The sequence below is a fragment of the Salmo salar genome, chromosome 02 (assembly GCF_965601325.2).
Source record: "Salmo salar chromosome 02, fSalSal1, whole genome shotgun sequence".
NCBI classification, from domain to species: Eukaryota; Metazoa; Chordata; class Actinopteri; order Salmoniformes; family Salmonidae; genus Salmo; species Salmo salar.
Window position 1 is genome coordinate 87,928,744 of NC_138292.1, and position 72,089 is coordinate 88,000,832.

The 72,089-nt window shown below is 41.3% G+C and overlaps 3 protein-coding genes across 4 annotated transcripts; all 3 read left to right on the top strand.

Moving 5' to 3' along the window:
* Positions 1-3,123: 3,123 nt before the first annotated feature.
* LOC145863007 (uncharacterized) lies at positions 3,124-27,465 on the top strand. Of its 2 annotated transcripts, none has more exons than XM_082968078.1 (2): positions 3,124-3,708; positions 20,272-27,465. In XM_082968078.1, exons 1-2 carry the CDS (start codon positions 3,369-3,371, stop codon positions 20,991-20,993), a joined length of 1,062 nt encoding a protein of 353 aa, XP_082824204.1. In that variant the 5' UTR covers positions 3,124-3,368; the 3' UTR covers positions 20,994-27,465. The 2 variants fall into 2 exon arrangements, with proteins under 2 accessions (XP_082824204.1, XP_082824203.1); XM_082968077.1 differs by lacking the exon at positions 20,272-27,465 and adding an exon at positions 14,273-17,891.
* Positions 27,466-31,124: 3,659 nt separating this feature from the next.
* LOC106578601 (uncharacterized) lies at positions 31,125-47,641 on the top strand. Its single transcript, XM_082968096.1, has 3 exons — positions 31,125-31,753; positions 36,985-38,010; positions 46,972-47,641. The coding sequence occupies exons 1-3, from the start codon at positions 31,351-31,353 to the stop codon at positions 47,280-47,282; spliced, it is 1,740 nt and encodes a 579-aa protein (XP_082824222.1). The 5' UTR covers positions 31,125-31,350; the 3' UTR covers positions 47,283-47,641.
* Positions 47,642-52,613: 4,972 nt separating this feature from the next.
* LOC106578626 (uncharacterized) lies at positions 52,614-63,434 on the top strand. Its single transcript, XM_082968080.1, has 2 exons — positions 52,614-53,104; positions 60,114-63,434. Exons 1-2 carry the CDS (start codon positions 52,846-52,848, stop codon positions 60,992-60,994), a joined length of 1,140 nt encoding a protein of 379 aa, XP_082824206.1. The 5' UTR covers positions 52,614-52,845; the 3' UTR covers positions 60,995-63,434.
* Positions 63,435-72,089: the final 8,655 nt, after the last annotated feature.

Below are 72,089 nucleotides of genomic sequence, written 5' to 3' on the forward strand. Positions count from 1 at the left end.
TCTATAATAATGACATAAAGGCTATGCTGCTACGGTGTGGGATGTCATCTATAATAATGACATAAAGGCTATGCTGCTACGGTGTGGGATGTCATCTATAATAATGACATAAAGGCTATGCTGCTATGGTGTGGGATGTCATCTATAATTATTTGGCTGTTCTAAATTCTGTGTTGCTCAAAGCCTTGAGTAATGAACCTATTTTTGAGACAATTGGCTGGAAAGGATCAATGCTTCAGGAATCTTTGTTTCCCCATCATGGAATCTATCTATTTTTGATGCTGTGATTTTCCCTGCCATCATTCTGTATTTCTCTGCTCTTCTGATCTGCAGTCATGTTTTAGTTGGGTTTTGTTAGTTGGGTTCTAACTGGTCTCCATTAGTTGGGCTCCAGCTCGCTGATCATAGTGTCACGAACCGGCTCGAAGACCGTAACAAAAAGTGAGACAACGTGGAGATAAAGAATAACAACATATTTATTAACTGAAGTAAATACAATTAACACAGGTGTGTGTTTAGTCAGTAGTGTATGTGAGTGGTCATGTGTATACATGTGATAATGAGGGGTGTTGAAAGGTGCCAACGCAAACAACCAAAATAGCCACAAAAAATGCCACAACCAAAATCTGTCTGTGTCTGCATGGAGAGAGTCTCCTCAATGAACGGGGAAGAGGTGCATTTATCCTGGGACACACCCAGCCCAGGTGTGTCCCATTTCACTGACGACCCTCCCGGCTCCGCCCACCGACATCCTATTAAGGAAAACAAGAGAAAAGAGATAGAATTCAGCAGACAGAGTGGGAGGGTTGTCACAGCAGTCTGATGATATACCAGGGCCTGGGGATGCAGTTAGGTTTGTATGCAGTCTGGTGATATACCAGGGACTGGGGATGTATTTAGGTTTGTACAGTCTGGTGATATACCAGGGACTGGGGATGTAGTTAGGTTTGCATGCAGTCTGATGATATACCAGGGCCTGGGGATGTAGTTAGGTTTGTACAGTCTGGTGATATACCATGGACTGGGGATGCAGTTAGGTTTGGATGCAGTCTGATGATATACCAGGGACTGGGGATGCAGTTAGGTTTGTATGCAGTCTGGTGATATACCAGGGACTGGGGATACAGTTAGGTTTGGATGCAGTCTGATGATATACCAGGGACTGGGGATGCAGTTAGGTTTCTATGCAGTCTGGTGATATACCAGGGACTGGGGATGCAGTTAGGTTTGTATGCAGTCTGGTGATATACCAGGGACTGGGGATGCAGTTAGGTTTGTACAGTCTGGTGATATACCAGGGACTGGGGATGTATTTAGGTTTGTACAGTCTGGTGATATACCAGGGACTGGGGATGTTGTTAGGTTTGTACAGTCTGGTGATATACCATGGACTGGGGATGCAGTTAGGTTTGTATGCAGTCTGATGATATACCAGGGCCTGGGGATGTAGTTAGGTTTGTATGCAGTCTGGTGATATACCAGGGACTGTGGATGCAGTTAGGTTTGTATGCAGTCTGATGATATACCAGGGACTGGGGATGCAGTTAGGTTTGTATGTAGTCTGGTGATATACCAGGGCCTGGGGATGTAGTTAGGTATGTGCAGTCTGGTGATATACCAGGGCCTTGGGATGTAGTTAGGTTTGTATACAGTCTGGTGATACACCAGGGACTGGGGATGCAGTTAGGTTTGTATGCAGTCTGATGATATACCAGGGACTGGGGATGCAGTTAGGTTTGTACAGTCTGATGATATACCAGGGACTGGGGATGCAGTTAGGTTTGTACAGTCTGATGATATACCAGTGACCGGGGATGCAGTTAGGTTTGTATGCAGTCTGGTGATATACCAGGGACTGGGGATGTAGTTAGGTTTGTACAGTCTGGTGATATAGCAGGGACTGGGGATGTAGTTTGGTTTGTATGCAGTCTGGTGATATACCAGGGCCTTGGGATGTAGTTAGGTTTGTATACAGTCTGGTGATACACCAGGGACTGGGGATGCAGTTAGGTTTGTATGCAGTCTGGTGATACACCAGGGACTGGGGATGCAGTTAGGTTTGTATGCAGTCTGGTGATACACCAGGGACTGGGGATGCAGTTAGGTATGTATGCAGTCTGGTGATATACCAGGGACTGGGGATGCAGTTAGGTTTGTATGCAGTCTGGTGATATACCAGGGACTGGGGATGCAGTTAGGTTTGTATACAGTCTGGTGATATACCAGGGACCGGGGATGCAGTTAGGTTTGTATACAGTCTGGTGATATACCAGGGACTGGGGATGCAGTTAGGTTTGTACAGTCTGATGATATACCAGGGACTGGGGATGCAGTTAGGTTTGTACAGTCTGATGATATACCAGTGACCGGGGATGCAGTTAGGTTTGTATGCAGTCTGGTGATATACCAGGGACTGGGGATGTAGTTAGGTTTGTACAGTCTGGTGATATACCAGGGACTGGGGATGTAGTTTGGTTTGTATGCAGTCTGGTGATATACCAGGGACTGGGGATGCAGTTAGGTTTGTACAGTCTGGTAATATACCAGGGACTGGGGATGTAATTAGGTTTGTACAGTCTGGTGATATACCAGGGACTGGGGATGTAGTTAGGTTTGTACAGTCTGATGATATACCAGGGACTGGGGATGCAGTTAGGTTTGTATGCAGTCTGATGATATACCAGGGACTGGGGATGCAGTTAGGTGTGTATACAGTCTGGTGATATACCAGGGACTGGGGATGCAGTTAGGTTTGTATGCAGTCTGATGATATACCAGAGACTGGGGATGCAGTTAGGTTTGTATGCAGTCTGATGATATACCAGGGACTGGGGATGCAGTTAGGTTTGCACAGTCTGGTGATATACCAGGGACTGGGGATGCAGTTAGGTTTGTATGCAGTCTGATGATATACCAGGGAAAAATATGCACTGCTCTATTTGAACGTCTCAATATAATATTATTATTTCATGAAAGGAATGAAAATACATTTGTCTGAAGAAAAAAAAACGTGTCTTATCTATCGTATCTATCTTAACTGCGTTTCCCTCCAGTCAGCAGACAGCGATGTGCGTCTTTAAGGCGATGCTGCCAGCGTGACGTATAATCTAGTGGACGGTTCTTCCTAAACAGCTCGTCAACCACCTCGGTAGCTTGCTAGCCAACATAGCCGAAAGATTCAAGCTATTTATACGCTTTCGGTCTATATTACCTATTGTGTTTTAGACACACTTCGGTCGTATCTACTTGTTAACCTATTTAATATTACGTTATTTTAAATTAGTCAGCTATAGTAGCTGGTTGGTTAAGTTAGCACTAGCCTAGTCGCTAGCTAGCTAACATTAGCTAGCTAGCTAACATCCCCGAACATGAGCTCCCTAAACTACTCCCCTCCTGTTAAAGAAGAGGTCTACTGGACGGAGAAAGAAGCACTGGGGCTGAACATTGTCGTGAAAGAGGAGAAGGAAGAAGAGGATGTCACAGTAAAACAAGAAGTAGAGGGTGAGGCTGTTACTGTGAAAGAAGAAGAGAGAGACGTTACAGTGAAAGAAGAGGAAGACGCGTTCAGAGTGAAAGAGGAGGAGGATGTTACAGTAGAAGAGGAGAAAGAGGAGGATGCAGTTTTTGGAGTGAACGAGGAAGGGGAGATTACTGTCACATTGAAAGATGAAGATGAAGAGGTGGAGGTAGGAGATCTGATTAACACCAGTAAGTACCGCCTTCAATTAGTTTTTAACTTTGGATATTCGGAGTTGGCTCGTCAATACCTCTTCAACGGAGGGCCCTGGGATGATAACTGATATGTCTAGAATCAGACGACGTAGAGAGCAAGCTGCCCCTTGTTTTCTCCGTTACGTTTCTTAAAAGTGACTTAACATACACTGCTCAAAAAAATAAAGGGAACACTTAAACAACACAATGTACCTCCAAGTCAATCACACTTCTGTGAGATCAAACTGTCCACTTAGGAAGCAACACTGATTGACAATAAATTTCACATGTTGTTCTGCAAATGGAATAGACAACAGGTGGAAATTATAGGCAATTAGCAAGACACCCCCAATAAAGGAGTGGTTCTGCAGGTGGTGACCACAGACCACTTCTCAGTTCCTATGCTTCCTGGCTGATGTTTTGGTCACTTTTGAAAGTTGGCGGTGCTTTCACTCTAGTGGTAGCATGAGACGGAGTCTACAACCCACACAAGTGGCTCAGGTAGTGCAGCTCATCCAGGATGGCACATCAATGCGAGCTGTGGTAAGAAGGTTTGCTGTGTCTGTCAGCGTAGTGTCCAGAGCATGGAGGCGCTACCAGGAGACAGGCCAGTACATCAGGAGACATGGAGGAGGCCGTAGGAGGGCAACAACCCAGCAGCAGGACCGCTACCTCCGCCTTTGTGCAAGGAGGAGCAGGAGGAGCACTGCCAGAGCCCTGCAAAATGACCTCCAGCAGGCCACAAATGTGCATGTGTCTGCTCAAAAGGTCAGAAACAGACTCCATGAGGGTGGTATGAGGGCCCGACATCCACAGGTGGGGGTTGTGCTTACAGCCCAACACCGTGCAGGACGTTTGGCATTTGCCAGAGAACACCAAGATTGGCAAATTCGCCACTGGCATCCTTTGCTCTTCACAGATTAAAACAGGTTCACACTGAGCACATGTGACAGACGTGACAGAGTCTGGAGACGCCGTGGAGAACGTTCTGCTGCCTGCAACATCCTCCAGCATGACCGGTTTGGCGGTGGGTCAGTCATGGTGTGGGGTGGCATTTCTTTGGGGGGTCGCACAGCCCTCCATGTGCTCGCCAGAGGTAGCCTGACTGCCATTAGGTACCGAGATGAGATCCTCAGACCCCTTGTGAGACCATATGCTGGTGCGGTTGGCCCTGGGTTCCTCCTAATGCAAGACAATGCTAGACCTCATGTGGCTGGAGTGTGTCAGCAGTTCCTGCAAGAGGAAGGCATTGATGCTATGGACTGGCCTGCCCGTTCCCCAGACCTGAATCCAATTGAGCACATCTGGGACATCATGTCTCGCTCCATCCACCAACGCCACGTTGCACCACAGACTTTCCAGGAGTTGGCGGTTGCTTTAGTCCAGGTCTGGGAGGAGATCCCTCAGGAGACCATCCACCACCTCATCAGGAGCATGCTTAGGCATTGTAGGGAGGTCATACAGGCACGTGGAGGTCACACACACTACTGAGCCTCATTTTGACTTGTTTTAAGGACATTACATCAAAGTTGGATCAGCCTGTAGTGTGGTTTTCCACTTTAATTTTGAGTGTGACTCCAAATCCAGACCTCCATGGGTTGATAAATTGGATTTCCATTGATTATTTTTGTGTGATTTTGTTGTCAGCACATTCAACTATGTCAAGTAAAAAGTATTTAATAAGATTATTTCATTCATTCAGATCTAGGATGTGTTATTTTAGTGTTCCCTTTATTTTTTTGAGCAGTGTGTATATTTGAGAAGGGTCTATCTGCTGACCGCAGACTGGGGGGCACGGCATGTAGTGATTTTAATGTAGTGGTGTTTTACTACACACCGTGCCCCCCAATAGTGCCATGTGAGAGTTGGGTTGGCTACACCAAAGACTATGGATATACTGACAAGATGTCTCTCCGTCCTAACAAGGGAGTCGTTGTCCACAAAGCTGCGCTGCGGGCTGTCTCGCTCCCACCTATCCTTTCTTTGGATTGGTGGATACAGCTTATTATTGTAATCAATTGTTTATATTCTATGAGGATTGTTGTCGTCAACCGCCTGTATTCAATGGAGAGAGATGCTAAGCTACTAGCATGAATATTAGAACACACCGTTCTATACAGTCCACCTGGTAGAGGTTCATGAAAATGTCTGTTAGAAACTTAGAAAGAGGGGGAGTCTAAAGCTGCAACAACTAGGATTGTGTCTCTGGCTTCTGGACAACGAAATAATGTTGATATGAAAACCAATAGAATAGGAGAGAAATGGCATAGTGGTGGGTCTAATAGAACAGGAGAGAAATGACATAGTGGTGGGTCCAATAGAACAGGAGTGAAATGACATAGTGGTGGGTCTAATAGAACAGGAGAGAAATGACATAGTGGTGGGTCTAATAGAACAGGAGAGAAATGACATAGTGGTGGGTCTAATAGAACAGGAGAGAAATGACATAGTGGTGGGTCCAATAGAACAGGAGTGAAATGACATAGTGGTGGGTCTAATAGAACAGGAGAGAAATGACATAGTGGTGGGTCTAATAGAACAGGAGAGAAATGACATAGTGGTGGGTCTAATAGAACAGGAGAGAAATGACATAGTGGTGGGTCCAATAGAACAGGAGAGAAATGACATAGTGGTGGGTCTAATAGAACAGGAGAGAAATGACATAGTGGTGGGTCTAATAGAACAGGAGAGAAATGACATAGTGGTGGGTCTAATAGAACAGGAGAGAAATGACATAGTGGTGGGTCTAATAGAACAGGAGAGAAATAACACAGAGTTACACGTGTGATAAACAAACGTACAGTCAATAACACAATAGAAAACCTATCATCGCCATCATGTGCAAATGAAGTAAGGAGGGAAGGCAATAAATGGGTAATTACAGAGGTAATTACTATTTAGCAATTAACACTGGAGTGATGTGAAGAAAAAAAATAGCTGTGTTTCAGTTAACAAATGTCACCAGTAGTAAATGTACTGTTACTTCCTGTCATTTGGTTACATTCATTTCTGTTAATGTATTAATTACAGTCATTTACCGTTGTCATTCTCGGAGTGGAAACGTTGTCTGTTCAAAACCTGCTACACTTGTGAGAAACCAGTTTTGGTTTATTTCAGAACCATCATTTACAAGATTTGTCAAAAAAATTTCCATTGTCTTTTTGTTTGGAGTGCTCCATGTGAGCAATGAGCATGTCTGGTTTCTCTGTCCTGATCATGTTGAGGGAGCGCGTGTATGGTTTCTCTGTCCTGATCATGTTGAGGGAGCGCGCACCCTCATTCATACTGGGTTCCTTACAAACAACAGGATTTGGCACAACCTTCCCTCCAGCCAAATAATTTCCCAATATGAATGAGACCCCCTTCACCGTTAGGCAAGGCCTCACTCCAACGACAACGGAATGAGACATGAGATCAGATTCCAGTTCCACATTATAAACGGAACTTCCATGCAACCATCTTCACGCCTTGTACTGACACACTGGAACCAGTTGCTGAAGTGTCAAAGGCAAAACACCCTCCAACATGAAGGGCTTCCCCAGTATAGTACTGTAGAAACACCCTCCAACATGAAGGGCTTCCCCAGTATAGTACTGTAGAAACACCCTCCAACATGAAGGGCTTCCCCAGTATAGTACTGTAGAAACACCCTCCAACATGAAGGGCTTCCCCGGTATAGTACTGTAGAAACACCCTCCAACATGAAGGGCTTCCCCAGTATAGTACTGTAGAAACACCCTCCAACATGAAGGGCTTCCCCGGTATAGTACTGTAGAAACACCCTCCAACATGAAGGGCTTCCCCAGTATAGTACTGTAGAAACACCCTCCAACATGAAGGGCTTCCCCGGTATAGTACTGTAGAAACACCCTCCAACATGAAGGGCTTCCCCGGTATAGTACTGTAGAAACACCCTCCAACATGAAGGGCTTCCCCGGTATAGTACTGTAGAAACACCCTCCAACATGAAGGGCTTCCCCGGTATAGTACTGTAGAAACACCCTCCAACATGAAGGGCTTCCCCGGTATAGTACTGTAGAAACACCCTCCAACATGAAGGGCTTCCCCGGTATAGTACTGTAGAAACACCCTCCAACATGAAGGGCTTCCCCGGTATAGTACTGTAGAAACACCCTCCAACATGAAGGGCTTCCCCGGTATAGTACTGTAGAAACACCCTCCAACATGAAGGGCTTCCCCGGTATAGTACTGTAGAAACACCCTCCAACATGAAGGGCTTCCCCGGTATAGTACTGTAGAAACACCCTCCAACATGAAGGGCTTCCCCGGTATAGTACTGTAGAAACACCCTCCAACATGAAGGGCTTCCCCGGTATAGTACTGTAGAAACACCCTCCAACATGAAGGGCTTCCCCGGTATAGTACTGTAGAAACACCCTCCAACATGAAGGGCTTCCCCGGTATAGTACTGTAGAAACACCCTCCAACATGAAGGGCTTCCCCGGTATAGTACTGTAGAAACACCCTCCAACATGAAGGGCTTCCCCGGTATAGTACTGTAGAAACACCCTCCAACATGAAGGGCTTCCCCGGTATAGTACTGTAGAAACACCCTCCAACATGAAGGGCTTCCCCGGTATAGTACTGTAGAAACACCCTCCAACATGAAGGGCTTCCCCGGTATAGTACTGTAGAAACACCCTCCAACATGAAGGGCTTCCCCGGTATAGTACTGTAGAAACACCCTCCAACATGAAGGGCTTCCCCGGTATAGTACTGTAGAAACACCCTCCAACATGAAGGGCTTCCCCGGTATAGTACTGTAGAAACACCCTCCAACATGAAGGGCTTCCCCGGTATAGTACTGTAGAAACACCCTCCAACATGAAGGGCTTCCCCGGTATAGTACTGTAGAAACACCCTCCAACATGAAGGGCTTCCCCGGTATAGTACTGTAGAAACACCCTCCAACATGAAGGGCTTCCCCGGTATAGTACTGTAGAAACACCCTCCAACATGAAGGGCTTCCCCGGTATAGTACTGTAGAAACACCCTCCAACATGAAGGGCTTCCCCGGTATAGTACTGTAGAAACACCCTCCAACATGAAGGGCTTCCCCGGTATAGTACTGTAGAAACACCCTCCAACATGAAGGGCTTCCCCGGTATAGTACTGTAGAAACACCCTCCAACATGAAGGGCTTCCCCGGTATAGTACTGTAGAAACACCCTCCAACATGAAGGGCTTCCCCGGTATAGTACTGTAGAAACACCCTCCAACATGAAGGGCTTCCCCGGTATAGTACTGTAGAAACACCCTCCAACATGAAGGGCTTCCCCAGTATAGTACTGTAGAAACACCCTCCAACATGAAGGGCTTCCCCAGTATAGTACTGTTTTAAGGTTATACCAAGGATAATTTGGTGTTCTGATTTTGAGTTGTAAGATACCTTGAAATATCAACAAAAAATATTCAAAAGTTAATTCATGTAAAAAAATGATTAGGCCATACTGCTGTAACCCATAGTAACACATTGCATAACATTCACAACATGGAACAACAGTAACCATAGTAACACATTGCATAACATTCACAACATGGAACAACAGTAACCATAGTAACACATTGCGTAACATTCACAACATGGAACAACAGTAACCATAGTAACACATTGGATAACATTCACAACATGGAACAACAGTAACCATAGTAACATTGTTTCCCCCAGAACATCTAAAGGAAGTTTGTTCTGAAGTGTCTGTCCTGTCTGTCCTGTATCTGAGAGATAAAATGTATCTGAGATATATACAAAATAAAACGTGCACGTCTTTAACTCCTTATTTATGTCACTAAAGTCTTTCCACATTTTGTTACGTTACAGCCTTATTCTACTATGGATTAAATATCAATCTACAGTCGTGGCCAAAAGTTTTGAGTGAGACAAATATTAATTTCCACAAAGTTTGCTGCTTCAGTGTCTTTTAGATATTTTTGTCAGATGTTACTATGGAATACTGACGTACAATTACAAGCATTTCATAAGTGTCAAAGGCTTGTATTGACAATTACATGAAGTTGATGCAAAGAGTCAATATTTCAATATTTCCAGTGTTGACCCTTCTTTTTCAAGACCTTTGCAATCTACCCTGGCATGCTGTCAATTAACTTCTGGGCCACATCCTGACTGATGGCAGCCCATTCATGCATAATCAATGCTTGGAGTTGTCAGAATTTGTGGGGTTTTGTTTGTCCACCCGCCTCTTGAGGATTGACCACAAGTTCTCAATGGGATTAAGGTCTGGGAAGTTTCCTGGCCATGGACCCAAAATATCCATGTTTTGTTCCCCGAGCCACTTGGTTATCACTTTTGCCTTATGGCAAGGTGCTCCATCATGCTGGAAAAGGCATTGTTCGTCACCAAACTGTTCCTGGATGGTTGGGAGAAGTTGCTCTCGGAGGATGTGTTGGTACCATTCTTTATTCATGGCTGTGTTCTTAGGCATAATTGTGAGTGAGCCCACTCCCTTGGCTGAGAAGCAACCCCACACATGAATGGTCTCCGGATGCTTTACTGTTGGCATGACACAGGACTGATGGTAGCGCTCACCTTGTCTTCTCCGGACAAGCTTTTTTCCAGATGCCCCAAACAATCGGAAAGGGGATTCATCAGAGAAAATGACTTTACCCCAGTCCTCAGCAGTCCAACCCCTGTACCTTTTGCAGAATATCAGTCTGTCCCTGATGTTTTTCCTGGAGAGAAGTGGCTTCTTTGCTGCCCTTCTTGACACCAGGCCATCCTCCAAAAGTCTTCACTTCACTGTGCGTGCAGATGCACTCACACCTGCCTGCTGCCGTTCCTGAGCAAGCTCTGTACTGGTGGTGCCCCGATCCCGCAGCTGAATCAACTTTAGGAGACGGTCCTGGCGCTTGCTGGACTTTCTTGCGTGCCCTGAAGCCTTCTTCACAACAATTGAACCACTCTCCTTAAAGTTCTTGATGATCCGATAAATAGTTGATTTAGGTGCAATCTTACCGGCAGCAATATCCTTGCCTGTGAAGCCCTTTTTTGTGTAAAGCAATGATGACAGCACATGTTTCCTTGCAGGTAACCATGGATGACAAAGGAAGAATAATGATTCCAAGCACCACCCTCCTTTTGAAGCTTCGTCTGTTATTCGAACTCAATCAGCATGACAGAGTGATCTCCAGCCTTGTCCTCGTCAACACTCACACCTGTGTTAACCTGTTAAGGATGGGGGGCAGTATTGTCACGGCCGGATAAAAAAACGTACCCGATTTAATCTGGTTATTACTCCTGCCCAGAAACTAGAATATGCATATAATTATAATTTGGATAGAAAACACCCTAAAGTTTCTAAAACTGTTTGAATGGTGTCTGTGAGTATAACAGAACTCAAATGGCAGGTCAAAACCTGAGAGATTCCTTTACAGGAAGTGGCCTGTCTGACCATTTCTTGAACTTCTTTTCCATCTCTATCATTTACTAAGGATCTCTGCTCTAACGTGACACTTCCCACGTCGTCCATAGGCGCTCAGAGCCCGGGAAAAAACAGAATGTCGTCATTCCAGCCCCAGGCTGAAACACATTATCGCCTTTCTCAAGTGGCCGATCAAGGGACACTGGGCTTATCCGCGTGACCCGACCGCCCCCGCCTGATGGGATTTTTTCCTCTGTTTGCCGAAAAGGAGATTCCCTGTCGGAATATTATCGCTTTTCTACGAGAAAAATGGCGTAAAAATTGATTTTAAACAGCGGTTGACATGCTTCGAAGTACGGTAATGGAATATTTAGAATTTTATTGTCACGAATTGCGCCATGCGCGCGACACTTCTTTACTATTTCGGATAGTGTCTGGAACGCACGAACAAAACGCCGCTATTCGGATATAACGATGGATTATTTTGGACCAAACCAACATTTGTTATTGAAGTAGCAGTCCTGGGTGTGCATTCTGACGAAGACAACAAAAGGTAATCAAACTTTTATAATAGTAAATATGATTATGGTGAGTGCTAAACTTGCCGGGTGTCTAAATAGCGAGCCCGTGATGCCTGGGCTATGTACTTAGAATATTGCAAAATGTGCTTTCACCAAAAAGCTATTTTAAAATCGGACATATCGAGTGCATAGAGGAGGTCTGTATCTATAATTCTTAAAATAATTGTTATGCTTTTTGTGAATGTTTATCGTGAGTAATTTAGTAAAATGTTAGCGAATTCCCCGGAAGTTTGCGGGGGGTATGCTAGTTCTGAACGTCACATGCTAATGTAAAAAGCTGTTTTTTGATATAAATATGAACTTGATTGAACAAAACATGCATGTATTGTATAACATAATGTCCTAGGGTTGTCATCTGATGAAGATCATCAAAGGTGAGTGCTGCATTTAGCTGTCTTCTGGGTTTTGGTGACATTATATGCTGGCTCGAAAAATGGGTGTCTGATTATTTCTGGCTTGGTACTCTGCTGACATAATCTAATGTTTTGCTTTCGTTGTAAAGCCTTTTTGAAATCGGACAGTGTGGTTAGATTAACGAGAGTCTTGTCTTTAAATAGCTGTAAAATAGTCATATGTTTGAGAAATTGAAGTAATAGGATTTTTAAGGTTTTGAAAATCGCGCCACAGGCTGCCAGTGGCTGTTACGTAGGTGGGACGCAAGCGTCCCACCTAGCCCATAGAGGATAACATAATGTCCTAGGAGTGTCATCTGATGAAGATCATCAAAGGTTAGTGCTGCATTTAGCTGTGGTTTTGGTTTTTGTGACATTATATGCTAGCTTGAAAAATGGGTGTGTGATTATTTCTGGCTGGGTACTCTCCTGACATAATCTAATGTTTTTCTTTCGTTGTAAAGCCTTTTTGAAATCGGACAATGTGGTTAGATAAAGGAGAGTCTTGTCTTTAAAATGGTGTAAAATAGTCATAGGTTTGAAAAATGGAAGTTTTGGGATTTCTGAGGTGTTTGTAATTCGCGCCACGCTCTATCATTGGATATTGGCGAGGCGTTCCTCTAGCGGCACATCTAGATGTAAGAGGTTAACGAGAGAATCGCTGACATGATGTCAGCTGGTCCTTTTGTGGCAGGGCTGAAATGCAGTGGAAATGTTTTTGGGGGATTCAGTTAATTTGCATGGCAAAGAGGGACTTTGCAATTAATTGCAATTCATCTGCTCACTCTTCATAACATTCTGGAGTATATGCAAATTACCATCATACAAACTGAGGCAGCAGACTTTGTGAAAATGTATATTTGTGTCATTCTCAAAACCTTTGGCCACGACTGTACACACAATACCTCATAATGAAAAAGCTCAAATAGGTTTGTAGAAAACCCGTCACATTTATTAATAACAAAAAACAGATACCTATGTACATAAGTATTCAGACCCTTTGCTATGAGACTTGAAATTGATCTCAGGTGCATACTGTTTCCATTGATCATTGTTGAGATGTTTATACAACTTGATTGGAGTCCACCTGTGGTAAATTCAATTGATTGGACATGATTTGGAAAGGCACACACCTGTCTGGCTACCACAGCATTCTGAAGCGATACGCCATCCCATCTGGTTTGCGCTTAGTGGGACTATCATTTGTTTTTCAGCAGGACAATGACCCAACACAACTCCAGGCTATGTAAGGGCTATAAACCAAAATGGAGAGTGATGGAGTGCTGCATCAGATGACCCGGCCTCCACAATCACCCGACCTCAACCCAATTTTTATTTATTTTATTATTTATTTGTACCTTTATTTAACTAGGCAAGTCAGTTACGAACAAATTCTTATTTTCAATGACGGCCTAGGAACAGTGGGTTAACTGCCTTGTTCAGGGGCAGAACAACAGATTTGTACCTTGTCAGCTCGGGGATTTGAACTTGCAACCTTTCGGTTACTAGTCCAATGCTCTAACCACTAGGCTACGCTGCCGGCCCAATTGCGATGGTTTGGGAGGAGTTGGACCGCAGAGTGAAGGTAAAGCAGCCAACAAGTGCTCAGCATATGTGGGAACTCCTTCAAGACTGTTGGAAAAGCATTCCAGGTGAAGCTGGTTGAGACACTGCCAAGAGTGTGCAAAGCTGGCAAAGGGTGGCTACTTTGAAGAATCTAAAATTTATTTTGATTTGTTTGCCACTTTTTTTGGTTACTACATGATTCCATATGTGTTATTTCATGGTTTTCATGTCTTCACTATTATTCTACAATGTAGAAAATAGTAAAAATAAAGAAAACCCCTGGAATGAGTAGGTGTGTCCCAACTTTTGACTGGTACTGTATATCTCATGAATGTTTTTACATTCAGTTACATGAAGTCACTTTCTTACCACTTCTTCCATAGTCAGGCAAACATGTAAGGAAAGCTTCTTTTTTTAAATCAAAAGGGATGCTGTCAAAAATGTATTGAATTGAAATGGATTTACCCAGCCTACAAAGCACTACAGCCACTCTGTGATGACCAGTTCTGCTCTTTTATTGAGGGATCTAGTCTAGATTAAACCTCATAGGAAGACAGTTTTATCATGTGGAGGTTTCATTCAGGTCTCTGTTTAACGAGATCCTCTGTTTGTCTTTTGGCAGGAGAGATACCAGACTCTCACTCTGACAGCGGGAAGAGTCCTTCAGGGGAACCAGACCCAGAGACGCCCAAAACAGCGAGACCACACCACTGCTCCCACTGTGAAAAGAGTTTTCGCTGGTTAGGGAACCTGAAACTGCATGAGAGGACACACACGGGAGAAAAGCCTTTCCAATGTTCCCAGTGTGGAAAGAGTTTTGCTGTGTTAGCTAACCTGAAGAGGCATGAGAGAATACACACAGGAGAAAGGCCTTATCACTGTTCCCAATGTGGAATGAGTTTTAATCAGGATGGGGACCTAAAAGCTCATAAGAGGATACACACAGGAGAAAAGCCTTTCCAATGTTCCCAGTGTGGAAAGAGTTTTACTAAGATAGGGCAATTAAAAGAACATGAGAGAATACACAAAGGAGAAAAGCCATTCCAATGTTCCCATTGTGGAAAGAGTTTTACCCGGATAGGAAACCTAAAAAAGCATGCGAGACTACACACCGGAGAAAAGCCTTACCAATGTTCCCAGTGTGGAAAGAGTTTTGCCGTGTTAGCTAACCTGAAAAGGCATGAGAGAATACACACAGGAGAAAAGCCTTATCACTGTTCCCACTGTGGAATGAGTTTTATTCAGTTATGGGACCTACAAGCTCATGAGAGGATACACACAGGAGAAAAGCCTTTCGAATGTTCCCAGTGTGGAAAGAGTTTTACTCAGATCGGTCACCTGATAGCTCATGAGAGGATACACACAGGAGAAAAGCCTTACCAATGTTCCCAGTGTGAAAAGAGTTTTACCATGTTAACTAACCTGAAAAGGCATGAGAGAATACACACAGGAGAAAAGCATTTTCTGCTCCCAGTGTAAAAATGGATTTTCTCGAAAAGCGGACCTAAAAGCTCATGAGGGGATAGAGAGGAGAAAAGCCTTTCCAATGTTCCCAGTTTCGAAAGGGTTTTACCTGGTTAGGGAGCCTGAAGGAGCATAAGAGGACACACACGATAAAAGTCCAGTCAGTGCTCTCTCTCTGTGTGGAAGGACATTTTCCCAGTCAGAGAACCTGAAATCACATGAGAGAATAGAAAGGCTGTATTCTGACTTATATTCTTGACTGAAAATTTGTGTTTTTGTTTTGTGCCACATTAAATCATATTGTTTATGATTATACCTGTCCATATAAGGTCCCACAGTTGGCAATGCATGTCAGAGCAAATTCCAAGCCATAAGGTCGAAGAAATTGTCCATAGAGCTCTGAGACAGGATAGTGTCGATGCACAGATCTGGGGAAAGGTACCAAAAAATATCTGCAGATTTGAAGGTCCCCAAAAACATAGTGGCCGCCATCATTCTTAAATGGAAGAAGTTTGGAACCACCAAGACTCTTCCTAGAGCTGGCCGCACGGCCAAACTGAGCAATCGGGGGAGAAGGACCTTGGTCAGGGAGGTGACCAAGAACCCGATGTTCACTCTGACAAAGTTCCAGAGCTCCTCTGTGGAGATGGGAGAACCTTCCAGAAGGACAATCATCTCTGCAGCACTCCAACAATCAGGCCTTTATGGTAGAGTGGCCAGACGAAGGCCACTCCTCAGTAAAAGGCACATGACAGCCTGCTTGGAGTTTACCAAAAGGCACCTAAAGACTCTCAGACCATGAGAAACAAGATTCTCTGGTCTGATGAAACCCAGATTGAACTCTTTGGCCTGAATGCCAAGCGGCTCGCCTGGCGTAAAGCGTGGTGGTGGCAGCATCATGCTGTGGGGATGTTTTTCAGCGGCAGGGACTGGGAGACTAGACAGGATCAAGGGAAAGATGAACAGAGTGCAGAGAGATCCTTGATGAAAACCTGCTACAGAGAGCTCAGGACCTCAGACTGGGGTGAAGGTTCACCTACCAAAAGGACAATGACCTTAAGCCCACAGCCAACAATGCCAGAGTTGCTTCGGGACAAGTCTCTGAATAACCTTGAGTGGCCCAGCCAGAGCCCGGACTTGAACCCGATCGGAGACCTGAAAATAGCTGTGCAGCGTCGCTCCCCATCCAACCTGACAAAGCTTGAGAGGATCTGCAGAGAAGAATGGGAGAAACTCCCCAAATACAGGTGTGCCAAGCTTGTAGCGTCATACTCCAGAAGACTGGAAGCTGTAATCGCTGCCAAAGGTGTTTCAACAAAGTACGTAGTAAACCGTCTGAATACTTCAGTTTATTTTAATAAATTAGCAAAAAAAATCTAAAACCGTTTTTTGGTTTGTCATTATGGGGTATGCGTTGATTGAGTATTTTAATTTTTTATCCATTTTAGAATAAGGCTGTAACGTAACAAAATGTGGAAAAAGTGAAGGGGTTTGAATACTTTCCAAATGCACTGTGTTGTTACATCATGTAGGAGCAGTATAGACCTAGTCTGTTCATTATATACATCTACATGATGTATTGTTACACCATGTAGGAGCAGTATAGACCTAGTCTGTTCATTATATACATCTACATGATGTATTGTTATACCATGTAGGAGCAGTATAGACCTAGTCTGTTCATTATATACATCTACATGATGTATTGTTACCCCATGTAGGAGCAGTATAGACCTAGTCTGTTCATTATATACATCTACATGATGTATTGTTACACCATGTAGGAGCAGTATAGACCTAGTCTGTTCATTATATACATCTACATGATATAGAACATTTGTGGGCAGAACTGAAAAAGTGTGTATGAGCAAGGAGGCCTACAAACCTAACTCAGTTCCACAAGCTATGTCAGGAGGAATGGGCCAAAATTCACCCAACTTATTTTGGGAAGCTTGTGGAAGGCTGCACGAAACGTTTGACCCAAGTTAAACAATTTAAAGGCAATGCTACCAAATACTAATTGTGTGTTTGTAAACTTCTGACCCAATGGGAATGTGATGAAAGAAATTAAAGCTGAAATAAATCATTCTCTCTGCTACTATTCTGACATTTCACATTCTTAAAATAAAGTGGTGATCCTAACTGACCTAAGACAGGGAATTTTTACTAGGATTAAATGTCAAGAATTGTGAAACACTTTAGCCAAATACATTTAAACTCAGTTTATGTAAATCTTCAACTGTATATAAATGACTATTGTAGCTGGAAACGGCAGATTTTTTATGGAATATCTACATAGGCGTACAGAGGCCCATTATCAGCAACCATCACTCCTGTGTTCCAATGGCACGTTGTGTTAGCTAATCCAAGTTATCATTTTAAAAGGCTAATTAATCATTAGAAAACCCTTTTGCAATTATGTTTAAAACTGTTGTGCTGATTAAAGAAGCAATAAAATTGGCCTTCTTTTTTCCTTATTTATTAAAAAACAAGTTCTGTATTATTGTGGGTCCTACAGTAGGTCTATGTTATCGTTAGGTGAAGTTATGGGTCCTACAGTTGGTCTATGTTGTTAGGTGAAGTTATGGGTCCTACAGTAGGTCTATGTTGTTAGGTGAAGTTATGGGTCCTACAGTAGGTCTATGTTATTGTTTGGTGAAGTTATGGGTCCTAAAGTAGGTCTATGTTATTGTTTGGTGAAGTTATGGGCCAATTTGGCAAACACTTAGTATACAAACCCTCAGTTTCAGGCTGATGGCAAAGCTAGCCAAAGAGCATTTTACAGGTTGAAGTGTTTATTTTTATTTTTTATAAAGCAGTTGATTTGCAACAATAACACAATAACACACAGGACATTCAAACGACCCTTACAATTATTATCCATACGTTGTGTGAAATGCACTCATAAGCAACTTATAAATGGAGGCTATTTTGGCTGTCAGCCTATGAGAACTCCCCTGAGTTTTCCCCCACGGTGGTGAATTAGTGAATAGACACAGAGCTTAATGTGAGTTTCCTTGAGTTGCACTCCTGATCTTGCGCTGTAATATTCAGAATACATTGTGAAAAACTAAAATCTTTGCTCACCATTTTTGCTCCATGCAGATATACTACATCCATAACTAGTGGTTTCCTCATTACCAGATATACTACATCCATAACTAGTGGTTTCCTCATTACCAGATATACTACATCCATAACTAGTGGTTTCCTCATTAGTAGGGAGGAGTTTCTGCAACCAAATTGTGTGTGCTTTGCCCTTATAGTCTAAACACAGAAAGGGGCCTACAGTGAGGGAAAATAGTATTTGATCCCATGCTGATTTTGTATGTTTGCCCACTGACAAAGAAATTATCAGTCTATAATTTTAATGGTAGGTTTATTTGATCAGTGAGAGACAGAATAACAACAACAAAAATCCAGGATAAGTCATGTCAAAAATTTTATAAATTGATTTGCATTTTAATGAGGGATATAAGTATTTGACCCCCTCTCAATCAGAAAGATTTCTGGCTCCCAGGTGTCTTTTATACAGGTAACGTGCTGAGATTAGGAGCACACTCTTAAAGGCAGTGCTCCTAATCTCAGTTTGTTACCTGTATTAAAGACACCTGTCCACAGAAGCAATCAATCAATCAGATTCCAAACTCTCCACCATGGCCAAGACCAAAGAGCTCTCCAAGGATGTCAGGGACAAGATTGTAGACCTACACAAGGCTGGAATGGGCTACAAGACCATCGCCAAGCAGCTTGGAGAGAAGGTGACAACAGTTGGTGCGATTATTCACAAATGGAAGAAACACAAAAGAACTGTCAATCTCCCTCGGCCTGGGGCTCCATGCAAGATCTCACCTCGTGGAGTTGCAATGATCATGAGAACGGTGACGAATCAGCCCAGAACTACACGGGAGGATCTTGTCAATGATCTCAAGGCAGCTGGGACCATAGTCACCAAGAAAACAATTGGTAACACACTACGCCGTGAAGGACTGAAATCCTGCAGCGCCCGCAAGGTCCCCCTGCTCAAGAAAGCACATATACATGCCCGTCTGAAGTTTTCCAATGAACATCTGAATGATTCAGAGGACAACTGGTGAAAGTGTTGTGGTCAGATGAGACCAAAATGTAGCTCTTTGGCATCAACTCAACTCGCCATGTTTGGAGGAGGAGGAATGCTGCCTATGACCCCAAGAACACTATCCCCACCGTCAAACATGGAGGTGGAAACATTATGCTTTGGGGGTGTTTTTCTGCTAAGGGGACAGGATAACTTCACTGCATCAAAGGGATGATGGACGGGGCCATGTACCGTCAAATCTTGGGTGAGAACCTTCCCTCAGCCAGGGCATTGAAAATGGGTCGTGGATGGGTGGCAATGACCCAAAACACACGGCCAAGGCAACAAAGTGGCTCAAGAAGAAGCACATTAAGGTCCTGGAGTGGCCTAGCCAGTCTCCAGACCTTAATCCCATTGAAAATCTGTGGAGGGAGCTGAAGGTTCGAGTTGCCAAACGTCAGCCTCGAAACCTTAATGACTTGGAGAAGATCTGCAAAGAGGAGTGGGACAAAATCCCTCCTGAGATGTGTGCAAACCTGGTGGCCAACTACAAGAAACGTCTGACCTCTGTGATTGCCACCAAGGGTTTTGCCACCAAGTACTAAGTCATGTTTTGCAGAGGGGTCAAATACTTATTTCCCTCATTAAAATGCAAATCATTTTATAAAATTTTTGACGTGTTTTTCTGGATTTTTTTGTTGTTATTCTGTCTCTCACTGTTCAAATAAACCTACCATTAAAATGATAGACTGATCATTTCTTTGTCAGTGGGCAAACGTACAAAATCAGCAGGGGATCTAATACTTTTTTCCCTCACTGTATATTGGAGACCAAAAGTCGTCTGGCACAGTGCTTAGGATTTCAACAACTTTATTAACTTATTTCTAGCCCACAATCATCGATCGATGTTACTACTAATGTGAAAACAAGACAAAATAGAACTTTTTCACTTGACTGTCTTAAGACAATTGTCAAATAATTTTAACATTCATTACAGACTTCAATTGTTGTACAACATGGCTACGCTGTTGGTATCACCTTTTGCAGTGGATGTCCGCTGTTGTGGGCCTTTAACCATCTGTCTGACTCTGTGCACACAGGAAAGAGACGTGACTACCTTGGATCCTCTGGGGAGCTTCAACAACATCATGATGCTGACGAGGCAGAGAAGAGACTCTCCAGCTCAGAACTCCTCAAGAAACACCAGCAGAGACCCACAGGGAAAAAATCTCACTGCTGCTCTGACTGTGGGAAGAGATTCACCTCCTCAGCAGGCATTGCAATTCATCAGAGAATCCACACAGGAGAGAAACCTTATAGCTGTGATCAATGTGGGAAGAGATATCTTACATGTAGCAGTCTGACTAAACACCAGAGAACACACACAGGAGAGAAACTTTTAAGCTGCTGTGACTGTGGAAAGAGTTTTGTTTCTTCAGGATGTTTAGAATCACACCAGAGAACACACACAGGAGAGAAACCTTATAGCTGTGATCAATGTGGGAAGAGGTATGTTACATCTAGCAGTCTGACTAAACACCAGAGAACACACACAGGAGAGAAACCATATAACTGTAAACAATGTGGGAAGACTTTTAGTCAGTCATTCAGCCTGATATCACACCAGAGAACGCACACAGGAGAGAAGCCTTATAGCTGTGATCAATGTGGGAAGAGTTTTGTTACTTCCAGCAGTCTGACTATACACCAGAGAACACACACAGGAGAGAAACCTTATAGCTGTGATCAATGTGACAAGAGATACTCTAGTAAAAGATCTCTGATCAAACATCAGAAAAAACATGAAGGAGTTGTTTCATGATATCAATGAATTAATGTCACAATGTAGAATGTTTTAACATTGTAGAAGGAGTATTTTAATGATGTCACAATGTAGAACCCTAAACGTTTGTCCCCTGTTCTATTGATTTCAGCATGATATGGATATTAGCCTCAGGGGGGGAAATCCAGGCTCTGAATTGAAAGAGTACTATTTATGAGGTTTAACAAAAAGTGACTAACAAAAATAGAGTCGTCTTACACTTACCACGTTGGTGACCCGCTTGAATCAAAATGCATCACTTCAAAATGTAACTAGCTGTTTTCTACAAATTGTCCTCTAACCAGTGATGTACACATTATTCCCAGATTCTGTGTGGTTTTTGAGCTGTTAGTTTTAACAGGAAGTGCAACCTAATGTCCCCCCTAATTGATATCAGTGACTTATTGCTACTTGTCAAAACAACAGCGTTTTTTGCTGTTTGTGCAGTTTATAAGGAGCTTGTTTTAAAAAAGAATATAAGTAATATGATTATTGTGGCAGATGTTTGTGTAGATAGTACATTTTATGTTTAGGTTTTCAATATATCACAAACTGTTTCTACATATTGGTTATTGATTTGGACACGTTAAAACTGTGTTTTGACATTGGGGCTATCCCACCTAGCAAAATGTCATTGAAAAGCCGTTGAAAATAAGACATGCAATCAAATATTTCATGTAACATTTAGTAATGAAAATTATTCATGCAACCAACTGACAATTTTTTGGTACAATTATATTGACATTGTTGCCCTGCTTTTAGAATGTCTGGGTACATTCTCAGATGTGCCAACCCAAATGTACTAGAGCATGACATTGGGGACTGGGCCCAGATCCAACAACATGCCTATCTAGTGAACCCTGAAAAGAGAGAGAAGCTCCGCAGTGAGGTGGAAAGTTACTCCGGATATTGCAGGAGATTCCTCTTGAAATCAGGCATGTCCGTGGTGAGGACAACTTGGTTGCTGATTGTCTCAAGGGTGGGCAGTTAAAAAGATTTGTGTTTCGCATTTAGCCAGTGCGTTGCCATGGATCAATTTATTTTGACTACACGTTTTTCCGTATTGGAGATGAGTTTTGTTTGGGCTCCTTCCAAGGGGGACGAGAGTTCTAGAAGCTAGTGAGTTTTAGGAAGACGAGAGTTCTAGAAGCTAGTGAGTTTTAGGAAGACGAAAGTTCTAGAAGCTAGTGAGTTTTAGGATTCTATAGAAAGAAAAAGGAGAAAATATACGATTGTATATTATTATTTAGATTGTTTTTAATTGTTGACAGCCAGTAGAAGGTGAAGCATTGTAATTGATTATAATGTGAAATGGAAGTTGTTTTCTGTTGGTGTTGAGCAAACTAGTCCAACAAAAATATAGGATATATATGTTCTCTTGAAGGGGAAGGTTTTACAGGCTTTGGTTTTTCCATTTATATTTTGAGGTTGGACTTTAGCACGTCTAGCTCGTTAGCACATTTAGCTCGTTAGCACGTCTAGCTCGTTAGACGTAGGACGCACTGATTGGTGTCACCTCGTTAGTTAGTATGTGTTACACCTGTGCTGGCTTGTCCATCTCGTTAGTGGGAAGGTGTTTCACCTGAGCTGGTCCAGGTTCTATTTAAGAGTGTCTGGCCCAGTGCTCCAGTTGTCTTGATAGATGTGTAGAGTCAACACCTTTAGTTGCGCCACCTTTTTGGTTTGCTTCCTGTCTTTAAGTTTGGTGTGTGTTTTTCTTTTGTTTGCCTCTTCTTGGGCAGATTTAGTGGGTCTCATGGTGGGTGTCTTTTAGGTCCCAGTTGTTGTTATTAGTCAAGTTTCAGTAGACACCCCCATAGTGTCTTTCAGAGCCCCTCCTAAAATCCCACCTGTTTAGTTGTGGTTGTTGTCAGTGACTCTTTGTTAGTTCCTCTTCTGTTTAAGTGACATTTCTGGTTTTCTTGCTGGGGATGTAACAACAAACAATGGAGTTAAACAAACTTATATTTTGGGTTGGATGTTGCATCCAATTCTTAGTATTTTAATCTATGGATTTTCCTTAGAATGTTTATTAGTCTTTCAGTTCATCTATAAATAAATATAAATAAAGCTTGATTTGATTTGAACATATTGCAAAACAAATGAACCCAATGCCTGACCAATCAACAGACTCTTTCAAAACCAATTAACGTATGTGCAAAAGCAACACATCTTGGTCCATCTTAGTATGAAAAACAGTATAAATTCAGTATATCTTACACTTTCAAAATGTATGGTATGTACGTTTCATCTCACTCTTTTTTAAAAATCAACTATACATCAATAGATTCAACTATTAAAAACAAACAAAATTATCAAACAGCTCTGCTTATGTCATGTTCTGTGGCCTTGCTGTTCCATTTCTTGACTGTCCCTGCAACAAAGAAACAAACACATTTCGTCATATTATGTAAAACACTTAAAGTAATCTATGGCCTCAGTCACACCTGGCACCTAAATGTGACTTCTGTCATCCGGATGGGCCTTTGACATATTCTGGACGCAGTCAGGCTACCAAATATGCATCAGCAATGTAAAGAGATGGGGTGAATGAGGGGAAAAGTAAATTTGACACAAATGATCTTCATAATATCAAAGAACAAATGTGTTTCTGAGGGGAAATGAACTTTCATACAGCCAAAAGGGGTGATAAATTACACCAATATCAGTGGACAATTTGTACTAATGTAAATAAACATAGATGATGGAACATATTCACTTTTGCTTACGTGATGAACTGCTAAGGGGACATAAATATTTACCATCTAAACCATGTGTGACCTCTCACCTCGCTGGCTGTAGAAGTGTTCTTCCTAACCAGTCCCTCAACAGCTCTCTGACTGAGTTCCACCCTCACTGGGTCTTCAGAGGAGAGGAAGGCTGAGGAGGGATGGAAGGATGAATGGATCAGTCAGTCAATAAAGTGTAGAGCTGCTGTCTATGCTGTCTGACAAAATCACTATTTTAGTAGTTCATTAAAGTAAATAAGGCTTTACGACTGCTGAATACCAACAATCAATCACTTAGATAATGAAATCAACCAATCTAAAGGTCAAATGCTTTATTATCTAAAAATGTAAAGTTCTGGGTGTCAGAGAGAAATAAAATGGTGCAGTTTGAGGTGTCGTGACGTTGTATTAGTTAATGTGACGACTGTTGCTCATCGAATGATTAACGGTTTATAATTGCGTGATTAAATGAATCATGCAATGAATCAAACAATTATTAACTCATTAACCTGGGGCACCATGGGAAAATTAGTTTTATTGAGTTTTTATTTCCAAAAATTAATTCAAAGAATATCGATTTTACAACAGTCGCTTAATTAATCAATTTCCTCTTATGTCTCATTTCTGAACGTCGCATAATCCGGGAATCTGCACAAACCCGGGCTACACCAATGAGTTTACCACACCAATCTTAGTTGATCATTTATTTACTAGCAAGCTAAAATTATGATAAAAGATACACATACACAAAACACAGTCTAGGCTAATGATTAGGACTTAGTATAACGGGCCAACACACTATGGCACGTGTTACCCAAAATGGGGATTTAAAAGAGAGAGAAACAAAGAAAGTACACGAGAGAAATATATATTTGGGTTCATTTGTCAGCTATGCTTATTTAAACCTAGCCTTGCCCCGAACTGCCGCTCTTATGGGTCAGAATATAATGATGTTATTACGTGTTGGAGATCTCAGAGGAGCGTCCCGCGTGGCTCGGTTAGGCTTCTCAAGGACGCACTGCTCGGACTCAACTCTCTGGTTGTCCTCACAATGTCAGTGTCCCTTTTGGCTTAGTGGTCTGATTCCTCGTCCTTGCTTTGAAAGGGGGCTTCTGAGGACAGACAGCTCTGTAGCTCAGAGCTCACAGCGTAGGAATGAGACAGCGTAGATACCACGATTCGATGAAGAGGGGAGGCTAGGTGGTTCGGCTTGATTTCACCCGCTTAGACACAGCTACTCATCCGTAGCTTGGGTAGAAAAAGATTTCTTTGTCTTCAAATTTCTTTGTCTTCAAACTTTGTGTTGCGTTTTGGGGTTCGTTGACCATTCAGACCGTGGCTGCAGCCTGGGGTCAGTAGTCTGATATGTTAATTCTTCAGTCACATGTCTTATACCCTCGGGTCAGAAGTGGGCGTAACCGCCTTTAGGGCAGTTCTCTGGGTGTACCAAGTGAAGAGCAAGGCCTAGATTTTACTCAAATCCAATTTTACACACTAACTTCACATTTCATCCTTACCAAAACATTCTCTTTGATTTGGATACTTTCCACACAACATACAATGTGTAAACACCAGGCATATACATGGAAAACTCTTAACCTCTCTGGGCTAGGCGGGACGAAATCGTCCCACCTACGCAACAGCCAGTTGAATCCCGTGGCACGATTTTCAAATACCTTAGAAATGCTATTACTTCAATTTCTCAAACATATGACTATTTTACAGCATTTTAAAGACAAGACTCTCGTTAATCTAACCACACTGTCCGATTTCAAAAAGGCTTTACAACGAAAGCAAAACATTAGATTATGTCAGCAGAGTACCCAGCCAGAAATAATCAGACACCCATTTTTCAAGCTAGCAGATAATGTCACAAAAACCCAGAAGACAGCTAAATGCAGCACTAACCTTTGATGATCTTCATCAGATGACACACCTAGGACACACCTAGGACATTATGTTATACAATACATGCATGTTTTGTTCAATCAAGTTGATATTTATATCAAAAACCAGCTTTTTACATTAGCATGTGACGTTCAGAACTAGCATACCCCCCGCAAACCTCCGGTGAATTTACTAAATTACTCACAATAAACGTTCACAAAAAACATAACAATTATTTAAAGAATTATAGATACAGAACTCCTTTGTGCAATCGAGGTGTCCGATTTTAAAATAGCTTTTCGGTGAAAGCACATTTTGCAATATTCTCAGTAGATAGCCCAGCCATCACGGCTAGCCATTTAGACACCCACCAAGTTTAGCCCTGACCAAACTCCGATTTACTATTACAAAAATTTGATTACCTTTGTTGTCTTCGTCAGAATGCACTCCCAGGACTGCTACTTCAATAACAAATGTTGGTTTGGTCCAAAATAATCCATCGTTATATCCAAATAGCAGCGTTTTGTTCGTGCTTTCCAGACACTATCCGAAGTGTAAATAAGGGTCACGAGCATGGCGCAATTCGTGACAAAAAAATTCTAAATATTCCATTACCGTACTTCGAAGCATGTCAACCGCTGTTTAAAATCCATTTTTATGCCATTTTTCTCGTAAAAAAGCGATAATATTCCGACCGGGAATCTGCGTTTAGGTAAACAGAGGAAAGAAAACAAAGCATTCGGTCGACGCGGGCACGCGCCTGAGTCTCACAGTACTGTAACCAGCCACTACCCAAACGCGCTACTTTTTTTCAGCCAGAGCCTGCAAAGCCACGATTCAGCTTTTTGCCGCCTTCTGAGAGTCCATGGGAGCCGTAGGAAGTGTCACGTAACAGCAGAGATCCTTTGTTTTGGATAGAGATGGCAAAGAAGGCCAAGAAATGGTCAGACAGGGTACTTCCTGTACAGAATCTTCTCAGGTTTTGACCTGCCATTTGAGTTCTGTTATACTCACAGACACCATTCAAACAGTTTTAGAAACTTTGGAGTGTTTTCTATCCAAAGCCAATAATTATATGCATATTCTAGTTACTGGGCAGGAGTAGTAACCAGATTAAATCGGGTACGTTTTTTATCCAGCCGTGTCAATACTGCCCCCTAGCCCTAACAGGTACAATGTTTTCGTAATAACGTCATCTCTTAACCTTTAATAACAATACAAAAATTACATACATTTTCATATTCCATCTCTCGTCATGACCACCATTGTGGCTGACGGAAACCATTGTTCCAAAGTCCCTTTATTGCAAGTTTAATGTTCTGAGGCCAGTTCTCCATAGTGAGGACAAAGGAATTTCTCTGTGGCCTAAGACTATCATGGGCGTGAGGGGTCATAAAACCCCCACATCTTCAGACCCCTAGATCTCTCCTCCTCTGTTGGGGGTTGAGAGATACCCTGTAGGATTGTGGTCTCCTGTAACCTGACCTGATCAGGACAGTCATGACAGAGGCCATGTGGCGGAGAGTGATGCGCTGGAGATGGTGGTGTGTTCTAGTGGGTCTGGATAGGTGTGATGTAGTTAATGGAGATGGAGGTGTGTTCTAGTGGGTCTGGACAGGTGTGATGTAGTTAATGGAGATGGGGTTGTGTTCTAGTGGGTCTGGACAGGTGTGATGTAGTTAATGGAGATGGAGGTGTGTTCTAGTGGGTCTGGGCAGGTGTGATGTAGTTAATGGAGATGGAGGTGTGTTCTAGTGGGTCTGGGCAGGTGTGATGTAGTTAATGTTTGTATGATGTTGTTGTGTATGTTTTGTATTGTTTATAAAATATCAAATAAAGTCCCAATGCAAAGTTAACCTCATTGTTCTATTTTTGGTTTTATTACATTAAACCAATCAGAATTCAGAAGAATGCCAAAGTCAGGTGTGATGTAATATGGAGGACCAGCCAATTCCCTATGACGTAAACTACAACAGAAATAACTTCAAATGTATAACTTCAAATTAAACAAATAGTTTCCACTCATGACTTGAGTGACTAAAGTAAACCAACGTTTTGGAAATACATAATACCATCTAATCAAAGAATATTAGCTATATGCAGTTATCTTAGCCAGACAGCTAATATTAGCTATTTAGCCAACTAGCTATGGTCAGCGAGCTGGAGCCCAACTAGACCATTTAGAACCCAACTAACAAAACCCAACTAAAACATGACTGCAGATCAAAAGAGCAGAGACATACAGAATGATGGCAGGGAAAATCACCAACATCCAAAATAGATCGATTCCAGATGTCAGTCAGCATGCTAGCAGTAAGCCAAGGTGGAAAAAGTTACAAAACTCCCGTAGTCTACTTCACAGTGAATATGCTGAAAAATAGTGATGGGGAAACAAAGCTTCCTGAAGCATTGATGCTTTTCAGCCTGTTGCGTCAACAACAACAAAAAAACAGCAAGCAGGTTGATTTCCTCTGTTGTTTTGAACCCACGGCAAGAGGCACCAGATCCTACTGTGCTAACGGGTTCCCTCTAGATAACACATCCACACAGTTCATGAAAAGCATGAGGTGTGGCTAACGTTTGCAAGCTTGAGCTAGCTACCGGGCTAGTGTGACCTTCCGGGTCCCTCAAGTCAGTGAGTCAACACAGGAAGGAGCAATGGATGGATAGTTCATTTATTTCCAAAGCTGCAATGATGGGACACACACAGTATGGATGAATGATCAGTAGTGATGGGATATAAATAGCACTCCCATGCAGTATAGATGATATACAGTTTATAATGTAATGTCAACTTTATACATTTCTATGCCAGGACCATTCAATTTTCAACTCACCGACAGCAATTCTCCATAAATCTGCTGTGGATTACCCAGAATCCCGAAATAAATTAATACATATTAATACATAAATTAATACATAGGTAAAGCCCGCCTTATCTCAGTCACCATAGCAGCACCAACTGGTAGCACAAGCTCCAGCAGGTATATTTCACTGGTCATCCCCAAAGCCAAGACATCCTTTGGATGCCTTTCCTTCCAGTTCTCTGCTGCCAATGACTGGAACGAATTGCAAAAATCACTGAAGCTGGAGACTCATATCTCCCTCACTAACTTTAATGAAGCATCAGCTGTCAGAGCAGCTCACAGATCATTGCACCTGTACACAGCCCATCTGTATACAGCCCATCTGTAAACAGCCCATCTGTAAACAGCCCATCTGTAAACAGCCCATCAACTACAGTTGAAGTAAGAAGTTTACATACACTTAGGTTGGAGTCATTAAAACTCGTTTTTCAACCACTCCATACATGTCTTGTTAAGAAACTATAGTTTTGGCAAGTCGGTTAGGACATCTGCTTTGTGCATGACACAAGTAATTTTGCCAACAATTGTTTACAGACAGATTATTTCACTTATAATTCACTGTATTGCAATTCCAGTGGGTCAGAAGTTTACATACACAAAGTTGTTTGTGCCTTTAAACAGCTTGGAAAATTACAGAAAATGATGTCATGGCGTTAGAAGCTTCTGATAGGCTAATTGACATCATTTGAGTCAATTGGAGGTGTACCTGTGGATGTATTTCAAGGCCTACCTTCAAACTCAGTGCCTCTTTGCTTGACATCATGGGAATATCAAAAGAAATCAGCCAAGACCTCAGAAAAAAATTGTAGACGTCTTCAAGTCTGGTTCATCCTTGGGAGCAAATTCCAAACGCCTGAAGGTACCACGTTCATCTGTATAAACAATAGTACGCAAGTATAAACACCATGGGACCACGCAGCCGTCATACGGCTCAGGAAGGAGACACATTCTGTCTCCTAGAGATGAACGTACTTTGGTGCGAAAAGTGCAAATCAATCCCAGAACAACAGCAACGGACCTTGTGAAGATGCTGGAGGAAACAGGTACAAAAGTATTTATATCCACAGTAAACTTAGTCCTATATCGTCATAAACTGAAAGGCCGCTCAGCAAGGAAGAAGCCACTGCTCCAAAACCGCCATAAAAAAGCCAGACTACAGTTTGCAACTGCACATGGGGACAAAGATCGTACTTTTTGGAGAAATGTCCTCTGGTCTGATGAAACAAAAATAGAACTGTTTGGCCGTAATGACCATCGTTATGTTTGGAGGAAAAAGGGGTAGGCTTGCAAGCCGAAGAACACCATCCCAACCGTGAAGCACTGGGGTGACAGCATCATGTTGTGGGGGTGCTTTGCTGCACGAGGGACTGCGTGCACTTCACAAAATAGATGGCATCATGAGGGAGGAAAATGATGTGGATATATTGAAGCAACATCTCAAGACATCAGTCAGGAAGTTAAAGCTTGGTCGCAAATGGGTCATTCAAATGGACAATGACCCCAAGCATACTTCCAAAGTTGTGGCAAAATGGCGTAAGGACAACAAAGTCAAGGTATTGGAGTGGCCATCACAAAGCTTTGACCTCAATCCTATAGAAAATTTGTGGGCAGATCTGAAAAAGCGTGTGCGAGCAAGGAGGCCTACAAACCTGACTCAGTTACACCAGCTATGTCAGGAGGAATGGGCCAAAATGCATCCAACTTATTGTGGGAAGCTTGTGGAAGGCTACACGAAATGTTTGACCCAAGTTAAACCATTTAAAGGCAATGCTAACAAAATACAAATTGAGTGTATGTAAACTTATGACCCAATGGGAATGTGATGAAAGAAATTAAAGCTGAAATAAATCATTCTCTCTGCTATTATTCTGACATTTCACATTCTTAAAATAAAGTGTTGATCCTAACTGACCTGAGACAGGGAATTTTTACTTTGATTAAATGTCAGGAATTGTGAAAAACTGAGGTTAAATGTATTTGGCTAAGGTGTATGTAAACTTCCGACTTCAACTGTACCTCATCCCCATATTGTTATTTATTGTTTTGGTAATTTGCACACCAGTCTCTCTACTTGCACATCCATCTTCTGCACAAATATCACTCCAGTGTTTAATTGCTAAATTGTAATTACTTCGTCACTACGGCCTATTTATTGACTTACCTTCCTAATCTTACCTCATTTGCACACACTGTATGTAGAATTTTCTATTGTGGTATTGACTATGCGTTTGTTTATTCCATGTGTAACTCTGTGTTGTTGTTTGTGTCGCACTGCTTTTCTTTATCTTGGCCAGGTCGCAGTTGTAAATGAGAACTTGTTCTAAACTGGCCTATCTGGTTAAATAAAGGTGAACTAAAATTAAATTAAAAATATATAAATATGTGATAATTCAAAAACATAACTGGTTGTGCTTATAGGTAACCAGATCTTCAATACAACTAGGTTTCTAAGTCTGTACATACTGTATCTTTACACTGGTGAGTAAAAACTCATGCTTCCTACACTTTAACTTGTTTGAAAATAAAATATACTTTTTACTCAACAGCGTTACCCACTCCAGTCAGCAGATGATGGTATGTGGCTTTAAGGCGATGCTGTTGGTGTGACGTATAATGTAGTGGACGGAACGGTTCTTTCAACAGCAGCAACAGTTAGTCAGCTTCCTCCGTAGCTTGCTAGACAAAATAGCCGAACCAATAAAGCTCTTTAGACACTTTAGTGTATATTAGCCACTGTGTTTTAAACCCACTTCTGTCGTCTAGTTAGTTATCCGATTTAATTTCATATTTACTGTGTTGTTGTTATTAGTCAGCTAGCGGGTTGGTTAAGTTAGCATTAGCCTAGCTAGCTAACTGTTAGCTAACATCCCGACCATGAGTTCATTAAGCTACTCTCCTGCTAAAGAAGAGGTCTACTGGACGGAGAAAGAAGCTCTCGTCAAAGCGGAGGAGGAAGAGGAGGCTGTTTCAATACAAAAAGAAGTAGAGGGTGAGGTTGTTGCCGTGAAAGAAGAGAAAGACGTTTCAGTTAAAGAAGAGGAAGACTCGTTAAGAGTGAAAGAGGAAGATGATGTTACAGTAAAAGAAGGGGATGCAGTTTTTGGAGTGAAAGAGGAGGAGGGGGAGATGACTGTCACATTGAAAAAAGAGGAGGAAGAAGAGGAGGAAACTGGATATCTGGGCCCGGTTTCCCAAACGCATCTTAAGGCATCCAATGGTTCTAACGGTGAACTTAGCCATAAGATGGTTTTGAGAAACCGTTCCCTGATTAATACTAGTAAGTACTGTCTTAAATACAGAGGCACAAACTCTGCAGTTGTTGAACTGATGTTTGGTGTTAAAGCCGAAATCTGCAATTGCTACATCCATATTGTGTCTTTTAAATTATTTACTTATAGCCATTGATTCTTGAAGAATATAACACATGCCTCATGAGCTTAGTTCAACTGTTGTACCCCATCAGAGCCCCAAATAAGCTTTTTTCTCTCCAATGTTTAGAAACAATGTAAATCAACACTGTATAGCCTCAACATGGTTAAAACTATAATGTTGATATCATGGATGGTCAATCCTTGCATCCATAGGCCTGTCTATGAATTTGAGAGTAGTTACATTTCTCCAGACCCATCCATCATCTTATTACCAAAACAGTGGTGGAATTACAGCTTTGTTACTGTTTGAATGGCAAGTTGGTTGAGTGATTTATGTGGCTTTTTTAAAGGGACAACCTAGTATTTAAACAGAAACAAAATGGCTGCCCAGAGACTTGGTTTGGTAAACAGCTGAGGGATGGAGAAATGTAACCACTCTCGTGCCGCGTGGATATCGAAAGACCGAGAGCTGGACATTGTCATGCGCAATTGATTTCATTAAGACTTTGTTTACTTCCTGTTTTGAGGTGAAGAAAAAAAATACTTTGAGAAACTCCAGAGCTCATTAGTGGTGGTGCGTTAAGACAGTCAGAAATACTACCAGACATCCCAAAATGGGCACATTTATAGGCCTACATTTGCACACAGGCCAGGTAGACTAATCCTACTTCTATATGCGTAATCGGGTGTGCGTCCTTATTCAACATTGACAGGAGTGTTTCAAATGAAAGACAATGAATAAATTGATTAAACTGACGTATCTTGTGGGGTCAGGTCTGGGTGGTCTGCCAGGGGCCGTTTCATTTAGTATCCGTTTGGGTCGGCATTATGAACCTAGTTTCCCTCCTTCAGGGAACAGTAGTTACAGTCATAACGTTAAGCTTGTCATATGATGAACTTCAACTTAATTACTGGATCTTCCTGTCGGACAGTTTTTTTGACAGTCAAATGACAAACATCACGACTTTCAACAACAACCAAAGTGCTTCTTCATTCATTACTCTGATAAAGACAGTTATGCCGTGCTCCATGTTGGATCCAACAACCCTAACAAATTGATGTTTATAATGTGTTATTGTCGGCTTGATTTACTGTAGGGTCTCGTTAGTCTGTTTGGACACAGAGATACTTATCTCATAATGTGTAGAGAACTGTTCCTTGATGGATAGGCTATTTTACAACACACAGAGATATAATCCTTCATTCAGGACATTTAGAATGACAACTCATTACAGAGTAGCCTAGAGGGATTATTCACAAAATTATCTGGTGATCAGGTTATGAAATGTCATGACAGAGACATTTTAGTTTCCATGTTTCACCTGAAATATTACATGATTTATAGTCCTAGGTCTGTTGTTGTTAGGTGAAGTTATGGGTCCTACAGTGATATGCAACTTTTCAGGGAAGTTATGAACCAATATACACAGGCAGTTAGGAAAGCTAAGGCTAGCTATTTCAAACAGAAATTTGCATCCCGTTGAACAAACTCCAAAAAGTTCTGGGACACTGTAAAGCCCATGGAGAATAAGAGCACCTCCACCCAGCTGCCCACTGCACTGAGGCTAGGTAACACTGTCACCACCAATAAATCCACTATAATTGAGAATTTCAATAAGCATTTTTCTACGGCTGGCCACGCTTTCCACCTGGCTACCCCTACCCCGGTCAACTGCCCGGCACCCCCCACAGCCTCTCGCCCAAGCCCCCACCATTTATCCTTCACCCAAATCCAGATAGCAGATGTTCTGAAAGAGCGGCAAAATCTGGATCCCTACAAATCAGCGGGCTAGACAATCTGGACCCTCTCTTTCTAAAATTATCTGCCAAAATTGTTGCAACCCTCTTTACTAGCCTGTTCAACCTCTCTTTCGTATCACCTGAGATTCCCAAAGATTGGAAAGCAGCTGCGGTCATCCCCCTCTTCAAAGGGGGAGACACTCTAGACCCAAACTGCTACAGATCTATATCTATCCTACCTTGCCTTTCAAAGGTCTTTGAAAGACAAGTTAACAAGCAGATTACAGACCATTTCGAATCCCACCGTACCTTCTCCGCTATGCAATCTGGTTTCAGAGCTGGTCATGGGTGCACCTCAGCCACGCTCAAGGTCCTAAACGATATCATAACCGCCATCGATAAGAGACATTACTGTGCAGCCGTATTCATCGACCTGGCCAAGGCTTTCGACTCTGTCAATCACCACATTCTTATTGGCAGACTAAACAGCCTTGGTTTCTCAAATGACTGCCTCGCCTGGTTCACCAACTACTTCTCTGACATAGTTCAGTATGTCAAATCGGAGGGCCTGTTGTCCGGGCCTCTGGCAGTCTCTATGTGGGTGCCACAGGGTTCAATTCTCAGGCCGACTCTCTTCTCTGTATACATCAATGATGTCGCTCTTGCTGCTGGTGATTCTTTGATCCACCTCTACGCAGACGACGCCATTCTGTATAATTCTGGCCCTTCTTTGGACACTGTGTTAACTAACCTCCAGATGAGCTTCAATGCCATACAACTCTCCTTCCGTGGCCTCCAACTGCTCTTAAATGCATGTAAAACTAAATGCATGCTCTTCAACCGGTCGCTGCCCGCACCTGCCTGCCCGTCCAGCATCACTACTCTGGACGGTTCTGACTTAGATTATGTGGACAACTACAAATACCTAGGTGTCTGGTTAGACTGTAAACTCTCCTTCCAGACTCACATTAAGCATCTCCAATCCAAAATTAAATCTAGAATCGGCCTCCTATTTCTCAACAATGCATCCTTCACTCATGCTGCCAAACATACCCTCGTAAAACTGACCATCCTACCGATCCTCGACTTGGGCGATGTCATTTACAAAATAGCCCCCAACACTCTACTCAACAAATTGGATGCAGTCTATCACAGTGCCATCTGTTTTGTCACCAAAGCCCCATGTACTACCCAACACTGCGACCTGTACGCTCTCGTTGGCTGGCCCTCGCTTCATACTCGTCGCCAAACCCACTGGCTCCAGGTCATCTACAAGTCTCTGCTAGGTTAAGCCCTGCCTTATCTCAACTCACTGGTCACCATAGCAGCACCCACCTGTAGCATGCACTCCAGCAGGTATATCTCACTAGTCACCCCCAAAGCCAATCCTCCTTTGGCCGCCTTTCCTTCCAGTTGTCTGCTGCCAATGACTGGAACGAACTGCAAAAATCACTGAAGCTGGAGACTCATCTCCCTCACTAACTTTAACCTCTTACATCTAGATGTTCCGCTAGCGGAACGCCTCGCCAATATCCAATGATAGAGCGTGGCGCGAATTACAAACTCCTCAAAAATCACAAAACTTCAATTTTTCAAACATATGACTATTTTACACCATTTTAAAGACAAGACTCTCCTTTATCTAACCACATTGTCCGATTTCAAAAAGGCTTTACAACGAAAGCAAAACATTAGACTATGTCAGGAGAGTACCCAGCCAGAAATAATCACACACCCATTTTTCAAGCTAGCATATAATGTCACAAAAACCAAAACCACAGCTAAATGCAGCACTAACCTTTGATGATCTTCATCAGATGACACTCCTAGGACATTATGTTATACAATACATGCATGTTTTGTTCAATCAAGTTCATATTTATATCAAAAACCAGCTTTTTACATTAGCATGTGACGTTCAGAACTAGCATACCCACCGAAAACGTCCGGTGAATTTACTAAATTACTCACGATAAACGTTCACAAAAAACATAACAATTATTTAAAGAATTATAGATACAGAACTTCTTTATGCAATCGCGGTGTCCGATTTTAAAATAGCTTTTTCGGTGAAAGCACATTTTGCAATATTCTGAGTAGATAGCTCGGCCATCACAGGCTAGCTAATTTGACACCCACCAAGTTTGGCACTCACCAAACTCAGATTTACTATAAGAAAAATTGGATTACCTTTGCTGTTCTTCGTCAGAATGCACTCCCAGGACTTCTACTTCAACACCCAATGTTGTTTTGGTTCCAAATAATCCATAGTTATATCCAAATAGCTGCGTTTGTTCTTGCATTCAAGACACTATCCGAAGGGTGACGCGCCGGCGTGTATCGTGACAGAAAATTTCAAAATATTCCATTACCGTACTTCGAAACATGTCAAACGCTGTTTAAAATCAATTTTTATACGATTTTTCTCGTAAAAAAGCGGTAATATTCCGACCGGGAGTCGTTGTTTTCGTTCAAACACTGAAAATGTAAAATGGACTCTTCACATGCACGCGCACGCCCGTGTCATTGTTCTCAGATCGACCACTTTCCAAAAGCCCTACTGTTTTTCGCCCAGGGACTGCAGAGTCATAATTCCCCGTTCCGGCGCCTTCTGAGAGCCTATGGGAGCCTTAGAAAATGTCACGTTACAGCAGAGATCCTCTATTTTCCATAAAGAGGCTATAGAAGGACAAGAAATTATCAGAGAGGGCACTTCCTGTATGGAATCTTCTCAGGTTTTGGCCTGCCATATGATTTCTGTTATACTCACAGACACCATTCATACAGTTTTAGAAACTTTAGGGTGTTTTCTATCCACATCTACTGGGCAGGAGTAATAACCAGATTAAATCGGGTACGTTTTTTATCCGGACGTGAAAATACTGCCCCCTATCCTAAACAGGTTAAGCACCAGCTGTCTGAGCAGCTCACAGATCACTGCACCTGTACATAGCCCATCTGCCAATAGCCCATCCAACTACCTCATCCCATACTGTATTTATTTATTTATTGCTCCTTTGCACCCCAGTATCTCTACTTGCACATTCATCTTCTGCATATCTGTCATTCCAGTGTCTAATTGGTATTTTGTAATTACTTCGCCAACATGGCCTATTTATTGCCTTACCTCCCTTATCTCACCTCATTTGCACACACTGTATATAGATTTTCTTCAACTTTATTGTTGACTGTATGTTTTGTTTATTCCACATGTAACTCTGTGTTGTTGTATGTGTCGAACTGCTTTGCTTTATTCTTGGCCAGGTTGCAGTTGTAAATGAGAACTTGTTCTCAACTTGCCTACCTGGTTAAATAAAGGTGAAAAAATAATAAATTAACAGTGGATTTCTGCTGTTGTGAGCCTTTAACCATCTGTCTGACTTTGTCGATCACACAGGAGAGAGACGGGACTATCGTGGATCCTCTGGGGAGCCTCAACAACATCATGAAGCTGACGAGGCAGAGAAGAGTCTCTCCAGATCAGAGCACCTCAATAAACAACAGCAGAGACCCACAAGAGAGAAATCTTACTGCTGCTCTGACTGTGGGAAATGTTTCTCAAGATCAAATTCACTAAAAGTACACCTGAGAATTCACACTGGAGGGAAATCTCACTGGTGCTCTGACTGTGGGAAAAGATTCAACTCTACAACAGACCTTAAAATACATCATAGAATTCACACAGGAGAGAAATCTTTTGGCTGTGATCAATGTTTGAAGAGTTTTTCTCAGCTAAAAACCCTGAAATCACACCAGAAAACACACACAGGAGAGAAACCTTATGGCTGTCATCAATGTGGGAAGAGTTTTACTGTGTCAAGCTCCTTGATAGTGCACCAGAGAACACACACGGGAGAGAAGCTTCACCATTGTTCATTTTGTGGGAAAAGCTTTTCAACATCACACACCTTGAAGGTGCACCAGAGAATGCACACAGGAGAGCGACCTTATAGCTGTAATCAATGTGGGAAGTGTTTTTTTACATCTAGCAATCTGACTAAACACCAGAGAACACACACAGGAGAGAAACCATATAGCTGTAGTCAATGTGGGAAGAGTTTTGGTCAATCTGGAGATCTGAAGACACACCAGAGACTACACACAGGAGAGAAACCTTATGGCTGTGATCAATGTGGGAAGAGATATAATCAGTCGAGCAGCCTGATAGTACACCAGAGAACACACACAGGAGAGAAACCTTATGGGTGTGATCAATGTGGGAAGAGTTTTAATCAGTCAAGCAGCCTTGTGGTACACCAGAGATCACACACAGGAGAGAAACCATATAGCTGTACTCAATGTGGGAAGAGTTTTGTTACATCTGGCTGTCTGATGACACACCAGAGAACACACACAGGAGAGAAGCCTTATAGCTGTGATCAATGTGGGAAGAGTTTTACTCAGTTAAACAGCCTGGTAGTGCATCTGAGAACACACACAGGAGAGAAGCCTTATAGCTGTAGTCAATGTGGGAAGAGTTTTAATTGGCTAAACAGCATGGTATCACACCAGAGAACACACACAGGAGAGAAACCTCATAGCTGTAATCAATGTGACAAGAGATTCTCAGATAAAAGATATCTGATTAAACATCAGAAAATACATAGATGAAGGTTGTTTCATGATATCAATGCAATGTCACAATATGTTTTTAACATTGTTGTAGGAGTATTTTAATGATGTCACAATGTGGAACCCTAAATGTTTGTTCAATTGATTTGAGATTTGAACTTGCACCTGTGGAACGGTACTTAAGACACTAACAGCTTACAGACGGTAGGCAATTAAGGTCACAGTTATGAAAACTTAGGACACTAAAGCGGCCTTTTTACTGACTCTGAAAAACACCAAAATAAAGATGCCCAGGGTCCCTGCTCATCTGCGTGAACGTGCCTTAGGCATGCTGCAAGGAGAAATAAGGACTGCAGATGGGGCCAGGGCAATAAATTGCAATGTCCATACTGTGAGACAGGGACGGACAGCTGATCGTCCTCGCAGTGGCAGACCAGACTGTCCGCAATAGGCTGTGAGAGGCTGGATTGAGGGCTTGTAGGTCTGTTGTAAGGCAGTCCTAACCAGACATCACCGGCAACAACGTGCTCTATGGGACCAGACAGGACTGACGAGTCGCGGTTTTGTCTCACGGGGGGGATGGTCGGATTCACGTTTATCGTCGAAGGAATGAGCATTACACCGAGGCCTGTACTCTGGAGCAGGATCGATTTGGAGGTGGAGGGTCCGTCATGGTCTGGGGTGGTGTGTCACAGCATCATCGGACTGAGCTCGTTGTCATTGCAGGGAAGACATCCTCCTCCCTCATGTGGTACCCTTCCTGCAGGCTCATCCTGACATGACTCTCCAGCATGACAATGCCACCAGCCATACTTCTCGTTCTGTGTGTGATTTCCTGCAAGACAGGAATGTCAGTGTTCTGCCATGGCCAGCGAAGAGCCCGGATCTCAATCCCATTGAGCACATCTGGGACCTGTTGGATCGGTGGGTGAGGGCTAGGGCCATTCCCCCAAGAAATGTCTGGGAACTTGCTGGTGCCTTGGTGGAAGAGTGGGGTAACATCACACAGCAAGAACTGGCAAATCTGGTGAAGTCCATGACGAGGAGATGCACTGTAGTACTTAATGCAGCTGGTGGCCACACCAGATACTGACGGTGACTTTTGATTTTGACCCCTCCTTTGTTCAGGGACACATTATTCCATTTCTGTTAATCACATGTCTGTGGAACTTGTTCAGTTGTCTCTCAGTTGTTGAATCTTGTTATGTTCATACACATGTTAAGTTTGCTGAAAATAAACACAGTTAACAGTGAGAGGATGTTTATTTTTTTGCTGAGTTTATTTGTTGTCTTAAGGGGGAAGGTGTTACGGGCTGTGGTTTTTCTATTTATGTTTTGAGGCTGGACTTTAGCACGTCTAGCTCGTTAGCACGTCTAGCTCGTTAGCACATTTAGCTCGTTAGCACGTCTAGCTCGTTAGCACGTCTAGCTCGTTAGCACATTTAGCTCGTTAGCACGTCTAGCTCGTTAGCACGTAGGACGCACTGATTGGTGTCACCTCGTTAGTCAGTATGTGTGACACCTGTGCTGGCTTGTCCATCTCGTTAGTGGGAAGGTGTTTCACCTGAGCTGGTCCAGGTTCTATTTAAGAGTGTCTGGCCCAGTGCTCCTGTTGTCTTGATAGATGTGGAGAGTCAACACCTTTAGTTGTTCCACCTTTTTGGTTTACTTCCTGTTGTAACGTGTGTGTGGAGGACCAAGACGCAACAGGGAAGTGTATACTCATCTTCTCTTTTTAATATATAAGAAGGAGAAACAAAATAAACACGTATACAATTAACAGAAATGACACTAACAGTTCTGTCAGGTAAGAAGCACAAAACAGAATACAACTACCCACAAACCACAATACAAACACACCCCTAATTATAGGACCTTCAATCAGAGGCAACGATAGACAGCTGCCTCCAACTGAAGGCCCCAACACCAATTAACTAAACATAGAAATACAAATGACTAGATAGAACATAGAAATAAACTAACAGAACAATAACCAAAACCCTGGACTAATAAATCAAATACCCCTCTCTACATGGACACATACACACAACCACCCTGAACCACATAAAACAAATACCCCCTGCCACGTCCTGACCAAACTAAACACTAACAAATAACACCTTTACAGGTCAGAACGTGACACCTGTCTTTAAGTTTGGTGTGGGTTTTTCTTTTGTTTTCCTCTTCTTGGACAGATTTAGTGGGTCTCATGGTGGGTGTCTTTTAGGTCCCAGTTGTTGTTACTAGTCAACTTTCAGTGGACACTCCCATAGTGTCTATCAGAACCCCTCCTAAAACACCACCTGTTTAGTTGTGGTTGTTGTCAGTGAGTCTTTGTTAGTTCCTCTTCTGTTTGAGCAACATTTCTGTTTTCTTGCTGGGGAACTTAACAACAAACAATGTAGTAAAACAAGCTGATATTTTGGGTTGGATATTGCATCCAATTGTTAATATTTTAATCAATGGCATTTCCTTAGTATGTTCATTAGTCTTTCAGTTGTTAATCTGTTTTTTATCCTCTTATGTTTGTGTAGTACATTTTTCAGTTTTTATTTGTTTTTTCCTGTGAAGCCAATGCGTTGCATCCATGTCTGAAATGTGCTTTATAAATAAAGCTTGATTTGATTTGAACATATTGTAAAACAAATGAACCCAATGACTGACCAATCAAGACTCTTGCCAAACCAATGAACAAATGTGTGTAAAAGCAACACATGTATTGGTCCTTCTTAGTCTGAAAAACAGTATCACTTTTCAAGCCTGCTGGGGGCGTGGTGGAGTGGTAAACACCACCCTCGGCTCTACCAGGGGCTTGAGGTGGTCTCCCACAGCTCTGATTATGTCATGTTCTGTGGCCTTGCCGTTCCATTTCTTGACTGCCCCTGCAACACAGAAACACATTTAGTCATATTATATAAAACACTCAAAGTAAATCTACAGCCTCAGTTACACCTGGCACCTAAATGTGACTTCTGTCATCCGATCACTCCAAACTGCATTAGGTTCAGATCTACCAGGATGGGCCTTTGACAGTCTGGACGCAGTCAAACCACTGAATATGCATAAGCAATGTAAAGAGATGGGGTGAATGAGGGGAAAAATACATTTTACACAAATTACCTTCATAAATCAAATCAAATGTTATTGGTCACATACAGGTGTTCAGCAGATGTTATTGCAGGTGTAGCGAAATGCTTGTCCTTCTAGTTCCCACAGTGCAGCAATATCTAACAAGTAATATCTAACAATTCCACAACAAATACCCAATACACACATATCTAAGTAAAGGAATGGAATTCAAAATATATAAATATATGGATAAACAATGTCAGAGCAGCATAGACTGAGATACAGTTTATACATATGAGATGAGAAATGCAAGATATGTGAACATTATTAAAGGGACAATGATTTCATGATGCCTGTTTAACAGTCTGATGGCCTTGAGATAGAAGCTATTTTTCAGTTTTTCGGTCCCAGCTTTGATGCACCTGTACTGACCTCGCCTTCTGAATGATAGCGGGTGAACAGGCAGTGGCTCGGGTAAAAACAAAGAACAAATATGTGTGTCTGAGGGGAAATTAACTTTCATACAGCCAAAAAGGGTGAGAAATTACACCAATATCAGTGGACAATTTGTACTAATGTAAATAAACATAGATGATGGAACATATTCCCTTTTGCTTATGTGATGAACCGCTAAGGGGACATAAAATATTTACCATCTAAACCATGTGTGACCTCTCACCTCTCTGGCTGTAGAAGTGTTCTTCCTAACCAGTCCCTCAACAGCTCTCTGACTGAGCTCCACCCCCACTGGGTCTTCAGAGGAGAGGAAGGCTGAGGAGGGTTGGAAGGATGAATGGATCAGTCACTCAATAAAGTGTAGAGCTGCTGTCTATGCTGTCTGACAAAATCACTATTTTAGTAGTTCATTAAAGTAAATAAGGCTTTATGCTGAATACTAACTATCAATCACTTAGATCATGTATTTTCAGGTAGAGATACATCCTTGGGATGTCCCTAGCCCATTGAAGTTGACATTTAAAATGGTTAAGGTAGGGGTTAAGGTTAGGGTTTGGGGTAGGGATGTCCCAAGGATCCCAGATAGCATTGACCATTGTGCATTCTTCTGTCTCTTTTACATAGCAGGTGTACAATAAACAGACAAGACAAGTAGGCATGCAATGGATTATGGAACATATTCCCTTTTTTTACCTTTATTTAAATTGGCAAGTCAGTTAAGAACAAATTCTTATTTACAATGATGGCCTATGAACAGTACCTTCCTAGACAATGTGCTGGACAGTAATTATTTATGTGACAGATCAATGAGGTCAGATCCCAATACCCATGTAGACATAGCTTACTGACAGATCAATGAGGTTAGATCCCAATACCCATGTAGACATAGCTTACTGACAGATCAATGAGGTTAGATCCCAATACCCATGTAGACATAGCTTACTGACAGATCAATGAGGTTAGATCCCAATACCCATGTAAACATAGCTTACTGACAGATCAATGAGGTCAGATCCCAATACCCATGTAAACATAGCTTACTGACAGATCAATGAGGTTAGATCCCAATACCCATGTAAACATAGCTTACTGACAGATCAATGAGGTCAGATCCCAATACCCATGTAAACATAGCTTACTGACAGATCAATGAGGTTAGATCCCAATACCCATGTAGACATAGCTTACTGACAGATCAATGAGGTTAGATCCCAATACCCATGTAAACATAGCTTACTGACAGATCAATGAGGTCAGATCCCAATACCCATGTAAACATAGCTTACTGACAGATCAATGAGGTTAGATCCCAATACCCATGTAAACATAGCTTACTGACAGATCAATGAGGTCAGATCCCAATACCCATGTAAACATAGCTTACTGACAGATCAATGAGGTTAGATCCCAATACCCATGTAGACATAGCTTACTGACAGATCAATGAGGTTAGATCCCAATACCCATGTAAACATAGCTTACTGACAGATCAATGAAGTCAGATCCCAATACCCATGTAGACACAGCTTACTGACAGATCAATGAAGTCAGATCCCAATACCCATGTAGACACAGCTTACTGACAGATCAATGAGGTTAGATCCCAATACCCATGTATTGCGAACAGGTCGATTGTAGCGGTAGTCGTTTCGATAACTTTACAGTTGTTTCGACCGCGGTGGTTATTGGAGTCGTGGTTTCCTGGAAGAAACCGTTGTTGTGCATCATCTTTCAACGCTCCAATACCTGATAATGACCAAACCTGTAGAGGCTGTTTGGGAATTCAACTTTAATTAACCTGAAAGTGTTGCTTCATAGTAGAAACATCTGTTGGGTTGGTAGAATGTGGAAAGACCCACCTCATTGGTTAATATTCACTGTAGTAGAAACATCTGTTGGGTTGGTAGAATGTGGAAAGACCCACCTCATTGGTTAATATTCACTGTAGTAGGAAAATCTGTTGGGTTGGTATAATGTAGAAGTAGGTTATAAATTCATACTTATTACAAATCTGCAGTTGTCTGACTATTATATAATTATTTAATGAAAGAAATGTAAAAATGCACTTTTTGTCTGGAAATAAAATAAACATTTATCTGCCTTAACCACTCCAGTCAACAGATGGCGATGTGCGTCTTTCAGGCGATGCTATCAGCGTGACGTATAATCTAGTGGACGGAACACTTCTTCAACAACATCTAGTCAGCCACTACGGTAGCTTCCTAGCCGAAACATTCAAGCTGTTCAGACTTCTTCGGTGTATATTTGCCTCTGTATTTAAAGCATAATTCTGTCATATAACTAGTTTCCCCATTTAATGTCATATTTCCGTATAGTCAGGTAACGTTAGCTGGCTTGATAAATTAGCCTATCACCAGGCTAGTCGCTAACTAGCTAGGTTAGCTGGCTAACATCCCCGACCATGAGTTCACTAAGTTACTCTCCTCCTGCTAAAGAAGAGGAGGTCTGCTGGACGGAGAAAGAAGCTCTTGTGTCTACAACAACAAGTAGAGGGTGAGGCTGTTACCGTGAAAGAAGAAGAGAAAGACGTTTAAGTTAAAGAAGAGGAAGACGCGTTCAGAGTGAAAGAGGAGGAGGATGTTACAGTAAAAGAAGAGGAGGAAGAGAAAGAGGATGATGCAGTTTTTGGAGTGAAGGGGGAGGGGATAACTGTCACATTAAAGGAGGAGAAGGAAGAACAATAAGAGGAGGAGGAGACAGGCGATCTGATTAAGACCAGTAAGTACTGTCTTAGAAACAGCACCACAAACTATTGTTGAACTGATGCGTGGTTTTAAAGCAGCGTTCTACTGAATGTTTATGCTTTAATATGTTTTTATTTAATGTAGGAATTGATAACTACACTGTAAGATGTGTATACCACCAAAGAGCGGGTCACCAACAAAACCTAAACAATGGATTAGCAAATTCACAACTTTAATGTCACTCAGAATTGACAAACAAGATATAAATGACTGGTGATGTGTGTTGCTATAGTAACCCGTGGGGGGAAGTGAACACCCAGACAGTGGGCATCTTTGAAAACAAAACCAGGAAGGTACTTCATAGTTACCCAGAAAGGATTTGATGTTGAGATTAAAAACTGCTGCATTGGCCTTTTAATGTAAGATACATATGGCTTCTTATATGTTTTATTTATCCAACATAACTGCGAAGGATTTCAATTAAAATAGTCAACAAGAAACAATAATAATAATAATAATAACTTTGACTACATACATCCTTCTAGCTAGCTGACCACAACTTTCATTGTAATTCATGTAAGTTAAGTTAGGTTTTAGTTAAGTTAGGTTTTAGTTAAGTTAGGTTATGAGAGTTTTCAAAAAAGTAATATGTACACATTTTGTGGGACATTCTGTATATTGTAAAATTTGACTGCGTGACACATTTAATTTAATATCCAACTTTTAACCTCTGAAATATAGCTAACGGTTTGCTAATGTTGCTAGTTTAACGTAGTTGCTAAATGTTGATAAATGTTGACTGCTTAGTAACCAAAAGGGAAAGAAATGTTGTCAAGCTATAGATAGATAGTAGAGCTCAGCCTAAAACATGACATTATGTATTATTATAGAGCTCTGCTCAGCCTAAAACATGACATAATCTATTATTATAGAGCTCTGCTCAGCCTATAAACATGACATTATCTATTATTATAGAGCTCTGATCAGCCTATAACATGACATTATCTATTATTATAGAGCTCTGCTCAGCCAATAAACATGACATTATCTATTATTATAGTTTTGTTCAGCCTATAAACATGACATTATCTATTATTATTGAGCTCTGCTCAGCCTATAAACATGACATTATCTATTATTATAGAGCTCTGCTCAGCCTATAAACATGACATTATCTATTATTATTGAGCTCTGCTCAGCCTATAAACATGACATTATCTATTATTATAGAGCTCTGCTCAGCCTATAAACATGACATTATCTATTATTATAGAGCTCTGATCAGCCTATAACATGACATTATCTATTATTATAGAGCTCTGCTCAGCCAATAAACATGACATTATCTATTATTATAGTTTTGTTCAGCCTATAAACATGACATTATCTATTATTATTGAGCTCTGCTCAGCCTATAAACATGACATTATCTATTATTATAGAGCTCTGCTCAGCCTATAAACATGACATTATCTATTATTATTGAGCTCTGCTCAGCCTATAAACATGACATTATCTATTATTATAGAGCTCTGCTCAGCCTATTAACATGACATTATCTATTATTATAGAGCTCTGCTCAGCCTAAAACATGACATTATCTATTATTATAGAGCTCTGCTCAGCCTATAAACATGACATGATCTATTATTATAGAGCTCTGCTCAGCCTGTAAACATGATATTATCTATTATTATAGAGCTCTGTTCAGCCTATAAACATGACATTATCTATTATTATAGAGCTCTGACCAGCCTGTAAACATGACATTATCTATTATTATAGAGATCTGATCAGCCTATAAACATGACAATATCTATTATTATAGAGCTCTGTTCAGCCTATAAACATGACATTATCTATTATTATAAAGCTCTGCTCAGCCTAAAGACATTACATTATCTATTATTATAGAGCTCTGCTCAGCCAATAAACATGACATTATCTATTATTATAGAGCTCTGCTCAGCCTGTAAACATGACATTATCTATTATTATATGACGATGACGTGGATCTCTATTAAGGCAGCCCCCCACACCTCTCTGATTCAGAGGGGTTGGGTTAAATACGGGACACACATTTCAGTTGAATCCATTCAGTGTACTAGGTATCCCCCTTTCCCTATTATAGAGCTCTGCTCAGCCTATAAACATGAGAGCAAGATTAGATTTTATGTTCTACATTATTATTATTATTATTAGGGCGCCCCCCCAAGTTTTTATTAAACTATGTAATGTTCTGAAAACTGACCTCAGGTTTTTGAGGAATCTTGCCTCACAGGAAGACAGTTTTATTTCATGGAGGTTTAATTCAGTTCTCTGTTTAGTATTTAACTAAATACTCTGTTTGTCTTTGGTAGGAGAGGGACCAGACTGTCACTCTGACAGCAGGGAGACTCCTTCAGGGGAACCAGACCCAGAGACGCCCAAACCAGCGAAACAACACCACTGTTCCCAGTGTGGAAAGAGTTTTAAGTGGTTAAGGAACCTCAAAGTACATGAGAGAACGCACACAGGAGAAAACCCTTACGATTGCTTCCACTGTGGAAAGAGTTTTACCAAGTTAGGGAGCCTGAAAACACATGAGAGGGGACACACTGGAGAGAAGCCTTATCACTGTTCCCACTGTGCAAGGAATTTTAGGTGGTATGCGAGCCTGAAGGAGCATGAGAGAATACACACAGGAGAAAAGCCTTACCAATGTTCCCGATGTGAAAAGAGTTTTACCCGGTTAGGGAGCTTGAAAAGGCATGGGAGAACACACACAGTAGAAAAGACTTTCCAACATACTAATACACAGGAGGAGAAGACATCCCACTGCTCTCATTGTGAAAATACATTTTCCCAGTCAGAGGACCTGAAATCACACGAGAGAATAGAGGCTGTGTTCTGACTTATGTTTTTGATTGAGAACTTGTTTTTGTTCATGCTACATTAAATCATATTGTATGAATGAAATCATACTGAAAAATAGGTCTACATTTTTTTTCCATCTCAAGAAATGATCATGTCGAAAATCGGATTAAAATATATAAAAAAATATTATGTTTTGATTATGAACTTAAGATTGATTGAATGCAAGTGTAAACCCCTAAATGTTGTTCACTATATAATTGGGATATTTCAAAAATGTTAATTATTAAATAGATTAATATGAGTATTTCTTCATTCAGATTGTCATTGTAAATGCGAATTGGTTCTCAATTGACATATCTGATTAAATAAAGGTGAAATAAAGTAAATGCCATATTATTTTGGGGAAGTCGATTTGATTCTATGTTCGGACATATAAAGTGCGTTTGTGAAAACTATTTTTAAGATGCTGCATAGTGATTTTCCAAACTCACTTCAAAGAGAGAGACTTGAGGATGGGACATGTTTGTGACATCACTGCTATTTCCAATCTGAGTGTTCCATTCCATCCTTTCCTCTATTTAGAATCGAATAGTGTTCCTTTCCTCTATTTAGAATCAAATAGTGTTCCATTCCATCCTTTCCTTTATTTAGAATCTAATAGTGTTCCTTTCCTCTATTTAGAATCTAATAGTGTTCCATTCCATCCTTTCCTCTATTTAGAATCTAATATGTTCCATTCCATCCTTTTCTCTATTTAGAATCTAATAGTGTTCCATTCCATCCTTTCCTCTATTTAGAATCTAATAGTGTTCCATTCCATCCTTTCCTCTATATAGAATCTAATAGTGTTCCATTCCATCCTTTCCTCTATTTAGAATCTAATATGTTCCATTCCATCCTTTTCTCTATTTAGAATCTAATAGTGTTCCATTCCATCCTTTCCTCTATTTAGAATCTAATAGTGTTCCATTCCATCATTTCCTCTATTTAGAATCGAATAATGTTCCATACCATCCTTTCCTCTATTTAGAATCTAATAGTGTTCCATTCCATTCCTTCATTTAAGCCACTGTAACAGTTGTGTTTAATCATGTTGACTGACAAAAGAGACGTGACAGCATGCCTGCCAACTGGCTATATGGCAAAATGTTGATATGTCAAATGTGACCAGGTTTGTGCAGATTTCTTTCAGAGGTAGGCTGTACCCAGAGTAATAGAGGACGCTACAGTGGGGGAAAAAAGTATTTGATCCCCTGCTGATTTTGTACGTTTGCCCACTGACAAAAAAAGGATCAGTCTATAATTTCAATGGTAGGTTTATTTGAACAGTGAGAGACAGAATAACGCATGTCAAAAATGTTATAAATTGATTTGCATTTTAATGAGGGAAATAAGTATTTGACCCCCTCTCAATCAGAAAGATTTCTGGCTCCCAGGTGTCTTTTATACAGGTAACGTGCTGAGATTAGGAGCACACTCTTAAAGGGAGTGCTCCTAACCGCAGCTTGTTACCTGTAAAAAAGACACCTGTCCACAGAAGCAATCAATCAGATTCCAAACTCTCCACCATGGCCAAGACCAAAGAGCTCTCCAAGGATGTCAGGGACAAGATTGTAGACCTACACAAGGCTGGAATGGGCTACAAGACCATCGCCAAGCAGCTTGGTGAGAAGGGGACAACATTTGGTGCGATTATTCGCAAATGGAAGAAACGCAAAAGAACTGTCAATCTCCCTCGGCCTGGGGCTCCATGCAAGATCTCACCTCCTGGAGTTGCAATGATCATGAGAACGGTGAGGAATCAGCCCAGAACTACACGGGAGGATCTTGTCAATGATCTCAAGGCAGCTGGGACCATAGTCACCAAGAAAACAATTGGTAACACACTATGCCGTGAAGGACTGAAATCCTGCAGCGCCCGCAAGGTCCCCCTGCTCAAGAATACATATACATGCCCGTCTGAAGTTTGCCAAAGAACATCTGAATGATTCAGAGGACAACTGGTGAAAGTGTTGTGGTCAGATGAGACCAAAATGGAGCTCTTTGACATCAACTCAACTCGCCGTGTTTGGAGGAGAGGAATGCTGCCTATGACCCCAAGAACACCATCTCTACCGTCAAACATGGAGGTGGAAACATTATGCTTTGGGGGTGTTTTTCTGCTAAGGGGACAGGACAACTACACCACATCAAAGGGACGATGGACGGGGCCATGTACCATCAAATCTTGGGTGAGAACCTCCTTCCCTCAGCCAGGGCATTGAAAATGGGTCGTGGATGGGTATTCCAGCATGACAATGACCCAAAACACACGGCCAAGGCAACAAAGAAGTGGCTCAAGAAGAAGCACATTCAGGTCCTGGAGTGGCCTAGCCAGTCTCCAGACCTTAATCCCATTGAAAATCTGTGGAGGGAGCTGAAGGTTCGAGTTGCCAAACGTCAGCCTCGAAACCTTAATGTCTTGGAGAAGATTTGCAAAGAGGAGTGGGACGAAATCCCTCCTGAGATGTGTGCAAACCTGGTGGCCAACTACAAGAAACGTCTGACCTCTGTGATTGCCAACAAGGGATTTGGTATTCTGTCTCTCATTGTTCAAATAAACCTACTATTAAAATTATAGACTGATAATTTCTTTGTAAGTGGGCAAACGTACGAAATCAGCAGGGGATCAAATACTTTTTTCCCCCACTGTATATGTTTTGTTGAATGCCTGGAATTTTTATCGATAATCAAGGAGCAATTGGGGATTTTAACGTTTAGTTCGGTTTTATTGTACAATCTTTTCCCTAAAAGTAAATTGAATCTCTTCCTTATTTCATCAACAGTAGATCCATAAAATCAACACACTTCCAGCTCTTTGCATGTTTTTGTCTTGGCAAAATAGTTTTTACCAGGAGACTTTATCAGTAGTGCCACTTTCTCAAAATGAGCATGAAATTGCTGTAGGAGGTTTGTGTTTTACCAGGAGACCGGGGCCGATCCCCATTTAGGAATGTATGCTTTGCCTACGCACTCATTTCATGCTCTGCATACCTACCTTGGACGCTCTTTTCATTAAACATTTCATTAAACCGCTGAAAACCCTCACATTTGTTGGCCAACATATTTTCTCATGGAGTTTTCATTTCATGAGGGTTTTCAGTACATTCCATCTTAAGCCATCCCTTTAATTATGGTGTACCTTTTTAATTAGAATGTTGTGCCTTTTACTGAGGAGTGGCTTCCATCTGGCCACTGGACCATCAAGGCCTGGTTGGTGGAGTGCCGCAGAGATGGTGTCCATCTGGAAGGCTCTCCCATCTCCACAAAGGAACTCTGGAGTGCTTTCATGGTGACCATCGACCATCTCGGGTGGTTGTTGTCCTTGATGATCTTTTTGGCCTTCCTGTGAAATTGGGTGCTGTATATGTCCTGGAGAGCAGGTAGTTTTTCCACAGTGATGCGTTGGGCAGACCGCATCACTGGGGGGTGCAGTTGCAGGCATTACCAGTTGCCGTACCAGGCGTTGATACAGCCTGACAGAATGCTCTCAATTGTGCATCTGTAAAAGTTTGTGAGGGTTTTAGGTGCCAAGCCAAATTTCTTCAGCCTCCTGAGGTTGAAGTCGCTGTTGCGCCTTCTTCACCACATTTCTGTGTGGGTGGACCATTTCAGTTTGCCAGTGATGTGTACGACGATGAACTTTAATCTTTCCACCTTCTCCACTACTGTCCCATTGATGTGGATGGTGGGGTGCTCCCTCTGCTGTTACCTGAAGTCCACGACCATCTCCTTTGTTTTGTTGACGTTGGGCGAGAGGTTATTTTCCTGGCACCACACTCCCAGGTCCCTCACCTCCGCCCTGTGGGTTGTCTCATCATTGCTGGTAATCTGGCCTACTACTGCTGTGTCGTCTGCAACTTGATGATTGAGGCGTACATGGCCACGCAGTCATGGTGAATGGGAAGTACAGAAGGGGGCTGAGTATCCATCCTTGTGGGTATCAGTGACATGGACTTTTTTTTCATACCTTCACCACCTGGGGGTGGTCTGTAAGGAAGTCCAGGACCCAGTTACACAAGGCGGGGTTCGGACCCAGGGCCTCAAGCTTAATGAAGAGCTTGGTGGGTACTATGGTGTTGAATGCTGAGCTATAGTCAATGAACAGCATTCTTACATAGGTATTCCTCTTGTCCAGATGGGATAGGGCAGTGCGATGGTGATTATATCGTCTGTGGATCTATTGAGGCGGTAAGCAAATTGAAGTGGGTCTAGGGTATCAGGGAAGGTAGAGGTGATATGATCCTTGACTAGTCTCTCAAAGCACTTCATGATGATGGAAGTGAGTGCTATGGGGCGATAGTCATTTAGTTCAGTTACCTTTGCTTTCCGGGCTCCCGAGTGGCGCAAAGGTTGCACCCTCGACAACTACTATGATTATTATTATTTGACAATGCTGGTCATTTATGAGCATTTGAACATCTAGGCCATGTGCTGTTATAATCTCCACCCGGCACAGCCAGAAGAGGACTGGCCACCCCTCATAGCCTGGTTCATCTCTAGGTTTCTTCCTAGGTTTTGGCCTTTCTAGGGAGTTTTTCCTAGCCACCGTGCTTCTGCACCTGCATTGCTTGCTGTTTGGGGTTTTAGGCTGGGTTTCTGTACAGCACTTTGAGATATCAGCTGATGTAAGAAGGGCTATATAAATAAATTTGATTTGATTTACAGCACTGCATCTCAGTGCAAGATTTATCACTACAGTCCCTGGTTCGAATCCAGGCTGAATCACATCCGGCTGTGATTGGGAGTCACTGCGTCGTCCTTGTTTGGCCAGGGTAGGCCATCATTGGAAATAAAGAATTTGTTCTTAACTGACTTGCCTAGTTAAATAAAATAAAAAAATAAAAAATATATATATATTGGGTACAGGAACAATGGTGGACATCTTGAAGCATGTGGGGACAGCAGACTGGGATAGGGAGAGATTGAATATGTCTGTAATATGTCTCATAGCAAAGGGGCCGAATACTTATGTAAATAAGGTATTTCTGTTTTTATTTGTAATAATTTTCCGATAATTTCTAAAAACCTGCTTTCGCTTTGTCATTATGGGGTATTGTGTGTAGATTGATGAGGAACATTTTCTAATAAATCCATTTTAGAATAAAGCTAACAAAATTTGGAAAAAGGAAAGTGTCTGAATACTTTCCTTATACGCTATCAACTAAAGTTTTAAAAAGATGATTAAATCCATGTAAAATAATCTTTGTCTGAAAATAAAATATGATCCTCAACTGCGTTTCCCTCCAGTCAGCAGACGGCGATGTGCGTCTTTCAGGCGATGCTGCCAGCGTGACGTATAATCTAGTGGACGGTTCTTCATAAACAGCTCGTTAACCACCTCGGTAGCTTGCTAGCCAACATAGCCGAAGATTCAACCTATTTATACGCTTTCGGTGTATATTACCTACTGTGTTTTAAACACACTTCTGTCGTATCTACTTGTTAACCTATTATATTTAATATCACGTTATTATTTATTAGTCAGCTATAGTAGCTGGCTGGTTAAGTTAGCACTAGCCTAGTCGCTAATGATAGCTAGCTAGCTAACATCCCCGAACATGAGCTCCCTAAACTACTCCCCTCTTGTTAAAGAAGAGGAGGTCTGCTGGACGGAGAAAGAAGCTCTGGGGCTGAACATTGTCGTGAAAGAGGAGAAGGAAGAGGAGGCTGTTACAGTAAAACAAGAAGTAGAGGGTGAGGCTGTTACAGTGAAAGAAGAGGAGAAAGAGGAGGATGCCGTTTTTGGAGTGAAGAAGGAAGGAGAGATTACTGTCACATTGGAAGATGAGGAGGAGAAAGGAGATCTGAGTAACACCAGTAAGTACCGCCTTCAATTTGTTTTTAACTTTGGATATTCGGAGTTGGCTCGTCAATACCTCTTCAACGCAGGGCCCTGGGATGATGACTGACATGTCTAGAATCAGACGACGTAGAGAACAAGCTACCCCTTGTTTTCTCTGTTCCGTTTCCAAAAAGTGACTTAACATATATATTTGAGGAGGGTCTATCTGGGGGGCACGGCATGTAGTTATTTTAATGTAGTGATGTTTAGAGGTCGACCGATTATGATTTTTCAATACCGATACCGATTATTGGAGGACCAAAGAAACCCGATACCGATTAATCGGCCAATTGTTTTTTATTTTATTTTTATTTTTTATGACAATTACAACAATACTGAATGAACACTTATTTTAACTTAATATAATACATCAATAAAATCTATTTAGCCTCAGATAAATAAGGAAACATGTTCAATTTGGTTTAAATCATGCAAAAACAAAGTGTTGGAGATGAAAGTAAAAGTGCAATATGTGCCATGTAAGAAGGCTAATGTTTAAGTGCCTTGCTCAGAACATGAGAACATATGAAAGCTAGTGGTTCCTTTTAACATGAGTCTTCAATATTCCCAGGTAAGATGTTTTAGGTTGTAGTTATTATAGGACAATTTCTCTCTATACGATTTGTATTTCATGTACCTTTGACTATTGGATGTTCTTATAGGCACTTTAGTATTGCCAGTGTAACAGTATAGCTTCCGTCCCTCTCCTCGCTCCTACCTGGGCTCGAACCAGGTGTAGCTCCCTCCAGTAACCACGAGCACAACCGTTCCTTGATTTTAACTGGCGGCTTTATTCTGTAGTTTAGTCAGAATTATCACCTTCCGTGAGAACTATAAAGTAAATGAAAATACAGTTTAAGCACACTCTTACACCTTCTTGTCTTATGAGTGACTTATTAGCTTGGTATAACTCTGAAGTGCTTACATGCATACACAGTTTAGCCGGAGCTATAACAGTATCAGATTGAACACACGAATAAAGGAAAAATACCTCATTGGCTGCTTATTACAGAAGGGAGGAAATCAAACCTCACACTTATTATTCCTGGCATGAATTCACGCTTCATCCTAACATACACATATCAACCTTTACGAACTACACCCGGTAACATGAAAACTTAGCTAACACCGCGCGGGAATGCCTTCACCACCAAAGGTGTGTTGCTACGATAATGATCCCCGTTACAACAGTTATTAGCCACGTAGTTCCACTTGTCTTATCATTTCACCCGCATAGCGAACACGTAAACAATTCAAACAAAAAACAACGACATAGACTTACAGATTGTCAGTTACACCAGGAACACATCGACAACAGCCACCCTCGAAGCAGCGTTACCCATGTAGAGCAAGGGGAACAACTACTCCAAGTCTCAGAGCGAGTGACGTTTGAAGCGCTATTAGCGCGCACCCGCTAACTAGCTAGCCATTTCACATCGGTTACACGAGCCTCATCTTGGGATTTGACAGGCTTGAAGTCATAAACGGCGCATTGCATTCGAAGGGCTGCTGGCAAAACGCACGAAAGTGCTATTTTGAATGAATGCTTACGAGCATGCTGCTGCCTACCATCGCTCAGTCAGACTGCTCTATCAAATCATAGACTTAATTATAATATATTAAACGCACAGAAATACGAGCCTTAGGTAATTAATATGGTCGAATCCGGAAACTATCATCTCGAAAACAAAACGTTTTTTTCTTTCAGTGAAATACGGAACTGTTCCGTATTTTATCTAACGGGTGGCATCCCTAAGTCTAAATATTCATGTTACATTGCACAACCTTCAATGTTATGTCATAATTATGTAAGATTCTGGGAAATTAGTTCGCAACGAGCCAGGCAATGAACGCAAGAGCAGTGACACAATTTCATGTTAGCAGGCAATATTAACTAAATATGCAGGTTTAAAAATATATACTTGTGTATTGATTTTAAAGAAAGGCATTGATGTTTATGGTTAGTTACATTGGTGCAACGACAGTGCTTTTTTGGCAAATGTGCTTTTGGTAAATCATCCCCCGTTTGGCGAAGTCGGCTGTCTTTGTTAGGAAGAAATAGTCTTCACAGTTCGCAACGAGCCAGGCGGCCCAAACTGCTGCATATACCTTGACTCTGTTTGCAAGAGAAGTGACACATTTTCCCTAGTTAAAAGAAATTCATGTTAGCAGGCAATATTAACTAAATATGCAGGTTTAAAAATATATACTTGTGTATTGATTTTAAGAAAGACATTGATGTTTATGGTTGAAGCAACGTGTACCTAAGCGATTATATGCAACGCAGGACAGGCTAGATAAACTAGTAATATCATCAACCATGTGTAGTTAACTAGTGATTATGATTGATTGATTGTTTTTTATAAGATAAGTTTAATGCTAGCTAGCAGCTTACCTTGGCTTCTTACTGCGTTCGCGTAACAGGCAGGCTCCTCGTGGAGTGCAATGTAAAGCAGGTGGTTAGAGAGTTGGACTAGTTAACCGTAAGGTTGCAAGATTGAATCCCTGAGCTGACAAGGTAAAAATCTGTCGTTCTGCCCCTGAACAAGGCAGTTAACCCACTGTTCCTAGGCCGTCATTGAAAATAAGAATGTGTTCTTAACCTACTTGCCTAGTTAAATAAAGGTTAAAAAAAAAAAGATTTCCGATTGTTATGAAAACTTGAAATCAGCTGTAATTAATTGGCCATTCCGATTAATCGGTCGACCTCTAGTGATGTTTTACTACACACCGTGCCCCCCAATAGTGCCACGTGTGAGTTGGGTTGGCTACACCAAAGATGATGGATATACTGACAAGATGTCTCTCTGCCCTAACAAGGGGAGTCGTTGTCCACAAAGCTTCACTGCGGGTTGTCTCGCTTCCGCTTATCCTTTCTTTGGATTGGTGGATACATCTTATTATTGTAATCTATTGTTTATATTCTATGAGGGTTGTTGACGTCAACCGCCTGTATTCAATGAAGAGAGATGCTAAGCTACTAGCATGAATATGCATAGCGATCTGGAGACAACTCCTATAGTGTTTTTATCAAAGTTGTCGGTATGTCACGTGTCCACATAACAACTTAAGAATTACGAAACTTCTGTTGGATCAAGTAAACCTCACGTAGCAAATAAGCCATTCATTTTGTTGTTGACCAAATTCGATACTTTCCACATTGGGTTGATAATTGTTTCCACTTGGATACAATCTACTGTAACCTACTGGCATGACCTAGAGAGATACAACCTACTGTAACCTACTGGCATGACCTAGAGAGATACAACCTACTGTAGCCTACTGGCATGACCTAGAGAGATACAACCTACTGTAGCCTACTGGCATGACCTACAGAGTTACAACCTACTGTAGCCTACTGGCATGACCTAGAGAGTTACAACCTACTGTAGCCTACTGGCATGACCTAGAGAGATACAACCTACTGTAACCTACTGGCATGACCTAGAGAGTTACAACCTGCTGTAACCTACTGGCATGACCTAGAGAGTTACAACCTACTGTAGCCTACTGGCATGACCTAGAGAGTTACAACCTACTGTAGCCTACTGGCATGTCCTACAGAGATACAACCACTGATATGCAAGCATTTCTAAACTTTTTTCTCACTTTTATGGGGTATTGTGAGGTCATTATGAGGTATTGTCTGAATATTGATCATTAAAAAAAAAAAGGTTTCCATTTTAGAATAAGGTTGTAACGTAACAAAATGTGTAAAAAGGGTCTGAATGCATGTATGTTGTATGTTCTTGGGCAGATAAAAAATAAATAATAGTATTTTCTTTCTACCAATTGATTGGTTGAAATTTTATGATGTGTATTTGTTCATATAGACACACCCCATGTGTTTAATAAAATCAACTGTATGTGCAGAACTGAACTGATGCTTCAAGCGTTTGATTAAATAATTAACACACACAAATGACTTGAGGAAGCCAGAGATCAATATAACCAGAAGAAAATAACCAATTCCCGACCTGCTGCTGGCCTTCGTAAATTCTGACGTTATGCTCCTGAAGTTTCCGGTAAAATCTGCAAACATTTTCCATTTCCATTTGAAGTGCCAATTTATCTGACCATTTCTACCGATCTGCGTGCCAGTTATGAACGAGTTACAACACCTGTTTGGCCCCGCCACTTACTGGGTCGGTGAAGAGCGGTATTACATTTAAGGAATATATCTGAGTCTCACGCTCATCACCTGTGGAAGGCGGGGCTTCCAGCGAGGCGTGGATTTAATAGTATGTTGTACCTAGTATACCTCCTTCAGGGAACAGTAGTTATAGTCATAACGTGTGGATTTAATAGTGTGTTGTACCTAGTTTCCCTCCTTCAGGGAACAGTAGTCATAACATTAAGCTTGTCATATGATAAACTTCAACTTAAATACTGGATCTTGCTGTGGGACAGTTTTTTGTATTCAGATCTCTGAAATGCACTCTAACTACGTAACATTTAGTGTCTCCTTATGTTACGCTGGGAAAACAAAAATCCTAAATAATTTCAGAGTTTGCTAAATCCAATGGTTCTAACCAAGAGTCACCTTAACTTTATAGACAACACCCAAATGGATACTGTCATTAATGCGGTTCATCAATAATTACTCATAATTCTTAATACTGTAGCTGTTTAGTTAGTCACATGTTCAATTATCATCAGCTGATCCAGGAAATCATTTTCTGAATGGCAGTCACATGACAAACATCACGACATGCAACAACAACCAAAGTGCTTCTTCATTCATTACTCTGGTAAAGACAGTTATGCCGTGCTCCACGTTGGATCCAACATCCCTAAAAAATTGATGTTTATAATGTGTTATTGTCTGCTTGATTCAGGACATTTAGAATGACAACCCATTACAGAGTAGCCTAGTGGGATTATTCACAAAATGATCTGGTGATCAAGTTATGAAATGTCATGACAAAGACATTTTTGTTTCCATGTTTCACCTGAAATATTAAATGATTTATAGTCCTAGGTCTATGTTGTTGTTAGGTGAAGTTATGGGTCCTACAGTAGGTCTATGTTGTTGTTAGGTGAAGTTATGGGTCCTACAGTAGGTCTATGTTGTTGTTGGGTGAAGTTATGGGTCCTGCAGTAGGTCTATGTTATTGTTAGGTTAAGTTATGGGTCCTACAGTAGGTCTATGTTGTTGTTAGGTGAAGTTATGGGCCAATTTGTTAAACACTAATTCATTTGCGACAATAACACAAACATATTAATCAGGACATTCAAACGAGCCTTAGAATTATAATCCAAAAGTAGTGTGAAATACACTCATAATTGTGGTGGCTAATTTCTGCATTACCAAATGAGGAGAGTTACAAACACACCAGTCTGAGTTAAACTACATCTTTAATACATAAGTTACTTTTGCAAAAGCATCTTTGACTTTCAACGATTCACCATTTCTAATGACCCGTTAGTGTTAACACAATGGCTACTGAGATCTTTATAGCACGATCCACCCCCTTTTGACATGACAAACCACAGATAGTTAGGAACGGTTCACAAAGAAAGACTGTTTACTTTAGAGAGGAGTATCTACAGCCAGATAGCAGTCGCTATAAATTATCGTTCAGTTTGCTCCCTACTGACGAGGTTCTAATTTCATCCCTGGTACTTCATAGAACAAAAACACAATTTCATCCAATGGCATATATCAATTGTTAACTCTAGATACTCCCATCTCAAGAAAGCCCCATCTTGACCCCACTCCTGGACAAGCTCACTGAGGGGAGTGACCTGCGCACAGACATTGTGGAGACAAATAATTGGTTCCCCATTAATCACACCATCCCTTCACATGGTTTAAGAATAGGTAAAGACACATTCACATGAAGACACATTCACATGAAGACAATGTTTCATTCTGTCCTCCGCTCTTGCTGATATTCTGCATAGCAACAGAGACATGTAAAAAACAAGTCTGACCTCTCCCCTCTCTGGGCCCCAAGTGATTGAGCCCCAGGTAAGGGAAATGTGCAACTGAAAGACACCACAGTCCAAAGGACACTTTCTAATGACAAGTATCTCACATAAGCATATTATACTAATAAAACGTCTTAATTATTATGTTAGCCAACTAATTCTGATTCATCCACCACATAATCAACCTGTAAATGGAGGCTATTTTTGCTGTCAGCCTATGAGAACTCTCCTGAGTTTACCCCCACGGTGGTGAATCAGTAAATAGCGACACAGTACTTAATGTGAGATTCCTTGAGTAGCACTCCTGATCTTGCGCTGATAATGCACTGTAATATTCAGAATACATTGTGAAAAACTAAAATCTTCGCTCACCATTGTTGCTCCATGCAGATATACTACATCCATAACTAGCGGTTTCCTCATTACCAGATATACTACATCCATAACTAGTGGTTTCCTCATTACCAGATATACTACATCCATAACTAGTGGTTTCCTCATGACCAGATATACTACATCCATAACTAGTGGTTTCCTCATGACCAGATATACTACATCCATAACTAGTGGTTTCCTCATGACCAGATATACTACATCCATAACTAGTGGTTTCCTCATTACCAGATATACTACATCCATATCTAGTGGTTTCCTCATTACCAGATATACTACATCCATAACTAGTGGTTTCCTCATTAGCAGGAAGGAGTTTCTGCAACCAAATTGTGTGTGCATCGCCCTCGTTCCGCAATTTTAGCTAACACAGAAAGGGGCCTATATTGGGGACCAAAAGTCGTCTGGCACACTGCTTAGAATTTCAACAACATAAATAACTTATTTCTAGCCTACAATCATCGATGTTACTACTAATGTGAAAACAAGACAAAATATGATTATTGTTACTCACTTGACTGTATTAAGACAATTGTCAAATAATTTAACAGATGTCAATTGTTGTACAACTTCATGGCTACGCTCTGAGCATCACCTTTTACTGTGGATATCTGTTGTGGGCCTTTAACCATCTGTCTGACTTTGTTGTTCACACAGGAGAGAGACGTGACTATCTTGCATCCTCTGGGGTACCTCAACAACATCATGATGCTGACGAGCCAGAGAAGAATCTCTCCACATCAGAACACCTCAAGAAACACCAGCAGAGACCCACAGGGAAGAAATCTCACCACTGCTCTCACTGTGGGAAAAGTTGCAAATCTTCATCAGAACTTAAAATACACCTGACAATTCACACAGGACAGAAATCTTTTGGCTGTGATCAATGTGGGAAGAGTTTTACTCGGCTACAAACCCTGAGATCACACCAGAGAATACACACTGGAGAGAAACCTTATAGGTGTAACCAATGTGGGAAGAGTTTTCCTACATCTAGCTATCTAACTATACACCAGAGAACTCATACAGGAGAGAAACCATATAGCTGTACTCAATGTGGGAAGAGTTTTACTCGGCCAGACAGCCTGATATTACACCAGAAAACACACACTGGAGAGAAACCTTATAGCTGTAATCAATGTGGGAAGAGTTTTACTCGGCCAGACAGCCTGATATTACACCAGAGAACACACACAGGAGAGAAACCTTATAGCTGTAATCAATGTGGGAAGAGTTTTTCTACATCTAGAGATCTCACTAAACACCAGAGAACTCATACAGGAGAGAAACCATATAGCTGTACTCAATGTGGGAAGAGTTTTTCTACGTCTAGCTATCTCACTATACACCAGAGAACACACACAGGAGAGAAACAATATAGCTGTAGTCAATGTGGGGCAAGATTTGCTTGGCTAACCAGCCTAGTATCACACCAGAGAACACACACAGGAGAGAAACCTCCTAGCTGTGATCAATGTGGGAAGAGTTTTACTAGATCTAGCTATCTAACTATACACCAGAGAACACACACGAGATAATCCTTGCTGTGCTCAATGTGGAAAGAGATACTCTGATAAAAGATCTCTGACTAAACATCAGAAAATACATGGAGTTGTTTCATGATATCAATGAATTAATGTCACAATGTAGAATGTTTTAACATTGTAGTAGGAGTATTTTAATGTCACAATGTAGAACCCTAAACGTTTGTCCCCTGTTCTATTGATTTCAACATGATATGGATATTAGCCTCAGGGGGAAAATCCAGGCTCTGAATTGAAAGAGTACTATTTATGAGATTTAACAAAAAGTGACTGACAAAAAAGAGTTGTTACACTTACGATGTTGTTGACCCACTTGAATCAAAATGCATCACTCCAAAATGTAGCTGACTGTCTTCTGCAGGTTGTCCTCTAACCAGTGAGGTAAATATATCTCCCATTTCCATGTGTTTGTTGTTGTTAGTTTCAACAGCACATGCAACCTGATTTCCCCCTAATTGATATCAGTGATTTATTGCTACTTGTCAAAACAACAGCGTTTCTGGTGCTTGTGCAGTTTATAAGGTGCTTGTTTAAAAAAATACAAGTAATATGATTATTGTGGCAGATGTTTATGTATATAGTACATTTTATGTTTAGGTTTTCAATATATCCCAAACTGTTTCTGCATATCGGTTATTGATTTGGACACGTTAGAACTGTGTTTTGACGTTGGGGCTATCCCACCTAGCAACATGTTGTTGAAAAGAAGACTATGCCCGACTTTCGGTTGAAAGTGAAGTCATTTCGTCAATGACTTGAAAACAACTTCATTTCAACGTACTTGCTGCCTATACACATGGACACAGTATAATAAATTGGTCTATAATCAATTTTATTAACAATCCTACATCACTCCAGCATTTATTGACAACATTCAAGTGCTAATTGTCTTTATTCCACTACTGAAGAAGCATGACTCAAATCACCTCATATTTCAAACATTCAGCCTGACAAAAGATACATTTTATTATTCCATGCCTCACCATTAAGTTAATTATTGCCAATACATATTAACAAAGGGGTGTACATTTGGTTTGATATTTCATATTTACAAATTAATGTAACATTTAGTAATCAATGATTTATGCAACCAACTGACAATTTTTGGGAACAATTATATTGACATTGTTGCCCTGCTTTTAGAATATCAGGGTTCATTCTCAGATGTGCCAACCCAAATGTACTAGAGCATGACATTGGGGACTGGGCCCCGATCCAACAACATGCCTATCTAGTGAACCCTGAAAAGAGAGAGAAGCTCCGCAGTGAGGTGGAAAGTTACTACGGATATTGCAGGAGTTTCCTCTTGAAATCAGACATGTCCGTGTTAAGGACAACTTGGTTGCTGATTGTCTGAAAGGTGGGCAGTCAAAAAGATTTGTGTTTAGCCAGTGCGTTGCTTTGGATCTTAATTTATTTTGACTTAACGTTTTTCCATATTGGAGATGAGTTTTGTTTGGGCTCATTCCAAGTGGACGAGAGATCTAGAAGCTAGTGAGTTTTAGGATTCTATAGAAAGAAAAAGGAGAGAAAAATAATACTATTGTATATTATTTAGAAATGTGTGTTTTCTTGTTTTTAATTGTTGACAGCCAGTTGACACCATGTTTACATTGGTGAAGGTGAAGCATTGTAGTTGATTATAATGTGAAATGGAAGTTGTTTTCTGTTGGTGGTGAGCAAACTTGTCCAACAAAAATATAGGATATATTTGTTGTCTTAAGGGGGTAGGTGTTACAGGCTTTGGTTTTTCCATTTATGTTTTGAGGTTGGACTTTAGCACGTCTAGCTCGTTAGCACGTCTAGCTCGTTAGCACGTCTAGCTCGTTAGCACGTCTAGCTCGTTAGCACGTCTAGCTCGTTAGCACGTCTAGCTCGTTAGCACTGATTGGTGTCACCTCGTTAGTCAGTATGTGTTACACCTGTGCTGGCTTGTCCATCTCGTTAGTGGGAAGGTGTTTCACCTGAGCTGGTCCAGGTTCTATTTAAGAGTGTCTGGCCCAGTGCTCCAGTTGTCTTGATAGATGTGGAGAGTCAACACCTTTAGTTGCTCCACCTTTTTGGTTTGCTTCCTGTCTTTAAGTTTGGTGTGGGTTTTCCTTTTGTTTTCCTCTTCTTGGGCAGATTTAGTGGGTCTCATGATGGGTGTCTTTTAGGTCCCAGTTGTTGTTACTAGTCAACTTTCAGTGGACACCCCATAGTGTCTATCAGAACCCCTCCTAAAAAACAAGCTTATATTTCAGGTTGGATATTGCATCCAATCAATATTTTAATCAATGGCATTTCCTTACAATATTCATTAGTCTTTCAGTTGTTATTCTTCTGTTTGTTGTGTTCTAAATATTTCCGTTTATTTTTATTTTTTTTCTTCCTGTGAAGACATTGTGTTGCATCCATGTCTGAAATGTGCTGTATAAATAAAGCTTGATTAGATTTCAACAAATGAACCCAATGACTGACCAATCGACAGACTCTTGGTCCATCTTAGTATGAAAAACAGTATCACTTTTCCAGCCTGCTGAAGGCGTGGTGGAGTGGTAAACACCACCCCCGGCTCTACCAGGGGCTTGAGGTGGTCTCCCACAGCTCTGCTTATGTCATGTTCTGTGGCCTTGCTGTTCCATTTCTTGACTGCCCCTGCAACACAGAAACACATTTAGTCATATTATATAAAACACTCAAAGTAATGGATATGGAGCATCTATGGCCTCAGTTGCACCTAAATGTGACTACTGCATTAGGTCTGGATGCACAAGGTCTGCATTAGGTCTGGATGCACTAAAGTCACAATGTGCTGCATTAGGTTTATATCTGCCAGGATGGGCAATGTGTTCGGAATTTGAGTCTGGCCACCAAATACGCATAAGCAATGTAAAATGATGGGGTGAATGAGTGGGGAAAAGTACATTTACACAAATGACCTTCATAATATCAAAGAACAAATGTGTGTCTGAGGGGAAATTAACTTTCATACAGCCAAAAGGGGTGAGAAATTACACCAATATCAGTGGACAATTTGCACTAATGTAAATAAACATGGATGATGGAACATATTCCCTTTTGCTGATCTGATGAACCACTAAGGGGACATAAATATTTACCATCTAAGCCATGTGTGACCTCTCACCTCTCTGGCTGTAGAAATGTTCTTCCTAACCAGTCCCTCAACAGCTCTCTGACTGAGTTCCACCCTCACTGGGTCTTCAGAGGAGAGGAAGGCTGAGGAGGGATGGAAGGATGAATGGATCAGTCAGTCAATAAAGTGTAGAGCTGCTGTCTATGCTGTCTGACAAAATCACTATTTTAGTAGTTCATTAAAGTAAATAAGGCTTTATGACTGCTGAATACCAACTATTAATCACTTAGATCAGAGATACATCCTTGAGACGTCCCTAGCCCGTTGAAGTTGATATTTAAAATGGTTAAGGTAGGGTTTAAGGTTAGAGTTTAGGGTAGGGATGACGCAAGGATCCCAGATAGCATTGACCATTTACATAGCAGGTGATGGGTTCTGAACTTGAAAATATTTAATATCCTTATTATGTGAAATTGAATGAAACAATAATGTATGTTGATGCAAATATGATGTACAATATTCCATGATGTTTCTATGTGATAACAATAGCCTAATATATTTAATATGCCATAAACTAGTTTCACTATTTAATTTTAATTAACTTAATCATTATGACACACCCCTCACTATTGTCATTGGTTACACTAACTGCACTGTTTGTCTACATAACCTGGTTCAAGTATTCATGACATCACCCTGAGGAAGGCACAGTGATGCCGAAACGTTGATAAATACCCATTCAATTGCTGGGAGTTTATACATGGAGTTTGCGACTTTCTTTATTTTTATAGTTTATTCGCCGTTAGTCAGCACCTCCTCACAAATTATTTTTCTGGGTGTGCGCCAGCTCATGTTTTTAAGGGTATGTAACAGCACATCCGCCACGCTGATCCTCAACACAGGGGCCCCTCAGGGGTGCGTGCTCAGCCCCCTCCTCTACTCCCTGTTCATTCATGACTGCACAGCCAGGCACGACTCCAACACCATCATTAAGTTTGCCGATGCCACAACAGTGGTAGGCCTGATCACCAACAATGACTAGACAGCCTATAAAGAGAAGGTCAGAGACCTGGCCGTGTGGTGCAAGGAAAACAACCTCTCCCTCAAAGTGATCAAGACAAAGGAGATGATTGTGGACTACAGGAAAAGGAAGACAGAGCACGCCCCCAAGAGCACGCCCCCATTCTCATCGACAGGGCTGTAGTGGAGCAGATTGAGAGCTTCAAGTTCCTTGGTGTTCACATCACTGACAAACTATCATGGTCTAAGCACACCAAGACAGTCGTGAAGAGGGCACAACAAAACCTATTCCCCCTCAGGAGACTGAAAAGATTTAGCATGGGTCCTCAGATCCTCAAAAGGTTCTACAGCAGCACCATCGAGAGCATCCTGACTGGTTGCATCCCTGCCTGGTATGGCAACTGATTTGCCTCCGACCACAAGGCACTACAGAGGGTAGTGTGTACAGCCCAGTACATCACTGGGGCCAAGCTCCCTGCCACTCAAGACCTCTTACCAGGCGGTGTCAGAGGAAGCCCCCCACTCTCTGTTATCATCTATGCATAGTCACTTTAATAACTACCTACATGTACATATTACCTCAATTACCTCGACTAACCGGTGCCCCAGCACATTGACTCTGCACCGAATAACTTCTGCTCTTTAATTACTTGTTCCTTTTATTTTCTATTCTTATTTGTACTTTTTTTAAACTGCATTGTTGGTTAGGGGCTTGGAAGTAAGCATTTCATTGTAAGGTAAAATTCAATTTGATAGACTCATAGTACAGAATGAATGACTGACTGCCCAGTTCAACATCAGTTCACCGTCTCACCTCATACTGTATTGGAGCAGCAGCAGCTGACTGCCCAGTTCAACATCAGTTCACCGTCTCACCTCATACTGTATTGGAGCAGCAGCAGCTGACTGCCCAGTTCAACATCAGTTCACCGTCTCACCTCATACTGTATTAGAGCAGCAGCAGCTGCCTTGATCGTTGATACTAATCATCATGTTTGAATCTGAGAGTAAATAGAGCCGACTACACTCTAAAAATGAAGGGTTCAACTGGAGTTGTTCTCAGATCCCCTAAGAACCGTAGGGTTCTTGGTCAATGAAAAACAGCCCCAAAAGATTCTTCAAAGAACTTGTTAGAAGGTGGGTTCATCGAGGAACCTCCGTTGTTGCTGGACTTCTTCCGGGAACTTCGCAATTACAACTGAAAACGATGGTGACAAGTTTGGATGCGACAACAGTTAAAAAGGTTAAGTTGGGTTGATGTTTGGCTCTGAATATGTCTCGAAATAATTTATATAATAATATAACATACTAATGATGAATAACGAAGACAATGATGGTTTTCTGTGGATAGTTTCCATAACGTTACTATAGCTAATTAACGTAAATATTAGAAAGCCGGGTTTGACCGTCGGCGTTGTATGAGCTATAGTACAGTACCGTTAGCTAGCTAGCTAACGTTATGTCCTAACTAGGCACAACTAGGTTTGGATTATTTCCTCAACTATATTCTTTCCCATATATTGTATATCGTTTCCATAAAGCCAATATGGCTTTACACTCATTAGCGTAAGTTTCCAATCTAGAGCAGTTCTCACTTTTGTGATAATGAACTAGCTAACGTTAGCTTCGTTAAATAACTAACTAACTAAGGACGGTGACCTGTCCAGACGAGATGTTACAACAAACTGAATCGTCAATGGAGGGCTTCCTCTTTATATAGCCTGCTACAGCATGCAATACTATTAACTCACAAGGGGGCATAACGTTACATGTACAATACTGTCCCATTTTGGAAACATTACATGTATAATACTATCCCATTATGGAAACGTTACATGTACAATACTATCCAATTTTTGGAAACGTTACATGCTCAATACTATCCCATTATGGAAACGTTACATGCGCAATACTATCCCATTATGGAAACATTACATGCGCAATACTATCCCATTTTGGAAACGTTACATGCGCAATACTATCCCATTTTGGAAACGTTACATGCGCAATACTATCCCATTTTGGAAACGTTACATGCACAATACTATCGCATTTTGGAAACGTTACATGCACAATACTATCCCATTTTGGAAACGTTACATGTACAATACTATCCCATTTTGGAAACATTACATGGACAATACTATCCCATTTAGGAAACGTTACATGTACAATACTATCCCATTTTGGAAACGTTACATTTACAATACTATCCCATTTTGAAACGTTACATGCACAATACTATCCCATTATGGAAACGTTACATGCGCAATACTATCCCATTATGGAAACGTTACATGCGCAATACTATCCCATTATGGAAACGTTACATGCGCAATACTATCCCATTTTGGAAATGTTACATGCACAATACTATCCCATTTTGGAAACATTACATATGCAATACTATCCCATTTTGGAAACGTTACATGCGCAATACTATCCCATTTTGGAAACGTTACATGCACAATAATATCCCATTTTGAAACGGTACATGGACAATACTATCCCATTTTGGAAACGTTACATGTACAATACTATCCCATTTTGGAAACATTACATGTACAATACTATAACATTTTGGAAACGTTACATGTGCAATACTATCCCATTTTGGAAACGTTACATGCACAATACTATCCCATTTTGGAAACGTTACATGCACAATACTATCCCATTTTGGAAACGTTACATGTACAATACTATCCCATTTTGGAAACGTTACATGGACAATACTATCCCATTTTGTAAACGTTACATGTACAATACTATCCCATTTAGGAAACATTACATGTACAATACTATCCCATTTTGGAAACGTTACATGGACAATACTATCCCATTTTGGAAACGTTACATGTACAATACTATCCCATTTTGGAAACGTTACATGTACAATACTATCCCATTTAGGAAACGTTACATGTACAATACTATCCCATTTTGGAAACGTTACATGGACAATACTATCCCATTTTGGAAACGTTACATGTACAATACTATCCCATTTTGGAAACGTTACATGTACAATACTATCCCATTTTGAAACGTTACATGTCCGCCCCCTTGTGGAGGGAAATTTATATCTTAGATGGTAGCTGTAGATGGGATTCAAATGCATAATGGTATTAATACAGTGTCTAGACTACCTCTTTTGTATAAATGCCCTTCAGAATCCAAACACAGTATTGCCACGCAGCAAATGTTGCGTATAATCTTTCAAGTCAGCCTGAGAAATTATTGAACAATTTGTGTACAAAGATATCTTGAAATGTGATATTAGGCCTGTATGGCAGTACTGTATTGGCTAGTGCTTTCTCCAATATGTTCTTCTATTTTACATTGTATGTCGATGCCATTTATCTTTCAATATTTATTTAATATATATATATTAATACTTGTAAGACTATTCTTTGACACATTTTCTCTTCCTTTGAAATTCTTATAGGACAGAACATGGACAATGCAATTGGGCTCAAGAAGAAGGTACAGATATGTTGTAGGACAGCTGCATTTGAAGTGTACATTTAACCTACATAGCAGTCAATACAAACTGATATCTGTTAGCATACAAATGTGTGCAAATTATCTTCTCAGAAATTAATCAAGTCTATGGAATGGATATAGACAAAAAGAGAATAAGGACTAGCATAGGTAGAGAGGCGAGGGGTGAGGACATCTTCCTGCTATTTTGGCAGTCCAGATCTCTGAGAGGAACTACAGATCTCTAGGAGGAACTACAGATCTCTGAGAGGAACTACAGATCTCTGAGAGGAACTACATATCTCTGAGAGGAACTATAGATCTCTGAGAGGAACTATAGATCTCTGAGAGGAACTATAGATCTCTGTGAGGAACTATAGATCTCTAGGAGGAACTATAGATCTCCGTGTTACTATCCAAACATCAGATTAAGACTCAGTCACACAACTCTCATATCACAGTCACACAATGCTATTCCCAAACATACCTACACAATTAGTTGTTTTTCAACAATATTTTAACCTGCAGGAATATTTCCATCTCATAGTTAGTTCCTATGATAATGCAACTCATACATTTACATATTTCAATACTTCTAAAATGGGGTACAGGTGCACCTTAGTATCTTATACAATATCATAAATTGTCTTAACTAGAATCTGTGTTTACTAGTTTTCATCCAGTTCACACAGATAGCCGACTCAGCCTCAGAGCCTCTTAAAACTATGTTCGCGATGTGGTATCCACTCAGATCAAAGGTGGGTCCATCTGCGCCGTTCCCGAAGTGTCGTCTCCCAAGATTGAGGGATCCCTCATGCAATTTACCCAGGTCGTCAGGAGTGGTCACCAATTCATATTCCCATCGCCAAATGTGGTTGTTAATTTCTTTAATATCAAATGAGACAAACTTGTCACACAAGTCAGAGTTATTCTTAAAATAAATCTTTATTCACCTATAAGGGAGCAAGTCAATACAACGCACAAATATAAAGTGAATAAATTGAGTGTTCTACAATAATGATGGCTGGTCGACGAATCACCCCCAGATGAGTCATTGAGAGATGAATCACCCCTAGATGATTCATTGAGAGATGAATCACCCCCAGATGATTCGTTAAGAGCCATGAGACAAAAGTACAAAGGTCTTTTACAGCCAAGATACACCCCTTTTAACCTACATGATGAACAACAGATGTATAGAACGGGTCACAAGGTTAAGATTTGTATGAAAGATACAATTCTCAGCAGACAGTATCTGCTGTAAAAACAGTACTCTTTGTATAGAGACCAGGGTCTGGCCCTGGGGTCATCTCTCCCTGGTACCATATAGAACAGAAACATTAACTCATGCTCTGGAATGCAGTCTCTTTAGGTTTTATCACCCAAAAGACATTGTAAATCTCCTGTCAGTGTTTTCTCCCAGAGGCCCATCCTCAGTAGAACACACAGACACAATAGTTCTAAGAACCCTCTATTCTGTTGCATTAAACAACCATTTGATCAAATAAAAGTATTATAACATAATCTTGCAGTTTTGCTCTCAGTGTCCACTGAAAGTTGACTAGTAACAACAACTGGGACCTAAAAGACACCCACCATGAGACCCACTAAATCTGCCCAAGAAGAGGAAAACAAAAGAAAAACCCACACCAAACTCAGACAAAAAGCAAACCAAAAAGGTGGAGCAACTAAAGGTGTTGACTCTCCACATGTATCAAGACAACTGGAGCACTGGGCCAGACACTCTTAAATAGAACCTGGACCAGCTCAGGTGAAACACCTTCCCACTAACGAGATGGACAAGCCAGCACAGGTGGAACACATACTGACTAACGAGGTGACACCAATCAGTGCTAACGAGCTAGACGTGCTAACGAGCTAGACTTGCTAACGAGCTAGACGTGCTAACGAGCTAGACGTGCTAACGAGCTAGACGTGCTAACGTCCAACCTCAAAACATTTATTGTAACGACCCAGGGTCGTTACAATAACTAGAAAAATTAAAGACTGTAACACCGTATGAGAATGCTTACCACCAACAGAAAACAACTTCCATTTCACATTATAATGAACTACAGTTCTTCACCTTCACCAATATAAACATGGCGTCTACTGGCTGTCAACAATGAAAAATAAGAAAAAAAAGTTTTCCCCCACTAGCTTCTGACTGAACTATCGTCTTCCTAAAACTGCCTAGCCTCTAGAACTCTCGTCCCCTTGGAACGAGCCCAAACAAAACTCATCTCCAATACAGGAAAAAGGTGCAGACAAAATAAATTGTGATCCATGGTAACGCACTGGCTAAACGCAAAACACAAAACTTTTTGACTGCCCAGCCTTGAGACAATCAGCAACCAAGTTGTCCTCACCACAGACATGTCTGATTTCAAGAGGAAACTCCTGCAATATCCTTAGTAACTTTCCACCTCACTGCGGAGCTTCTCTCTCTTTTCAGGGTTCACTAGATAGACATGTTGTTGGATCTGGGCCCAGTCCCCAATGTCATGCTCTAGTACATTTGGGTTGGCACATCTGAGAATGGGGTTATTATTGAAATGTTCGATTATCATGGATTTATCGGTGGTGACCGTGTTACCTAGCCTCAGAGCAGTGGGCAGCTGGGAGGAGGTGCTCTTGTTCTCCATTGACTTGACATTGTCTCAAAACTTTTTGGAGTTAGAGCTACAGGATGCAAATTTCTGTTTGAAAAAGCTAACCTTTGCTTTCCTAACTGACTGCGTGTATTGGTTCCTGACTTCCCTGAACAGTTGCATATAGCGGGGACTATTCGATGCTATTGCATTCGCCACATGATGTTTTTTGTGCTGGTCAAGGACAGTCAGGCCTATATCTATTCTTAGTTCTAAAAAAATGTTAAACGGGGCATGCTGATTTAAGATGGTGAGGAAATTACTTTTAAAGAACGACCAAGCATCCTCGACTGACGGGATGAGGTAAATATCCTTCCAGGATACCCGGGCCAGCTCGATTAGAAAGGCCTGCTTGCAGAAGTGTTTTAGGGAGCGTTTGACAGTGATGAGGGGTGGTCGTTTGAACGCAGACCCATAACGGATGCAGGCAATGAGGCAGTGATCGCTGAGATCCTGATTGAAAACAGCAGAGGTGTATTTGAAGGGCAAGTTGGTCAGGATAATATCTATGAGGGTGCCCATGTTTACGGATTTAGGGTTGTACCTGGTGGGTTCCTTGATAATTTGTGTGAGATTGAGGGTATCTAGCCTGGATTGTAGGACGGCCGGGGTGTTAAACCTAGTTTGTATTTTCTCTCTGCTGAACCCTGCGGGCTGTCTGCGCCTCTTTCCTCTTAACCTGTTGGGGATAGGGGGCAGTATTTGCACGGCCGGATAAAAAACGTACCCAATTTAATCTGGTTACTACTCCTGCCCAGTAACTAGAATATGCGCATAATTGTTTGATTTGGATAGAAAACACCCTAAAGTTTCTAAAACTGTTTGAATGGTGTCTGTGAGTATAACAGAACTCATATGG

Coding starts and splice junctions, on each gene's coding strand:
- LOC106578601 (XM_082968096.1), top strand. CDS start 31,351: ATGAGTTCATTAAGCTACTCTCCTGCTAAAGAAGAGGTCTACTGGACG. Junction 31,754..36,984: donor CCGTTCCCTGATTAATACTA/GTAAGTACTGTC, acceptor TCGATCACACAG/GAGAGAGACGGGACTATCGT. Junction 38,011..46,971: donor GTTAAACAGCCTGGTAGTGC/ATCTGAGAACAC, acceptor GCCTGAAAACAC/ATGAGAGGGGACACACTGGA.
- LOC106578626 (XM_082968080.1), top strand. CDS start 52,846: ATGAGCTCCCTAAACTACTCCCCTCTTGTTAAAGAAGAGGAGGTCTGC. Junction 53,105..60,113: donor AGGAGATCTGAGTAACACCA/GTAAGTACCGCC, acceptor TTGTTCACACAG/GAGAGAGACGTGACTATCTT.
- LOC145863007 (XM_082968077.1), top strand. CDS start 3,369: ATGAGCTCCCTAAACTACTCCCCTCCTGTTAAAGAAGAGGTCTACTGG. Junction 3,709..14,272: donor AGGAGATCTGATTAACACCA/GTAAGTACCGCC, acceptor GTCTTTTGGCAG/GAGAGATACCAGACTCTCAC.